Source organism: Sciurus carolinensis, chromosome 4, assembly GCF_902686445.1.
Source record: "Sciurus carolinensis chromosome 4, mSciCar1.2, whole genome shotgun sequence".
Classification (NCBI taxonomy): domain Eukaryota; kingdom Metazoa; phylum Chordata; class Mammalia; order Rodentia; family Sciuridae; genus Sciurus; species Sciurus carolinensis.
In genome coordinates, this window is record NC_062216.1 from 170,558,127 (window position 1) to 170,627,821 (window position 69,695).

General features: G+C 55.8%; 1 protein-coding gene and 1 non-coding gene across 3 annotated transcripts; one reads left to right on the forward strand and one right to left on the reverse strand.

Moving 5' to 3' along the window:
- Positions 1-13,125: 13,125 nt before the first annotated feature.
- Positions 13,126-43,612, reverse strand: Nfam1 (NFAT activating protein with ITAM motif 1). 2 transcript variants are annotated; one of them, XM_047550104.1, is made up of 6 exons: positions 43,459-43,612; positions 29,496-29,831; positions 28,247-28,359; positions 23,931-24,029; positions 16,660-16,746; positions 13,126-15,177 (listed from the first exon to the last, which is right to left on the reverse strand). In XM_047550104.1, the coding sequence occupies exons 1-6, from the start codon at positions 43,574-43,576 to the stop codon at positions 15,130-15,132; spliced, it is 801 nt and encodes a 266-aa protein (XP_047406060.1). In that variant the 5' UTR covers positions 43,577-43,612; the 3' UTR covers positions 13,126-15,129. The 2 variants fall into 2 exon arrangements, with proteins under 2 accessions (XP_047406060.1, XP_047406059.1); XM_047550103.1 differs by having other exon boundaries at positions 13,126-15,189.
- A 22,049-nt stretch (positions 43,613-65,661) lies between these two features.
- Positions 65,662-65,768, forward strand: LOC124984056 (U6 spliceosomal RNA). The gene has a single exon (XR_007108530.1). It is a non-coding gene; the product is annotated as a U6 spliceosomal RNA (small nuclear RNA).
- The last annotated feature ends 3,927 nt before the right edge of the window (positions 65,769-69,695 follow it).

Consider the following 69,695-nt stretch of genomic DNA (forward strand, 5'->3'; position numbering starts at 1 on the left):
AAATGAGCCAGGAACTGCAGGCCCCTCAGGGCCACAACCCTGCGACTTCACAGGGGGCCTGAAGGCAGCTGGGGAGGGGACAGCTCCAATTAAAACCCGGTGCTTGGATAAGAAGAAGAAAAGGTGGCCAAGGGGGCGAGGGGACTCTGCATCTGGGAGAGGGCAGGAAAGGGTGAGCGGGGGCTCCAGACTAGGGGTGGGGGACTTCCTTCAACAATCACTATGTTTTACAGATGAGGAAATCGAGGCCTGGGGTGACCGAATGGCCCGCCCAAGGTCACCAGGTTAATTAGCTGGACAGCCAGTACTAGGGAACAGAAGACATGGGTCTGGCACCACACGGCTCTTCCTTGAACGTTATCTAATTTAATCCTCGAAGCACCCTATGAGGGAGAGATTACCATTAACCCCAGCATCCAGAGGAGCCAAAGGGAGTGCAGAGAGGTTAAGTCATGTGCCCAAGGTCACACAGCTTGTCATTAGCAGAACTTGGCCTGAACTTCTGCATCACCTGATTCTGAATCCAGTGCTCTTTCTGCCGGGAGGCGGGAGGGAGGCAGTCGAGGTTTAACTGGGAGCAGTGAATCTGATTTAAATACATATTTAAAATGCTGGTGATCCCCACAGAACAGAAGGGAGTAAATCATTGCAAATTAATTTTTTTAAAGCCATTCCAGGCAGGAGGGCTGGCTGGCCGGGTGGGTGGGTGGGGAGGCTGCTTTTATTCTGTCCCTGCCAGAGCCTGGATAAAGCATGGAGACGTCTCTCTAGCCGTGCGTGGCGGCAGCTCAATCCCCTGAAGTGAGGCGGGGTGGAGGGGGGACGTGATAAAAGCTTTGTCGGGCATCTGTGAGAGCATAATCTGCCACAGGAAAGGTGCCAGGCGCACAGGTCTGACGGAGCCAGGGGAGGGAGACATTCAGAGTGTATAGAAATCATGAAAAATAAAAATAAGAGTCGGTCCCTCTGAGCTGATTCCTACTTTCCAGCTCAGAGTTTCAATGAGCTGTGGGTCACCTGAGCAGTTATTTGGGGCCCAGAGACCTGGCTCCAGTTCTGAGAGGTGCCACTCAGGGTCCCGCCTGCCCGGGATGTGGGGAGGCGAGGCCATCCCTGTGGCCCTGTACCGTGCCACCTGGAGGGCTCCCATTGGCACCATCTTCTCCCAGGGCAGTGTTAGAAGGGCACAGACTCCAGGAGCTGGACCAGAGGGAAGGGGGTAGGCCGCCTGAGCTCAAAGCCAGGATAGGCGCTCTTCCTGGGTCTTGCCCCCCAATGCCACTCTCCCCACACAGGCAGACCAGGCCTGCTGATCTCTTTCACTTTGTTTCTCTGAAGGACAAACGGGGTGTGGAACCCAGGCCTCAGGCCAGGGAAGAGGAAAGAAAGTTTCTGCCATCTGGACACCTGGCCGGGCTGAGCAGCTCCTGTTTTTCTGAGGAAATCCTACCCATCCTTTATGCCCTTTGCCTCCCACACACCCAGAAGCAAATTGGCTCCTGCCCTCAGGCGCTTATGACTGATGGCAGACAAACATTTACCAAGTAAGGACACAACAACGTCCACAGAGGGAGTGGTCCCAGGCTATAGGAGTCCATCAGAGTGGAAGTGTCAAGCCTGAGAGAACAGAAAGTCTTCTTGGAGCAGGCGACACTGGCCCTGGGTCCGCAGGGTGAGGAGCATTCACACCTCTGATTCTGACATCCACCCAAGGCTGCCCCTCCTTCCCAGGTCCTGTTCCCTTCTGACTGTGTTGTCCATCTTCCATGTCCCTGCACTGGGCTGGAAGTCCTGTGAGGCAAGAGACGTGGTCCATCTTATTTGCTTGGATTTGCCAGTGCCTAGCACATAGTAGGTGTTTCTAAAGTTTTTTCATACTGGGGACTGAACCCAGGGACACTCTACCACTGAGTTACAGCCCCAGCCCTTGTAATTTTTTTAATTTTGAGACAGGGTCTTGCTAAATTGCCCAGACTGGCCTACAACTTGCCTCCCCAGTAGCTGGAACCACAGGAGTGGGCCAGCTCACCAGTTTCAAAGTAGGTATTTGTTCATCCAAAGAGTAAACACATACAAAAGCCTTGTAGTAGGCTGAGTCCCAGAGGCAAGGAGAAGGAATGGAGGCAAAGGGCACAGAGGGTGAGGGGAGGTGAGACTGAGCCTCTCCAGGAAAGGGACATGGTCATTGTAGGTGTCTCCTAGACATGAGGCACCTACCAAGGAGCTCCTTTCTACCATCCCTGCAGCAAAAACGGGGTAGGAGTTTCCTTCCCCTATGGGAGAGAGTGTCACATAAGACCCTCCCCAGGCAGAGCACTCTGGGGACAAAGCAGGTAGGCACCAGCATCCCCTTCCCAGCACTCTCTGTGGCTACCTTTCCTCCTCCATTCATTCCCTTGGCTGCCCACCTAGAAAGGTCCCAAGCCCGGGCCTCCAAGCACCCCACCCCTAGGTCCATCTGCATACACCCCATGCCTGGCCCCCTTTCGCCTGAGGGAGGCTGGGTGAAAGGAGACAGACGGCTGGTGGTAGTCCCCTCTGATTTCCAGCGTGTGATGGGACACCAAGTTGGCCCATCTGCCTCTGATTTCCCACACGTGCGACGCAGACACCTCAGGCGCCCAGCCAAGCCCGCAGGATGGAGCAGGAGTTTAGTGAACCGGTTCAGAGGACTCAAAATGAATGCCCCTCTGGTCTTGCTCTGGGACTCCTTCACGGCCAACTCCTCCCATCTCCGCCGCACAGGAATTCCAGCGGCTGCATCTGGGGCTGGGGTTTCACCCAAGGCGCCTCCGCCCGGGGAGGGCGCCTGAGATGCGACAGGTGAACTCCGTCGGGACCCCGCGGGAGCGGGGCCCGGGCGCGCGCCCAGCCCTGCCTGCGGCGAGCCGGTTCTGCGCACTCCAGTAAACTTTCCGCGTCTGGGACCCGCGGGCGTCTACACCTGCTCGCGGTTCCCCGGCGCCTCAACCACAAGCGCGTGGCTCCACGGCTTCATCTGCCCCCAGGTCGCTGGAGCGTGCCTCAGCCAAAGGTCCGCGTCTGCACAGACTCACCAGCCGCGTTACCCGGACGACCAACCTCAGCCTTGGGGAACAGTCTTGACCACCTCCAGATTTTGGAGGCGCCTCAGGCTGCACCACCTCCGCTCGTCCACACCGCCTTGGCAACCATCAGGTCGCGGAAGACGCTTCAGCTTAGGGGCTGCGCCTACACCGCCGCGGCCATCCCCGGGTCACGGGAGATGCCTCAGCTCAGGGCCCGCGTCTACACCGCTCAACGCTCACGAGACCCCTCAGAGGACTCAGACCCCGCGACAGCTGCTCCGTGGGGGTGATGCCCGCGATTTTCTCCCGGTGCCCCACATCCCGGGCGAAGCCAGCCGGGCTGCTTACCTTTGCCCTCGCCCTCACGCTCCCCTCCTGGCTGTGCCGTCTCTTTCACACATTTCGCAATATTGTCAGTGGCCAAAAGAAATGCTATACATCCTCCTGCGTCCACGTGGCTGCCCTCCCCAACCCCCTTCTCCCCCTTTTTCGTCCTTTAGGACAATACTCGGCCCCAGCGGCCGGCCGCTGGCCACGGGGCTCCAGGCAGGCGCGGCCGGCCACGGCGGGGCGGGGCTCGGGGCGGGGCCGGGGCGGAGAGAGGGCGGGGCGGAGGAGGGGCGGGGCGCACCGGCCCTGGCCGCCCTCCCCCGGGAAACCACAGCCTGAGACCAAGGCTCCCGTTCCAGCTCATGATTGGCCCGCCGGCCGGCAGTGCTGGCGTCTGATTGGCGGAGACGAAGAAGGGCTCAGGCCGTGGTGGTGGTGGTTTGCAGATTTCCTTCTTCAAGGCCCTTTCTTTCTTGCGGCCCCCTTTGCTCTTTGGGGCCCTCCTGAATTCTGCGGCGTCTTCCTCTCTGCTTGCGTGCTCCCCATCTTAACGCTTAGTACCACCCCGAATGTAACTGCGTTTTTGTCCTTCTCTGCTAACGAGCACTTTGATTACTGGGTTTGTACTGCCCACTACTACCTGGTATCCCCAAGGTCCTGCATATAGTAAGTGCTTAAAACGTTCGTTGATTAAATTAATAAGTTAATGGAAAATGTGTATATTTAGAGCTTTTTTCCCCCCAGTACTGGGAATTGGACCCGGGGGGTGCTCTACCACTGAGCCATTTCCCCAGTCATTTTATTTTTTATTTTGAGACAGGGTCTTGCTAAGTTGCCCAGGCAGGCCCCAAACTTGTGATCCTCCTGCCTCAGCCTCCCGAGTTGCTGAGATTACAGGTGTGTGCCACCGTGCCCCATAGAACTACCTTTAATGCTACCAACATCACTTGGGGAAAGGAAAGTGCAGGAAAAATGCAGTCACCTGCGAGGAAATGGCTGAGCTGATACCAGGACGTACTTGCAAGACTGGACCCCAGTTCTCTACACGGAGATGCCATGTGGAGTATCGGAGCCCATTTCTCCTCTACTAAAAGAGTGTTGGAAGAGGGCAGAAATGGGCTATTTCAATGAAGGTGCTGTGTGTACCCACACAGTGCTTGGCAGTATCAATTAGCCCATGTTAAAATCCTAGTTCCCCTTCATGGAAACCCAATCCCCAGCTCAAATCACGGGAAAGTTAGAAGCACCCTGCTCAACCCAGGCTACATTGCTGGTCTCTGACAGTGGGCTTGTGGGGGTCAGGAGTTTCCAGGTGCAGGGGTGAGGACTATCACGGAACAAACTGATTTGAGCAGGAATACTGTTCTTTGGTTGTGATGTTCTTGGGAATCCCCTAAGTGGGTCCTTTGATTGAGCGGTGGTATCTGAGATGGAATGGACAGAGAGGGCTTCCTCTGAGGAAGGAGTATGTCAAGCTGCTCCTGGGGAGGGGCTGGAGAGGGTTAATTGGCCAGAAAAATGCTTTCTGACAGTGGGCAGTCAGAGACAGGCATGGAGAGGAGCTGGCTTGATAGCAGATGAATGAGTTCTCCCTGTGTCTGTGACTTTACATGGCCTTCTTACAAGGACACCAGTCATTGGATTCAGGGCCCACCCTAATCCAGTGTGATCTGATTTTAAGTTGATTGTATCTGCAAAGACCCTGTTTCCAAATCAGGTTACATTCACAGGTACCCATGGTTATGTTTCAACCCTCAATGAGGCAAGAACATTTGGATCTGAGAACGGAGGAGCAGAGCCCCCGAGGCTGCCCAGGGTGGACCACCTTCCTCGCTGCCCACTGCTCTCTTGGGCTTCCTTACCTCCAGCTCATTGTGGTCCCAGCACCTGGCAGCTGCCTGAACAGCAAGGAGGAAGGCAGCCTGGGATATTCGGGCTTCTGAGGTCTGCCCTTGGACTGGCCCAACCCAGCGTGGTGCCCTGAGTAGGGCCCTCCCTTTCTGTCCCTCTCCCCCCTGTCTGCCTGGTCCCCACCCCCGCCACATCCGAGATGGACAAGGACAATAAAAGCTATTTCACAAGCAGCTGGTGATTAATCACCAAGTTAATTAAATAGGCAGTAATTGCTCTCCAATTCAGAGGAAGGAATGCTGTCTTGGGCTGGAGTGGGTGGTCAGCTTAGGTCCCCCTGACAAGGTGGAGCCAGAAGACAGGAAGGGTTTGAAAAGGCAGGAAGAGAAAAACAAGTCGCATTCTTGAAGGGTGGGTGCTACTACCAAACGGAAGTGGGTGTTTGTCGAGTGGCAGGGCTAGGTGGTTAAGCGCCTCTCTGTACTTGTGCATGTCCGAAATATTTCATTAACAACCACAACCCTCCCCCAAAAGTCAGGGGGTGCACGGTTAGAATTTCCCAACTCTAGTTTGGGATTTATAAATGGGCCCAAAGGCCAGTGTGCCTCACTTCACACAAAGGAGAGGGCCTTAAAATGATGTGTAAATTGAATCCCGTTTGCCCGCCCAGTACATCTTAAGGCCGCTGATGCTCTGTCTTCATTTCTGATTGATTTTCCCTGGCAGAGGCGCCAAATTCTTTGCTTTAAGTGTCAGGCTCTCTCTGTCAAGTAGTTAATGACCTATAAAGCACTTAAAATGTACTGGAGGAGATGCTATTTGGAGGCACCCCACTGCGTATCCTCTCCTATTGTCAGTAATCACCCCTCATTTATTTGCTCTTATTGGCTTAGAATTTGCTATCAGGTTTCCCTTAAGCTGAGCCCACCAGGAAGGGTCCAATTCTCTGGAGGCCCAGATGGGTGCTAGGGTTGCTACCCAGGAGCAGCAACAGTGGGGGTGGCCTCTTTTCTGAAGAGCCCTTCAGTGTGGGTTCCCTGGTCAACTCTTGGCTACATGGTCCCTGGCTCTGCCTCTCTCCAGCTGAGTGACCTTGGGCATTCACAGTACCTCTCCAAGCCTCAATTTCCTTATCCACAATGCCTCAGAGCTGGTGCCTGTCCTTGAGCAATACCCAAGGCTAATACCAGTCTAAAGAGGTCAGTCCTGGGAGCAAGAGAAGAGGCCCAAGTTCAGGGTGATCACAGAAGCCATGGCACAGACATGGTTAACTCCAAGATCAAGTTGGCAGGAAGCATACCCAAGGAGCAGAACAGGGGAAGTGACTGAGCAGAGGGTGAGGAGAGCTTCCCAAAGAGAGCTGACTAGGTTCCCCCAGAAGGAAAAGCGTATTAGCTTTCTGTGGCTCTGGAACCAATTACCACAAACGTGGTGGCTTAAGACAACACACATTTATTCTCTTACAGTTCTGGAGGCTGGAAATGCAAAACAGTTTCAACTGGCAAAAACCAAGGTGTCCGCAGGCCACGCTCCCCCTGAGGTTTTAGGAGAATCCGTTTTGTTGCCCTTTCCTCCTAGAGCTGCATCCCCTGGCTACAGCCCCTTCCTCCATCTTCAAACCCTGTAGTGTGGCATCTTCAAGTCTCACTTTCTGCTTCCAGCATCACATTGCCTTCTGCCTGTAATCTCTCTCCGCATCCCTCTTACAATAATCCAGGATGATCTCCCCATCTCAAGAGTCTTAATCACATCTGCAAAGTCTTTGCATGTTAGGTAGCATTCACAGGTTCCGGAGGTTAGGATGTGAACATCTTGGTGTTCTGGAACCATGCTGGGGCTTAAACCTCAGCCATACCATCCATCAGCTAGGTGGCCTTGAGCAAGTCGCTATCTCTCTCTGAGCCTCAGTCTTCCCATCTGTAAAATGGGATCAGTGCTTGTCTTCACATAAGTCAGGCAGAGTGAGCTTCCTGTGTGAGCCTGGAGGTTGAGAAAGGACCTAGAAGAGCCCTTCTGTAGGAGGGAAGGAGGGCTGGCAGGAGAGTGGACAGGGCGGGGCCAGGTGGAGTGCAGGGGGAGCTGGGCAAGGTCCCAGGGAAGCATACTGTGTGCAGTGTCCTGGGGACAATGAGCAGGGGGCACAGAAAGACTGTAAACAGGGCGGTGTTCTGTTCTGTGTTGTTTTATTGAAATCTAACTCACATATAGTAAAATGCACCCTCTTAAAGTGTATAATTCAGTGGATTTCAGCATATTCATCAGGTCGGGCAACCGTCACCACTAGCAAATTCCGCAGTTTTCATTATCCCATAAGGAAGCCCTGTACCCATCGGCAGTCCCCAAGCGCGGGACAACGGAGGCTGGAGCATCCTCAAGGTCTCTACAGACTCAAACCCAGAAGGCAGCCGGGCACCTGAGCCCTGAGGGGCAGGGGTGGTAAGGCAGGCTCAGGGCGAGACCTTCCGATGCCACGTTCCTCCTCAGACCTCCCCGCTTCCTCCCTTGGTCCCCTGAGGGAGGAATGACCCAAAGCTCTGCACTGAGGGGAGGCTCAGGGCTCGCTGTGCATCGCCACGGTTACTGTTTGTATTTCTGGATCTGGTTCTTCCCTGGGACTCAGCTGTGTACACTTGTCCTGAGCGGTCAGAGAGGCCAGCCCCTCTCTTGGCTCCATCCCCAGCGCACAGCACAGCAGGGTCCCCAGCCGCTGTCCAGGGTGGGTGTGGCCCTGGAGACTGATCCCGACTGCGCAGCCCTGCGACTCGCCCACCACCCAGACTGCTGGAGCGGCTGCAGCCCAGCTGGAAAAAGGGGAACCCCGAGCGGCTTCTCCCCGCTCCCCCCACCCTCTGTCCTGGCTGGACTCAGGGCTCCTGGTTACTGGAGGGTCTCGGGCTCTCCGTGGTCAAGGGTGTCCGGGCCTGCCCAGAGGCAGCTGAGACAGGAGGGGAGGCCATCTGGTGAGGCGAGAGATCATGGTCAGGACATTGCTGAGCCCGCTGAGGCGTCCCCTGGCAGTGACAGGGGCTTCTGGGATCAATTAGCAGAACCACCCGAACAGGCTCACGGCCCCATGCAGTCTGCAGGCACGTGTCACCGGAGCCTCTTGACAGCCTTGGCAGACAGGAGTTGGGTGGGGGAGAGCTGCTGGCCTTTCCCCCTGCCCGGGCCTCTCTTCCCACAAGCTTGGCCCAGAGCCTCCCCTGCCTGGCAGGCAAGAGGGTGCCGGCCTTCTGGAATCTTCCTGAATCTGATTTTTATTGCCTCTGTTCTCCCTGTGTTGAGGATATAGCGGCATGCCTGGCTTGATTTTCACATGTGTAAAATGGGTCACATCCTAATTAGAGATCACTTCTTACAAATTGAAAAAAAATCATTTTTCAGCATGGAACAGGCACTAAATTGCCAGCAAAGAAAAGGATTCATTTATTCTTTTTTGTTTGTTTGTTTTGTATTAGAAATTGAACCCAGGGGCGCTTAACCACTAAACCATATCTCCAGCAACACCTCCCCTTTTTTTAAATTTTGAGACAGGGTCTCCCTGAGTGGCTTAGGGCTTTGCTTAGTTGCTGAGGCTGGCCTTGAATTTGTGATCCTCCTGCCTCAGCCTCCTGAGCCTCTGAAATTACAGGCAGGTACCACCACACCTGGCCTCAGAGTCAGAGCTCTGAGTCAGGAATAAAAAGGAATGAATAATGTTCTCCATGATGGTGACACTTGGGCCTCCTGGGGACTGGACGTGTGTGAATTGACTCCATGTGAGGTAGTGAGGGGCCAAAGAGACTCGATGAGGGAGAGGGGCCCAGGGAGGCTTCACAGAGGCGGTGGCGTTTGAGCAGCAATTCCTCAGGCAAAGAATGGGCGAAGGTTCCAGGTGGGGTCACGCCTCATGGGGAGCAGCACCCGAGGCTGAGGCTTGGGTCAGAAATGAGCCGACGGGCTCTGGTGGAAAGAGAACCACCTCTTCTGGGTCCCAGCCTAGGGCCTGCCACAGAGTCAGGCTGACCCACTGCTGTCGAAAGAATAAGGGGTGAGAGGAGCCCTGAGGGCAGGACTGGAGGTCGGCCCTGGGAGCTGTGGGCAGTGGAAGGCCCTGGGAGGGTGGGGAGCTGGATGTCCAGCTCTCCCAGAACCCTGTGCTGAGAAGGCTCCTTCCCCCTTGAATGCTCTTAGACCCTGGATGTGATGGAGTGACCACAATCACAGGTTCCTGCGGGGTGTGAGAGGGTCGTGACGCGGCCAGCTCTCTACGGCAGAAAGGTGGATTTGGGGCAGAGACAGGGAAGCACTGGAAGGAGATCAGGGAGGGAGGCTCTGTGGGCAAGCTTGGCAGTGGGAAGAGGGGGGAAAGGGGAGAAAAGGAGCCCCTGGATCAGGACCACTGTGTGAGTGTGTGTGTGTGCGCGCGCGTGCGTGTGAAACAGCACTGTGTCCTGAGCCAAGGCCAGGAGGTCAGCTAGAGTCTGACCTAGAGGGCCTGGAGCATCCACTGGGTAATGGGATGAGGCAGGAAAGGGGACACAGAGAAAAAGCCAGCCGTTCCTGGCCCCTCAAGTCCACTAAGTGGTAAAATAAAATCAGACGTAGCCACTTGCAAAGGAAGTTTTCAGGTAATGAGAGGGTCGTAAAGCAGAACAATGCCCATTACAGCAGCGTTAGCCTGGACTATGAAGCTTCTAAGAGGTGGCTCACACCACCAGACCTGCTGTGCTGGGAGTTTCCAGAGAGGCCTGGGATCCAAAGGCCAGCTGCCAGGATCAGGCCTCCCAGCAGTGTGGGCTCAACGACCCAACCTGCCCGCGCTGCCCCAGGAGACAGAACACCAGCAGGCAGAATCCTACTCACACACAAGCACAGCTGGCCTTGGGAAACCGAGTCGGGCCGCGCAAGGATGGCAGGCCAGCTGAAGGGAAGGGGGCCCTCCTCAGCTCTGTCTGTGCCCCCAACTGACCCACGCAGGCAGGAGCACCACACAGGTCCGGAGCCTGCGTGGCCTTCAGTCACCGGCTTCCCTGGCCTGTAGTCTCTGCTGTGGTCAGTTGGGGATTCAGACCCCTACTTCACAGCACTGTTTTCAGGATTAAATGAAATATCGTGGGTAAAGAGTCCAGTATCATCTCTGTGCCTGACAACTGGGCACTGTTATTGGAACTTTAAATGTCCACACCCTGGATCCCAGGAACCCCCTGTCATTTCCAGGAGAGAATGTTTTGTAGCCTGGCACCGTGACACATGCCTGTAACTCCAGACACTAAGGAGGTTAGGGCAGGAGGATCACAAGTTGGAGGTCAGCCTGTCTCAAGTTAAAAAAAAAAAAAGTGTTGGGGATGTAGCTCCGTAGTAGAGCACCCCTTAGTTAAATCTAAGTCCTGCAAAAATTAAAAATAAATAATAATAATAGTTTTGTAGATGTGTCCAACGAGGCACACACAAGAATGTTCCCTGCGGAATCTTATTCGAGGTTGAAAAATCGTAAACAACTGAAGAGGCCATTGGTAGGGGCCTGATTAAATCAGGATTCATCCGTCCTGTGAGTCCTCCGCTGTAATTAGAGTCTGGCAGCTCCTACACGCTGGCTCGGGCACATCCCCACCACGTGGGGCTGTGTGAACAAAGCCAGCACCGACAACTCCTCCAGACGACTCCACCTCAGCTCCCCAGAGCCCCATGCGGACGCCCTATATGTTATATGTTTGCACGTGTGTACATAAATGCAATAAAAACTGCAAAGAACGCCGGCGTTATCCTCGTGTTGTGATCCTACAATCCCAGTGACTCTGGAGGCTGGGGCTCGAGGATCACAAGTTTGAGGCAGCTTAGCAAGACCCTGTCTCAAAGTAAAATAAAACAGGGGCTGGGGATGTGGCTCTGTGGTAGCGCACTCACCTGGATGAGGTGGAGCCTAGATTTGACCTCATGCACCCCAAACAAAATAAAAACAGCAGAGAGGAAGACACTCCCGTGTGACTTAGGGGTTACCTCTGGGGAGGGCCTGGGGTGGAGGCTGGGGCATGGCAGCACATCGGAAGGAATGCCGTAGTTCAACCTTGCTGTAGTTGAAGTGCTCTACCGCAGCATGCGTCTGCCTCATCTGCTTTCACACTCGCTCAAGACCGGCCGACGCCAAGTGCAGGCAGCACGGCCTGACCTGAGCTCGGTCAAGGTTCTGCCAGGGCTCAGAGGCCAAAATCAAGACCACAGTTCAAGGGAGGAGAGAGAAAGGAAGATGTCTCAGAGCTTGGAGTTGATGTCAACAGCAAAGTCTGGATTCAGGGCTGGCAATGCCCCTCAGGGCAAATGACATCCCCCAGCATCCGGCAGCGGGGGGCACAGAGACATCTCTCAGCCTGGCTGGGCTGAGGCAACGGCCCACCTCTCCTGGAGGAGCTGTCTGCCAAGAAAACTATTGAACTACATAAAAATCCATCCCTGAAATCCCAGAGGCGTCCTTAGAGTGGAGCGTGGCCTTTAAATTAGATGGGGGAAAAGGCAGGTTTTGCTGGTAACTTGATTTCAGGTTGGTGAGGGCTGGAGGCCAGAGCAGTGGCTGCGCCTGGCTGAGGCCACCTGCAGAAGTCCTGCAATCCTGGCTGTGACGGGAACCCCAGCCCCACCAAGGATCGGAGCCCAGGCGCATGTTCCCATGGAAACTCAGCTGCACAGAATCCTCTGGAAATTTTTTGCTGAGGAGGGGCTACTGCGCCTGCACCCACTTCAAGTTCCTAGGCTTGGCTTCCAGGAGTGATTTTCTCCTGCGCGTGCTGGGAGGAGCTGGCGCCGAGGGTGGGTGGGAGGCTGTACCCTCTGGAGCCCGACGGGGCCCCGATCTCTAGCCATTTACCACCGTGGAAGAGGCCAAGGGCAAGGAGCCTGCAGATGTCTGAGTCCTGAGGCTCCCAAGAGGCTGACAGGTGGCAAGTCCTTGGAGGGCAGGCAGGCCGGGCCAGGACAGAGGGTGGGACACCCCGCAGGGGCTGGGGCAGGGACACAGAGGCAGCATCACTGAGACCCTGAGCCACAAGGCCACCCTTCTGCACGGGCCTCCTACCCTAAGTTCTGTCTGCGCTCAGAACAGTCTCAGCCACCCTTCCTTGGAGATCCAAGATCCCTTCCCTGGCCCACTCAGCTGCCCTGCTTGAGTACCCTCCTGCCCCCTTTCCTTCTCCTCCTCCTGGGCCCCTCCTGGGCCCAGAACTCCCTCTCCCCCCGCCTCTGCTCGCCTTGCCCACGCTCCAGCTCTGGACAGCTCCAGAAGGCTGTTTCTCACAACTGCAGCACTCCCCACCCAGGGAAGCCTGCCCCCTCGCTCGGCAGACACCCTGGGCTCTGCCCCAGCAGCCTGCTTCTCTGAAGGATGAATCCCAGAGGAAACTACACCCGCTGAGCCCTGTGAGAGCCAGGGAGTTCCCCATCTGTCCTCTCTGAGACACACGGAGTGGGCTCAAGTGTCGCTGGAAACCAAGGCTCAGGAGGCCGGGACTTGCTCAGTCCACACTGCAGCTGGAGGTGGAGCTGGGAGCCAGAGAGGCCAGGGGCCACCCTGCCCTAGAGGGGCAGTTCCTCTCTCTCCCCACTCACAGCCTTTCCCCAAGGAGCTCAGGCCCACAGCCCTCCCTGCTCATTCGGTTTCCCCCCACCCCACTGTCACCTGCTTCCCCCCACCCTCACCCGCTCACCCCCGCGGCTCAGTCCTGGGAGCCTGGGGCCAGGTGCTCAGCCTTCTTGCTGCCCACGGGACATTCTTCTCCATCTCCCTCCCCTCAAAGTCCCTCTTAGAGTCCCGCCCTTCACTCGGCTCCCTGTCTCTCCCTCTCTCCTCATTCACGGGACACCTTGGCACCTGCTGGCCTCCCAGTTCTGCCCTAAACCAGGCTCCGTCACCAATCCAGTGGAGTGTCTTCAGTTCAGTCCTCAAGGGTGTCTTAGGCCACAGGCAGGAGCTGGGATTTTATTCCAAATGAAATGGGAACCACAGGTGGTTTTGAGCAGGAGGGATCCTTCTGCTGCTCTGTGAGAAGAGACTGCAGGGCAGGCTGCAGCAGGGAGCCATGGTGAGGGGCCTGCGTCACACAGTGAAGTCCCTGCCAAGGTCCCCTCACTCCTCTGGAGAAGGCTGGAAAAGCCTGAGTCCCAATTAGGAGGTCCAGGGGTCAAGGACAGAGAGGCCCAGGAGGCGGAGGAGGCAGGCCTGGCCAAGCGGCGCCTCCTGATCTTGCTGGCTGCAGTTTTTGCGCCCCCCCCGGCCCCCTCCCAGCCCCACCCTCAGGCGGCTGGAGTCTGAACCTGAAGGTGGCTCTGCTGCCCTCCCGACACAGGCTTGGACGGGGAAGGGATCCCAGCCTTATGATCCTGCTCAGGCAGCCCAGAAACAAGTCTCTGAGGCCCATGATCATCCTATGGGCCCAGGGATGCCCTGTGCCCTCTAGCAGAGTGCCTGGGGACACCTGGAGGTCATCTGGGCCACCCTTAGCCCTCCTGTCCCCACAGGGAGGGCCTGACCTGCAGAGAAGAAGGTGCTGTCCAAGAGCTGGTGTCCCACAACTGCTTGGGTCCCCCATCCTACATGGGGATATTTTAGTGGCCTTGAGGCAGCCCAGAAACTTCCAGAGCAGCCCGGGAGGTGAGGGGAGATTGACTTGTCCAATTCGCCAGGGCACAAACATTGGGAGAGCCCAGGGAGGGGAGAGGGGAGCATCATATGACAGCCTAGGTGACCAGGACCCTTAGCCCGTCTGCCCAGGAAACAGTGGGTCCTTTTCCTTGCAGGGCTGCCTCAAGGGTAAGATAAGGAGTCCCTTTCGCTCTCAGAGGAGTAGACAGGCACTGGGTCAGGCTCACTGTTCACCCCTAGCCTCAACTGCAACAGAGACCCCTCTGCCCATCCAGGGGAGGTGAGGTGCCAAGCCATGCAGCTGGACCACCACAGGAAAGAGGAGGAGTGTAGGCAGCTAGGACAGGCCGGGGTCCCACGTGGCCTGCACACACAGGGCTGGGGGTGGGGCTGAAGATGGGGAAGTCAGCGGAGCTGGACAGAGCTGCAGCAGTGGGCTCAGGACGGCTAGCGAGAGGGGCTTCAGGGTGGGGTCTTGGGGTGGAAGGAGGGGCCACTGAGGCCCTGATGCAGAGCAACCTGAAGATCAGAGTGCGACCAGCAGGAGGCCAGTGAACGCAGAGGGCCAGGCCGAGGGGAGACGCCCCGGGGGGCCTTGTGGGGACAGGGAAGAGCTCCGGCCATCACCCACCTCCTGCTCAGCCAGGGCCACATCCCAACGCGCCAGAATCCCCTTTCTCTAAAGCATGCGTAGGACCCTTTCTGCTCCAGGCCTCGTCTGTCCACCACCACTTGTCACATCCTCAGCCTGCATATCTGTCCCTTGAGCCCTGTCTGCCTCTCATGCCTCCCAGGCCAGCCTCTTCCTCTCCCTGGTGTGGCCACCTCATGCCTTTGGACTCGCTGGGCAGGTGGGGCGTTCACAGCGGCCTCACCTCTCACCCACCCGCAGCACTGATGGGGGCCCTTGCCATGTTCTCTAGGTTCCGTGGGCTGCGCACCAAGATGCAGGCTGGCACCAAGTGAGCCACATAAACAGATCTGTGGGCTGGCACAGGTGGGTGAGGAGGGCTTCAGAGAAAGGCTGGTTCCAGCCAGCCTGCAGGGACCAAGCAGTACTTTGCCAACTGCAGCAGGAGAGGATGATGGGACAGCCCAGGAAAGGCCTGAGGACTGGAAGCGCTCCTCTGGGTGCGGGATGGGGGAGGGGGCCTCGAATGCGAGGGCGAGGCCCTGGGGTGTGTGCCTGGGGACCTCACTCCCCGTTCAGGTCCAGGTCTTCGGTTCAGGTCAAGGCCCGTGCCCCCGACCTCTGATCCAGGACAAGACGCACGGCTGGTAGAACTTGTCCTAGAGATTTTCATAGACCAGGTTAAAGTCGCTGTCGTCCTCAAACCTCTGCGGGTTCTCCTGGGAAAGGGAGAATGGGGAGGAACAGAAAGAGAGGAAGGGACGAGAGAGGAAAGAAGGAAGAGGTAAGAAAAAGAGAAAGGAATAAAGAAAGAAGGAAGGAAGGAGAGAAGGAAGGAAGGAAGGAAGGAAGGAAGGAAGGAAGGAAGGAAGGAAGGACGGACATTAGAACATTAGGTGGGAAGAAATGAGCTTGCAGTGATTCAGTTTTTTCAGAGGCAAACAGATCACTTCTTGTGTGGCGCTGACAGGTAAGCCTGCCCTCTGTCCCAAGCCCACCCACAGCCCCTCCTGTCCCCGCCCTCCAGTGACAGTCCCCTGCGCCCCACCTCCCCTGCCTTGGGCTTCTGCGCATGCTCTTCCCCAGGTCTGGGGTGCTCCCTCCTCCTCACGCATCCACTCCCTGACTACCTCCTGCTCACCTGTGGGGTTCAGCGTCTCAGGGAGCCCTCCCTGCCCCCAGCCCTGGCCTGGCCCCTTCTTGGAGCCCACCTCTCACAACAGGGCTTTATATGTCTGTGTGCCCATGGGGTCACTGACTTTGTCCTGCAGACCAAGACTCCCAGAGGACAGGGACACACCTCGCTCTTCTGTCCAGCACCCAGGGCCTGGGACAAGGATGGGCCCTGCCTGAGATGACACATCATCTTTGGTCCCAGGGTGGGAGGCCTTGCTGGTCAGGGCCTAGTCCAGAGCTTGAGAATTGGAGATTCAACACACAGCTCCAAACTGGGCTGGGGGAGACACCCTGCCCTCCCTGCCGGCCCTTGCATGATGCCCGTGGGTCACCACCTCGGGGACTACTATATTGGCTTGACAACCCCTTGCACTTCATAATGTTCAAAGCTCTCATGCAAATGTTACTCTTTTGGGTTCTGGGGAGGATGGTGTTGTGGGAAAACATTACTCATGCACTTTGCAGATGAGCAAACTGAGGTTAAAGGGAGAAAGTGTGATTGAGTAATGGGCCCGAGGCCCTACCACGGTGACAGCAGAGCCCTGGCCTGGCCACCCAAGCTGGCATAAGCTCAGACTCCAACTCTAACATTAGCCAGGCCCAGCCTGGGGGCATGTACAACCCCAGCACTGCCCACCAGATTGGCCAGTATAGACATTGCTCTGTGCCCACCAGGGGTAGCTCTAATGACCACATGCATGGTGGCCACTCCGGGGCAGCCCTCTCAGCACAATGGTCTCTCCTTGTGGCAATTCTGTGAGGTGGAGACTGTTCTAACACTTCAGTTACAGACCAGGAGACAGCACAGAGAAGGTACTGTGCTGGCCAGGGCTGCACAGCTGCTGGGGTGGCGTGGGAGTTGAACCCCCTTCTCCTAACAGCTAGGTCCGCTGTTGGGAGAGGGTGGGAGGTGACCGCTGGGCCTGTACTTCTGCCCTCTTGAGCCCACCGCACAGACCTGAGGGTCAGAGCGGGAAGAGCCAGGCTCTGCCCCCTGCCCAGCCTCTGCATACCTGGGAGGGGCGGCTCCGGGCGGAGGGAGGGCTGCCAGCCTGGTGCTCGATGCAGGCATAGACCTCCGGCTCCTGGTGCTGCAGGGCCTGAGGGAGACAGGGACCAGGGTCAGAGGCAGGGGCAACGGGAGCCCCAGTCTCAGCAGCCAGCCTCTCCGCCTGTCACAAACCCTGGTGTGCCGAGGGAGTCCAGGGGCAGGCAGCACCATGCTGAGTGTGGCCACGCTGCCACACTCCTGAACCTGCCAGGCTGTCTCAGTCACCCCGCCCCCTTCTCTGCTGTCCAGGGCCAAGGCCTCTCAGCTCCAGCCACCTCCCTCCAAGACCTCCAGCAGAGCCATGTGCTGGGCCCTGTGGGCCCTGGGTCCAGACTTCACTCGCCTGACCAAGGAGAGTCCAAGTCTGTCCCACCCACCTGCCTGTCCTTAGGCCCTTGAGGGCATGGCTGCCCGCCAGCAGCCCCTGGATGACACTCACAGCCCCTGCTCCCATCGGGCACCCTGCTGGCCTCCACCTCACCCCCTGCAAGGGTCCTGCCCACCCATTCACACCTTCAGGCCTCCCCTGCCCCACTGCCCATCGGGGGCTCAGGGAGGACCTAGGGTCCTTGAGGGCCACACTCCCTACCCATCAGCCTGATCCTCTTGGGGATTCTGGAGCCCCTCCAGCTCTCAGTGTGCCCCCTTCCCTTGCATCCCCTCAGGCCCCTCCCAGCCACCCCTCCGGACGCTCCTCCACGCCCCTGTGGGAATCCCCACCCCCACCCGACCACAGCCCAGCAGGCAAGGCTGCCCTGGGTGAGGGGTGAGCTCCGCCGGGCTGGGGCTGGGGGCCTGGCCCCAAAGCTCCGGGCACTCAGTGCCACCAGAGGCATCTCTCCCCAGCCTCCTCCAGACTAGGAGCCCCTCGAGGCAGGGACCGTGTCTGGTTTGTCTTTGGGTTCCTGAACCTAAACTGCTCTTGACACAATGAGAGCAGCGCCAAGTCAACGATGATGGGGGATACCTCCCTCATCTGGGGGTGTCCCAGGACCACACTTTCTCTTGGCCCAGCCTTGAGAGGCCTGACCACAGACCTCAAGGTGGCCAAAAGAACCAGGGCTTCGAAGTCAGATGAGACTGAGTTCAACTCCTGGTTCTAATATTTGCCAGCCAAGGGCAAACCCTTTTTTAAAAAAACTCTGTGCCTCGGTTTCCCGATCTATAAATGGGGGGATAATAATATCTGTCTTGAGGTCCAATGCAGGATTAAATGAGATATTATACACAAGGGAACTGCACAGAATTGGGCAAATAGTAGGTGCTTAATAAGCAGTGATTGACTGTCCTCAGGGAAAACATAATTCTCCACCTCCCTCTGAAACCCCCACCTGGACTCACTCCAGACCCCACTGGGCTCCAGAGCAGAGCCCACCAACAGCCTGAGCAAGAGGCAGAAGCCTTCTCTTCCCTGAGTGTGCGTGTCATATGGATGCCGGCTAGTTGCCAAGGAGGCGGTTTCCCTGGCAACAGTCAAGCAGGGGTTGCTGAGGCAGGCTGGAGAGACAGGTGGTGCTCAGAGGCAGGAGGAGGGCGGGGAGGTGGGAGGGGAGGAGGGCGGGCGCTCCGAGGAGCAGTGGGGCATGAAAACCCGAGTAATCAACCATTTGGCGCTTGGGAGACCCTCTCACTTCAAGGGCATCAGACACAGGGATGCTGGGCTTCCCCAGAGGTCCTGTTCAAGGGGTCTCTGACTCAGAAAGAGGGTGGGTCTTGGGAGAGAGGTTCCCAACCTGACTCCTTCCCAAGGAGGAACCCTGTTTCTAAGGGAAGGAAACTTCCAAGGCCTTCTCTGACCCACGCAGGTCTTTGTGACTGGCCTGACTCCCCACCCCTGTCCACCCAGGCCTGGACCTCTCAGATCTGACGGCCCTGACCACCCCTCTAAGCTGGACGTTCCTGGTTGCAGAGAGAGGAGAGAGAAGTGGCCTTCTTGCTACCTCTTGGCTGGGAGGCAGGTTTGGGGTCACAGGTGGCTCCTCTGCCTCAGCCAGCACACGTGTGCTGCCCAGCACAAGTGATCCCGCAGAGGCTGGGCTGTCAGAGCCAGAGAGGAGCACTTGCCCTGGGACTCTGCAGCCCTCAGACCCACGGAGGGGGCAGGTGGGCCTTTCGCTGTGGGCAGGGCAGGGGCAAATGTGGGGCCAAGAGCTGCAGAGATGGCCAGCCCCGAGCGGCTGTCGAGTGAGGCCTTTGACAAGTCGTGACCTGCTGGCACGCGTCACGCTCAGGCTGTGTGCAGCAGCAGGCCATGAAACACAGGACGCAGCATTGTGCACAGGACACCCGGCCTCCCAGCCTTCCTTGGGGCTGATAGGATGCCCTCCGTCCACTGTGCCTGCTGGGAGAAGGCAGGGCTGGCCTCTCAGTGGGTTGCCCACGGGCTGTGCCATGCTGGGCCAGGCCAGGCCTGCTGTGCTTGGCAGTGGTCGTTGGCCTGAGACTCAGGTCCCACAGGCCCTTTTGCCTCCTGCTGCCCAGCGGGTAGTGATGCTAACCTGCGCCGTCACCAGCCAAGCAAGGGTGTGAAGTCAGTGCCAAGGCCATCTTCTGGTGGGCTGAGGGCAGGGCACGTCAGCTGCCCGGGACCTGGACCACATCTAGGGTCTGGCACTGGGGCCCTGGGTGAGACCCGAGGGCTGTAGAGGAAGGAGCTGTACTCGGGAGAACGAGCACCCCAGCCCCAGGTCAGGGCATCACACATCATCAGAGGTGAGCAGCCCACTGCTCTGGCGGGCGGGGAGGCTTTTCCAACACTGTGTCCCAGTTAGAAGGGTGCCTTCAGCGGCAGGGAGGAGCAGAGAGGACTGGAGGCCAAGGAGCAAGAATGGGAACACCGGATCCAGCAGAGGCTGGGCAGAGCTGGGGGAGGTGTCTGAGCGCTGCTGAGGGGATGCAAGTCCGTGCGCATGCCCCACGTTTCCCAGGTGTCCCTCTGCCCGCACCCTGGACACCCTGAACAGTGAGACGGCTCCTGAGCACCTTCGTGTCCTAGGCGCTGACTGTCGTGGGGCGGGAAGGAGGCTCCAGTCAGGTGACAATCACCTAAGCTAAAGGTGGCCATGAAGGCCATGAAGGGGAGAAAGGCAACAGGGAGTCTGGGTGGGAGACCAGCGAGGGAAGAGGTCGGGACAGTGGCATTGGAAAGGCCTGGGGAGCAGGAAGCCAGAGTGAGGGAGCAACGGGGCAGCTGCTGGGAGGACTGTCTGGGGCAGGGGAAGAGCCAGCATGGAGCACCGAGGTGGGGTGGGCCTGGTGTGTTCTGGGAGCAGCATGTAGGGGCGGTGACAGCTCGGAGGTCATGAGCAGGGCTCTGACGTTAGGTGACCTTCCAAAGGCCCATGGTGATTTTGAGAATTACTTCAAAGACCCCTATGTAGGGATCAGGATGGACTAAGGGCCCCAGCTACAGGTTTCTCAAGCCTGTTTGCAAAGACACCCCATGTGCCTCTGTCTAAGATGGGCGACTTCCTGGAGCAATCCACTTGTCCCTCTTTCCTCTTCCTTCACTGGGAATGGAACCTGCCCTGCAGTCTGACGGCTCTCCCAAGAGTCCCCTGCTCCTCACCATCTCCTCTCACAGGGACTTCTCTACAAGATCGCTGTTCCTCTAGTGCCCCCACCTTGCTTCTCGGAGGACCTCGCCACCGAAGGCTCTGAGCAGAGGGGCATGATTTGTCAGTGGTTTAATGGGTTGGCTCTGGCTGCTGCCATCCTAGGCAGACGAGGGACAAGGATAAAAATAGGTCCACTGATTAGAGACCCACAGCAACTCTCCAGGCAAGAGGCAGGGAGGCTAGAACAGAACCAGATTCTGGATACATTTTGAAGCAAGGTTTGCCAATGGGTCAGACTGGGCGATGATCAAAAGGGAGAAGGAAAGGACAGCTTCAAAATGTTCAGCCTGAGCCACTGGGAGAAGGGAGCCACTGTTCCCACAGTGGGGAAGGCCGGACGAAGAAACACATATTGGGTAAAGAAGCGGCGTTTGATTTGAGGGAGATGCCCATCAGACATCCAAGTGAGGGTGGGTCTGACGTTCAGAGATGTCTGGGCTGGAGATACAAACTTGGATGTGTTCGGAACCTTGAGGCTGAGTGAGATCACCCAGAGAGGGGACTGAAGACAGAAGACAGGGGTCCCAGGCCTGCGGCATAATGGTTACTCAATGTTTAGTGGTCAGGGTTCCACAATTGCTGAAAAGGAACCAGGGAGTGAGGAAGAGGTGGAGCACTGAATCAGGAGAGGCTCAGGAGAGAGTAGAATGTTCCAGAATCAAGCAAAGAAAGTATCAAGGAGGAGGGGGAGCTCAGTGGTGTCAGATGCTGTTGATTCTTCAAGGAAGAGGAGAACCAAGAACTGCCCACTGGATATAACCATGCAGAGACACATGGGTGTCCCCGAGGAGGGAGAATGCTCTGATTATGATAGAATTATCCAGAAATAAAAAACAGAGGGGGCTGGGGAGATAGCTCAGTCGGTAGAGTGCTTGCTTTGTAAGCACAAGGCCCTGGGTTCGATCCCCAGCACCAAAAAAAAAAAAAAAAAAAAAAAACCAGAATGTTCACCGGAAAATAATTAAACACTTGTAAACCATAAGCAAAACAGTTTTAAATAACCAGTAGGGCAAGGGAGAATTCTCATGGGAAGTTTAGCTTGAAAGGTCATAAAAGTATGACATGTTGAACATCTGATGGGGGCTGGGGGTGGAGCTGCGTGACAGAGTGCTTGCCTCACATGTGCAAGGTCCTGGGTTTGATCCTCAGCACTGCAACCACAAAAAGAAAATTTCCCCAAACCCTTATGGGATGCAGCTAAAGTCATACTTAGAGCAAAGTTCATAGCCTAAAATGCACACATTAGAAAAGAATGATCAAAAACTAAGAAGCTGGGCACAGTGGCACACACCTGTAATCCCAGCAACTCAGGAGGCTGAGGCAGGAGGATCTGGGCTATTTAGTGAGATCCTGTCTCAAAAATAATTTTTTTTTTGAAGGACTGGGGATGTAGTTCAGTGGTGGAGCACTCCTGGGTTCAATACCCAGTACTGCCAGAAAAAGAGAAAGAGAATTTTAAAAACCTTCCAAGGTCTTAGGCAGTACAATAAAGTAGGGGGAGAAAAAGAAGGGTAGGAAGATTGAAAAGAAAGAAGTGAAGTTTTGATGATTCATAGATGACATGATTAGCCCCAGAGAAAATCCAAAGGAATTTACAGAGAAACTATCAGCATTAATGAGTAAATTCATCAAAGTCACACTATATAATGCCAATATACAAAAATCAACCATATTTCTACATACCAGCAATAGATGATTTGAAAACGGGATAGCACCTGAACCCTAAAGCCTTATCCAGAGGGTTAATGAGACACAATCAGTGTCACAATTGGGGTAGTCTATGACAGTGCTGGGCACATAGTAGGTACACAACCAACATCTTCTGATACCATCCTTATTGCTGTTAATGTCATTTTTCTTTGCCCAGGTCCAGTCCCAGCTGGTGGACCCCTGTCTCAAGGGCTTAGCAAAGTCCCATGGTCTCTTATCCTTTCTGGTCCTGAACCTCTCTGAGCCACCCTGTGACTTGCAGGCAGCTGGGCCTCTGCAACACTCTGGTAAGTCAGCCCGACTCCCAGAGGATGCTGCACGCGGGAAAGAGGCTTCAGTGAAAGAGAGTCTCTTCCATTAAAAACAATCTTGTGGAAGGATATTTATTCATGCAGAAAAATATTCATGAGATATTGTAACATGGGGGAAAAATAAAAAGCTGTGCAACTCCAATTTTTTTTAGAAGAGTGCCAGGCACCGTGGCACAGGCCTGTAACTCTAGCTATTTGGGAAGTTGAGGCAGGAGGATCCTGAGTTCAAGGCCAGCCTGGGCAACTTAGTGAGACCCTGTCTCAAAATAAAAAGGCCTGGGGATGCAGTTCAGCGGTGGAGTGCTCGCCTAGCATGTGCACTGAATTTAATCCCCAATATCACAAGAGAAAAATAAAACAGGTATGGGAGCTGGGGCTGTAGCTCAGAGGCGAAATTCGTGTGTGAGCATGTGCGAGACCCTGGATTTGATTCCTAGCACTGAAAAAAAAAGTGAGTGCATATATAGGTCCCCGTCTACACATTTATAGAAAAATGCATAGAAAATATGTGTATATACACACACACACATTCCTACAGATGTATGTGTGTGTATATACGCGCATGTGGAGAAAAAGTGAGATGTTTTCCCCAACAACTGACACCAGAATCCCGCATAGGGAAAATACCACAAGTTGCTGGGTGAGAAGAGCAAATCTGGGGACGTCTGGGCCACATACGAAGCTGCGGCTGGCGTCCACTCCCTGGGGAGGCGAGGCCGAGCGGCCTTTGAGAACTGCAGTGTTCTGAGAGCTGTTAACGCTGCCCCCGGGGACGCTCCGCTGCCTCTCCGACACCTGCCCCGTCCCCAGCCAGCCCTGCCAGACTCCCAGTGTGCCCCGTGTGGGTTCTGTGGCCACGGCTGAAGTCCTCGAGCTTCCCGTGTGCGTCGGGTGGTGGGGACAGGACTGGAGGAGGCTGAGAAGGTGCCCCTGGGGAGGCTGGGGACCCTGCCTGGCGGCTGTGGACCTCGCAGGACTGAGACCCCGCCGACCCTGGGTGGCACTTATTCTCCACTTTGCCGACACAGAGCATATGCTACCCCGGAGCCCAAGGAGTCCTCACTGGAAGAACATTCCCCGCCCGCCTCAGCCACAGCCGCAGGGCGCAGGCCTGGTGCTGCCGGGTGGGCGGGCAGGGCCTCCTCCGGCCTCTCCCCGCCAGAATCATGAACCACGGTGGGAAATGCTCGCCACACCACAGGGTGTGGGAGAGCAGCCCCTGTCTGGGGCGCGGGCGGTGCTGACCTTTCCTTCGCCTCGTGATTTGGTTGCTGTTGCTGCGATGTTTGTGCCGTAAAAACAGGAAGAGGCTGGTGAGCCGCCGATTTCTCCATTCCCCACCCACTCTTCGCCTACTGCCCCTTGTTCCAGACGTGAAGGGGCGTGCGGGGGAGGAGGACGGTGGCACTTCCCAGGTGCGGGCCCAACGGGGGCCCACACGTGGATTCCCCTTTCTCCCTCATAGACATCCCACAAGGTAGGATTTCTTGTGCCCATTTTTCGGATGAGGAACTTGAGGTTCAGAGAGGTCCCCCAGGAGTCGGACCCTGAGTTAGGCCCGAGCGAGGTGGAGGAGCCCAGGCCCTGGGACTCACCGTGTAGATGGATTCAGCGGGAGCCTGTGGGGCTCTGCTGGCAGAGCGTGGATCCGAGCACTTCTTGGGGGTGTGCTTTTCTGGAACCAGCCTCTGTTTCTGTGGAGAGGAAAGGAGGAGGGCTGTTGGGGCTGGGTCCTGCAGTTCCCCTGGCTCTCTCCACTGCAAACCCTCCAGGAGGAAGGGTGGCAGATTGTCATGAGGCCACACAGAAATTAATCACTCAATACCTTCCACCCGCCTCCTGGGAGACGAAGCAAAGGCCTCCAACGTCTGCATCCCACCGCATGTGCCCAAGCTTAGGAAACGAAACCGCAGGAGGACAGAGGGCCTGTCACAGGGGCGGTACGGGCTGCAGGGCCTGGTACCAGTGTGGCAGGACCCCAGACCTAGAGCCGAGGCTGTGGGTGGGCTCCAAGCCTTGCCAGTTGGCTGCTCATTCAATCTTGTCCTCTCTGCCCCTGGCCAGCTCTGGCCTGGAGCAAGTCACCCACCCGGGCCTCCAGGAACAGCCTTCCTTTGTGAGATTGTTGCAAGTACTCAAGAAAGGGGGAGGGGCCAATGCCTGTCACTCTGCTAACCAGGCGGAGGGAAGAGCAGGAACCGTCCCTGGCCTCCTGGACTTCAGGGTCTAGTGCAGGGATGGACAGTGAACCAGCGGCTCTACCAAAATGCGGTGTGTGAACTGACTGGTGCACAGGAGGAAGGAAGCCAGCGGCCCTGGGAAGCCACATTGGTGAAATCCGAAGACAGAAATTCATTCAGCAAGGAGTGGGAACAGTGTTCCAGGCAGAGGGAACGGCATGCGCGAGGCCCGGAGCTCTCTGGGAACTGAGAGAAGGTCAGCGTGGCCGGGAGGTGGACCTGCCCAAGGTCAGGACAGCCGCATGGATGGCTGGCCACCTGGACCACGGTGCTATCTCTGCTGAGGCTCCAATGGAGCGGGGCAGGCCTGTGGGGAGGCGAAGGGCTGGGCGACCACGGGAGGCGCGGAGGGAGGCGACCACACTGCCAACAGTGGAGCAACAACGGCCGCATCTCGGGGCAGGAGCTAATTAAAAACCCTGGCCGCCTGCCAATCCCCAGCCCATTTACTCCGGGATTAGCTCTCGAGAGCTACTTAACTCGCAGGCAGAAGCCGGCGCCACCCCCAGTCACAGCGTTGAAATGGCTGGGAACAGGGAGCCAGGCAGGGCTCTGCTTTTTCTCTTGCCCCCTCAACAAACCTGCGGAGAAGCCAGTCCTCCATCACCTCATGAGGAAGCAAAGGCTCAGAGAGGGCAGGAGGCTTTCCGAGGCCACACAGCCAGGAAGCGTCTGAGGCAGCATTAGAACCCAGGTCAGCATTTCACCGAGAGGCTGACCTGACAGTACCCAGAGGTTTTCTCCATTCGTCTTGTTAAAGATGCAGGTCTCACAGACACAGTTGGACAGGTGCTGGCATTTATGTGGTACCTTACAGTTGACAAAAACCCCTGGGACTTGTCCCTATTCTCATTTAATTCTCACAACAGCCTGAGAAGGTGGGCATGGAATGGCCCATTTAACAAAGGAGGAAACGGAGGCTTGTCCAGCTAGGAAATGGCCGTCCTAGGAGCAAGCCTAGGGGTCTTTCCTCAAATCCCCTGCACTGCTGCTCCTGGAGGCCACCATTTCTGTCAGAGGTGATGGTCACCCCAGGGCCCCTGTCTTCTTATCAAGACAACAGGGATCCTGGTGCTTCTCCCCACTGGCCAGCTGGTCGGGATGCAGTGGCTCTCCTGGCGGCCGACCTGGGACCAGATCTTTGGATCCACAGAGGCTGGAAATCACGGCCCCTGGGTGTCAGACACTGTGGGCAACTGCTCCCGCCCAGGTGCATGCTGGGCCTGGCTGGGCACCAAGGACGCCATGGAGTGGTCACCTGGCACTCCTTGTGGATGGGTGGGATCATCCATGACACTCCGGGGAGGCGAGTACCACCATGGGGTCCCAGGAAGGCGCCCCAAGCCTGCAGATGGGCTGGGGTGTGCAGGAGAATGGACTGTCTGGGGGGAAGGAAGGGGAGAGGATGTGCCAGGAGGCTGGCGGGCAAGGTCAGGAAGGGCTGAAGGCCAGTGTCCACTCCCTGGACAGTGGAAGCCCCCAGGCCAGGGGAGTGGTCGGGTGGACAATTCGTGAGGGCCGGGAGCTCCCTCAGGTGGAGGCTGGATTGGAGGGTGGGCGGTGGGGGAGAGGGGGAGGTCTCCAGGAAGGGACCCTCCCAGCGGGGGCTGAGGAGGCCTGGGCTGGGGCAGGTTCCTACAGGGCAAGTGGGGGCTCCCCTGAAAGGTCAGATGGGGGCCACTTTGTTGTCGTTAACGGTGTGGGTGGCTCTGTCCCTGGAGCCAGCTCTGCCCAGTCACCATGCCCTGACTCAAGCAGTGGACATTTGCCCTTTTGAAAGTGACTTTTTTTTTTTTTTTTTGGTACTAGGGATTGAATCCAAGGGACACTTAACCTGAGCCACATCCTCCGCCCTTTTTACTTTTTGATTTTGAGACGGTGTCACTAAGTTGCTTAGGCTGGTTTTGAACTTGCCATCCTCCTGCCTCAGCCTGCCCAGCTGCAGGATTACAGGTGTGTTCCGGCCCAGCTCCCTGTGGCCCAAGCCTCCGCTCAGCAGCAGGCGGCGGGAGGGCACCAGGCCGGCAGAGCCCCAGCTCTGCACAGCAGGGCTGCTGCCAAGCCTGTTTCCTCCTCTGAAATGGGGGATGCTGCCTTACCCAGGTCGTGCCCGGGTCACCTCCAGCTCACCTTCTGGGTGACCTGCCATTCCTCCCACAAGCACTTACTAGGTGCCAGGCCCCCTACACCAGGCACATGCAGTCCCTGCCCTATTGGCTGGCTCTGGTGGGCAAGAGGCATGAACACCGGAGCCTTCCAGAAGAAGGGTGTGAGGTCGGCGGGATGCGGTTGGCACTGGGCATAGGGGCTGGACAGATGGAGGGTGCTGCTTAGTGAGGGGTCGCATGAACTGAGAGGAGCTGGACACATCTCCAAGGCTTTGGGTCTGAGCGTCCGGGTGCCCAAGGCCATTTGCTGAGACGCAGAAGATTGGCCGGAGCCGCCCCGGGGCTCCCGTGCTGTCTCTGTGCACACGGTAAGCTGTGGCCCCAGCTGGGAGGGGTTTGGGCAGCGTCATGAATGCGTGGGGAATGTAGCCCCCAGAACAGGCCCCCAGCAGTGACCCCCAGGACCAGAGAAGAACTCCAAGGAAGGAGCCTGGAATGTGCCAAGGCCCTCTGACCCTGAAGCCAGGTCAAAGCCACCCTCAGGGCAGCCATCCCCTCGGCTGCGGCACTCCTCCCGCAGCCCCAAGATGCAGCCCCGAGATGCAGCCCCGCTGCTGGCAGCCCACTGGGGAGGCAGGGGCATGGAGGAGGTAGGCACCCTGCCCAAGCTCACGGGACAGGCAGAAGGCAGAGGTGGCCCTTAACCCGGCCAGGGCTGCGTTCTTAAGCCCCCAATCTGACTGCTGCTTCCTTTCATTTTTAACATGGTGATTGTCCCACCAGACTGTGAGATTTTAGTCCAGAGTGCTCTCTGGGTTCTTAGCCCCTGGCACAGGGCTGGGCCTGCAGTAGGTGCTCAGCTAATATCTTTTTAAGGAATGAATGCACAACCTTAATAATGGCCGTGAAGGGCCCTGTGCACAGGTTGGGCTGCTGCAGGGAACAGGCAGAGTCGGCCTGGAGCAAGAAACAGGGCTGAGCGACAGCGGGAGGGCTGCCCCACCCAGGAAATACCTCCCCAGGGAGGAGCCGCGGCAGAGCAGGGGCCAGCCGTGAGAGCAGGAGCCAACTGCCGCCCCGCCTGGACTCCAGCCTGGCCCTGCCACGCGCTGCCTGGCCGTCCAAGCTCGTTTCCCAGGCTCCGAGGTGGGAAGCGCCTCCTCCCCGGGGACAGGCGGGGGCACGTGGGGGCGCTCAGGCTCTTCTTCCCCTCCGGTTGTCGGGGTGAGGCAACCCAGGCAGGGGCTGCTGTCCACCTGAGCTGGCAACGCTGAGCCCGAGGGCTCACACTTCCCTCAGGTTCTCAGAGGACTTACGACCAGAAGAGACCTGGCTTCTTGCCACAAGGTGGGAAGGGGCCCGGGGCAGGCGCAGGTGGGAGGGATGGGGCGGGGCGCTGCTCTCCACCCCTGGCCAAGGGTCGGGGGGGACAACTTTCACAGGTGCAGTTGTGCCCCTGGCCAGGGCCCAGGACATCCTGCAGTGGGACTGGGGCAGCCCCCTGCCCCGGGAGGCCTCCCGGCCCACGCCCCGAGTGTTCCACTGCGCGTGTCCGTCCTGTACCTTCTTCCAGAGCAGCAGCGCGGTGCTCAGCACGCTCACGGCAGTCAGGAGGCCTGCGAAGCTAAAGAGCAGGGGCTTCTGGATGCTCTGCGGGGCGCCTTGGTACCCTGTGTCTAGGAGGAAGGGCAGGAGAGAGGAGGGCTAGTTCCCAGGAGAAGCCAGGGCCCCCAGCCTCACCAACCCCGGGTCCCCTCCCCACACCCCAGGGCCCCCTCAGCTCCTCATTCTGCTTGCTTCGCTAGACCTTGTGGGTAAGTTGCTTGCCTCGATTTTCTTCAAAGACAAGGACTGTGTCCTTTGTTTCCTCAGGGCCTGCCTCGGTGAACTGGTTCCACTGAGGGCCACTTGTGGGACCCTGGGTGAGCCTTGTCGTCTTTTCGGGGCTCCCCTTTTCTCTACTTGAAATGGTGATAATTAGGGTGGGTGTGGTGAGGGTCGAAGGAGACAGGCTGGGGCTGGGATTGACAGGGGGCTGCACCAGGGGACTCAAGGCCTTTCCTGAGCCCACCCATCCCTCCTTCATCTGGCGGGCAAAACCTTACAGAGTGCCACCCAGGGGCAGGCCCATCCGCGCTATTCACCTCGTACCTCCTATTGCCAGACACCAGCCCCTGCACGCAGGACCTCACTGGGCCTCACCAGAGTCCTTGACAGACTGGGCACAGTGACCTGTGCTTGCAACCCAACAACTTGGGAAAACTGAGACAGGAGGATTGCAAGTTCAAGGCCAGCCTCAGCAAGTTAGTGAGACCCTGTCTCACAATAAAGAACGAAAAGGGCTGGGGATGTGGTTCTGCGGTAAAGTGTCCAGCCCCTTTCAGAGGGAAGCACAGAGGCAGGCCAGAATCATGGTTTTGGTGATGGGCTTGTTCTTAACTTTTGGGGTCTCATGCCTTTAAGAATGTGATCAAAACTAGGAATTTGTTCCCAGAAAGATGCACATGAGCCAAGTGCTTGTGCACATGCACACTCCTGGTTCTGCAGAGACCCCAGTCTCCTCCCTGTTGTGCCCATGGGACACTAGGACCAAAAGGCCAATGGCCTCTCTCAGGTCACCCGCCAGAGGTGGCTACAGGCAGAGCCACAGCCCAAGCCCCGCCCCTCCTACACCGCAGGGCAGAGGGCTCCCTGGGGACGTTCTGCTCTGCTTTGACAAGGGCCCCAGTTCTCCACTTCAGACCCGGGGCCCCCGGCCCTGCTGTTGACGCCCGCAGACCCTCACCCTGGAGGAGCCAAGAGGACGCCTCACCTCTGACCAGGATGAAGGTTCCGTTGCCACGAGTGCTGACCGTGGAGCTTGGCCAGTGGACGCAGCAGTAGTAGGTGCCTGTGGCCGACGCGTCCGGCAGCCTGGCGGTGACGTGGCAATCCAGTGTGTAGGTCTGGTTCTCGGTCCCCAGACTGGGTCGGCAGCCTGTGGGCTTCCTGACGCTAGTCCTGCCCTGGAGATCCACGTGCAAGTAGCTGACGGTGAAGGGCTGGAATTTGGGGGTTTGCTGGTAGGTGATTTTGCAGTTGAAGGAGACGTCTGTGTTGGCCAGGGAGGCCACAATGGGGAGGCCAGTGTGGATCACTGACTGCCCTCCTGCCGGAGAAGCAAACAGGACAGGAGACAGGTCACTTGAAACTACCTCAACCTCAGCTACTTCCCATGAGGACCAAGGGTCGCCCCTCCCATGCCCTCACCATGCACAGATGTTGTGCTAAGCACTACACACACACAACTCTACCTCTCTTGACACATCCCGAGGCAACGCAGGAGCCCTATTCTGCAGAGGAAGAGACTGAGGGTCAGGGAGGTCAAGTCACTAGTTCCTGATCCCTCACCAGGGCCTGTGCTCCCAAATCCTCTCCTCCCCAAAGGCGGAGAGACTGCATTGAATAAAAGCACAGCTGGAGAACGAGAAGTAAAGGAGGCAGAAAAATGAAACCTACGCTTCCTGGCAGTGCACAGAGCGGGAGGCAGGTCTTCCCACACCTCTCCCTGTGCCAGAGGAAGAGGGAGGTGGGCCAGGCCGCTGAAGAGACCAACCTTCCCAGAGTGGGCGCTCAGGGAGGCTTTGTCAAGTCACTGTGGAGTATAACGAGCGAGACCCGGAGGAGAGCCGGCCCCCGCGGCAGAAGGACTCCACGTGTGGCCGTTTCAGCCGTGACCCTGACGTTCAACGCTTGTTGCAGTCAGTTCTGCAGCCGCCGCATCCCCAGGCCCACACATCAGAGGTGCTCAGAAAACAGTTTGAAGACCCCCAAAGCAGCCGCCCAGCCTGGTTGGGACCCTAACCCTCCTGTGGGCTTTTGAGATGCCATCCAACACCCCAGACGCAGCAGCGCGGCCCCGCGGCTCCCGGCCTCTCGGGCCCTTCCTGTCCAGCAGCTGAGGAGCAGACAGTTTTAAATTGAGGTCGGCAGTGAGCAGCCGAGAACACGAGGCCAGCTTGTTAATTGGAAGAAGATCGTGCTTTTGAGATGCTCAGAGGGAACCACAAGATTCATTTTGCTGGGGAAAGTGAGGTGTGGGCCTCCTGCCTGTGGCGTGGGCTGGCCTGAGGCCAGCTCCTCTCTCCCCAGGTCTCTGCAGCTCAGCCCTGAGCCAGGGTCCCTGGGGGAGGCCGGGCCTTCTGGATGACTCTCAGACCCCTTGCAGCTCTGGATTTGTTGATATTTGGGGTTTTCTGTTGAACCACTAGACACCCCCTCCCCCAAAGATATGAAGACTCGGTTCCAGAGAACCCACTGGTGTGTCCACTGTCACCGAGAGTGGGCTTTGTTAGGATTAACGTGACAGCGCTCACTTTGGGAATATCCGCTGAGCTGGCCGCGGGCGCTCTCCAGGGCAGGAAGCCCCTGTGCCCTGCTCCTGACGCGCCCCTGGCGAACAGGCCAGGAGGGGATTTGCAGGGTCCTTTGTATCCTGGACTCTGGGGAAGGTTGTGGTTTTGCAAAAACAACATATTAGCTCTGTCACAGGACAAGGAGCCTTGCTCAGAACAGAGGCTGTCTGAGATGCCGTGGCAGGAAAGGGGGGCCAGGGACGGGGAACACACTGCTGCATGACCTCCTGGGTCCCACGTCACCCCGGAGGACAAGAAGTTAGAGGACGGGATGGACCATGAAGGTCGGAGCATCGCTTGCTTGGCCCAGAAACCCCCATGGCACACAGGCCCCTTCTGGCTCTGAACCCTGCCTATGGCCCCTCCGCCTGAGGCCTCCATGGCTCCCATGACCTAAGTGGCCCAGGGGCTGGTCAGCGGCCTTTGTCTCCATCCTCCCTCCTGTCTCGTTCTCACCATGACCCCGCCAGGCAGCCAGGCTCGGCTCTCTAGGGTTTCCTCATGGCGGGTGGGGAGGGGAACCAATCAAAGTCACCGGGAAAACGGCCCCACCAGGAAGCTCACTGAGACCTCTCCTCTGCTGGGACCTGGGGCTCCTCCCCCAGTGCACTAAGAGGCCACCTAGGACTCGGGGAGCGTGAGCCTACTGCCAGCCCAAGCCCCCTTCCCATGTGTCCTGCAGGAAGATGTTCATCCGATTGTCCTGCAAAATTCTCAGTTTGTGGCCGTCTCCTGGAAGACGGTGGAACCTGCCAGCACAATTGAACTGATTTTTACGAATCCTGGGGAATCTGTAAAAATAGACGTCCACTGTTTTCCAGTCTTCTGCAATTCGTTACTTCAAGGTCAGAGGTTAGGATCATGAAAGTGCCAGCCCTGGCCCCAGTCAGGTGCAGGGGGCAGAGGCTTTGGGATGAGACCCTCAGACCTCTGACCAAACTGCTGATTCTCCAGAAAGTGGAGAGAGAAGGCAGCCTGCACAGCTCCGTGAGTAACCACGGCCCATCCCAAGACAGCAGGCCACATCCGGGGCACAGGAGCTGCGGGTCATTGAGGCCCTGGCCTCCTGATGGAGCCCATCGCCTGCCCTGCTCCTTTGCTGGGGTGTCAGCACCCACACCTGGACCACAGCAGCTGCCCAGCTCCCGAGCCCTCCCCTGAACCTGTGCCCCAGAGGCCCCTGGGGTGTGGGCTGCGGGAATCCAGCCCCTGCCCCAATCATCTGCCCTCTAGAAGCAGCCCCTGGGGAGGTCACTACTTCCACACCTAGTCATGCTTTTCAGCCATCACTTCTTTATGCCTTCCACCAGTCAGGTGGGTCCGTCCTGGGCCTGAGGGGCTCCTGCTCTGGCAACACCCCAGAGCGACAGGGAAGGCTGAAGGATTTGGGGTGGGAGGGCTGGTGGCCTGTCTTGGGATGGGGAGGGGCATGGGGGTGACTTGGGCATCAGGAGGGCATCTGTGACCTGGAAACAGGAGCACACAGGCAGCAGGAGAGAGCACGTCCACAGAACGCACCCTGACCGGGTATGACAGGCCCCACGTCAGTCAGTCACCACCACAATCCGCTGAGACGACTATTGAAACCCCATTCCACAGGGGAAGAAGCAAAACAGAAACAGATGGTCTCCGAGGCCCAGAGCCACGGGATGCGAGTGGAGGAGCTGGGCGTTCCCCTGGGTTCCTCTGCACCGAGGGAGAAGAGCTAGAACCCAGGCTGGGAGCAGCAGAGACAGGGCCCTGTGTGAGCCACGGGTGTGGCCATCAGAGGCTGAAGATGGGTGGTCGACTCGGGCAGAAGTCGAGGTGTGTGAGGTCGAGGGCTGACGGGATGCGGGGCTCTGAGGCCTCATGCAGTTACACCCTCTGGCTCAGGTCTCATGGATCTTTGTCCCTGGTCCTGGCAAAGCCAGTGTGTCCCTCATGGGACAGTGTGAGCCAGGGACAGTGAGTTGGTGTCTCAGAGGATGCCACTCAGGCACTTGCCTGGAGGGACACACGGCCCTGGAGGAGGACTGGGAGGGCCTGGGTTCCTGGGGGCTGAGGAGGGAGTGAGAGCCACTGGATTCCTGCTGGCACAGCCCAGGGGTCCCTGAGTGGTCCGTGAAAGTGCCCCCAGAGCCCACTCCAAATTCTGCACGTTCCCAGAGCACAGTAGTGCCCTGTCCCCAACACCTGGCAAGAAAGGACACTTCTGTCCCCACATTGCTCCTCCTCCCTCCCTGCCTCCGCCCAGGGGGCCATGAGGAGGAGTCTGAGTGGAACAGAGAAGAGGGGCCTGGTCCTGCTTTCCCACAGGCCCCGGAGCCTGGGGACCGAATTCCAGGGTCATCAGGTCAGAGTTCTGTCTGAAGATTTGAAGAACTAGGACTCAGGCTTGACTCAAAGTGACCAGAGAACTGCGACTCGTTCAGAGGGTCTGGAGCCACTGGGTCCCACTGGGCAAATCTTCCCTATTGAGGGTCTAAAGGGCCCCAGGGGCAACTAGAACCAGAACTAGTTCTGGTTGAAGATTTGAAGAACTAGGACTCAGGCTTGACTCAAAGTGACCAGAGAACTGCGACTCGTTCAGAGGGTCTGGAGCCACTGGGTCCCACTGGGCAAATCTTCCCTATTGAGGGTCTAAAGGGCCCCAGGGGCAACTCCAAGTTGCTTTGCTGGGGGTCCTCGGGCCCTGAGGGCTCTCAGGGGTTCTGGTTGGTGGACCTGGCACAGGGGGGACACTGTGAGGAACCTCCGCCCAGAGTCTTGTCTGGAGGTGCGGGGTGGGGGAATGAGGGCAGCGCCCGGCTGGCTGCTCCTTCTAGCCTGAACAGGGAAAGGAAAGGGGGAGCCCCTCGAAGGTCAGGCCCGCGAAGCTGTTCTGCATGGAGTCTTGCCGGCCTTGAAGCTGGGTGGGCTGGTGCAGGGAAAAGGGGGGAAGGCACCCCGATGGGTGTGGGCCTTGGGGACGGGGCGGGGGGGTGAGGCAGGGGACAGAGCCAAACAGAGGCAGGGCCTGGAAATGCGTGTCGCGTGGTGACTTCCAGGGCCTGCCCTCCCCAGGGCCACCACCCGGCTGGGCCCTGCTGAGCTTTGCTACTCCTGTTGGGTCCCCAGCCCTTCCTGCCCCTCTACACCAGCACCCAGTTGCAAGCACAGGAGCCCCAGCTGGGCAGCCCAGGCCACGGCAAAACCTGCCCAACCCACGTTACAGGAGGTCTCAGGAACGACAATTCTCCCAGGCTCCAGAGAGGCTGAGAGGAAGCCTGGAGCTTGGCCAGAAATGGCGGCGGGGACAGGAGGGGCTTGTGGAAAACCCAGGTTGTAGCAGCAGACTCAGATTTAGATCCCTGCTCTGCCGTTTAAAGGCTGTGCAGCCTTGGGCACAGCCTTTACCTCTCTGGGCTTCAGTGTCTCCCTGCTACGCAGGTAGGATTAAGTGGATTAACTGGGACCAGGAACTCATGCGCCTGCCACAAGGCCAGGCTGCCTCTCCTCAGCAGACCAGGAGGAGGCAGGGACGTTGGGGGAGCGCTCTCTGCAGAAGTGGTCCTGCCTTCTGTCCAAGTGACCGGCCCACGGCACAGGCAGGACAGGAGTCCCAGGGGCCAGTCTCGCCCAGGCTTATCTGCCACCTCAGCCCTGTGCTGACTGGACTCTGGAGTGGTTGCCCCCGGGTGCCGACCCCTGGCTCCCTGCTGCAGCAGAGCAGGCAGGAGAGCCCTCTCCCCAGCGGCTGCCTGCTCTTCCCCCATCCTGCTGTCTACCACCCGCTGGCGCCTGATTCTTGCCATTTCTGTTTCTCCTGAGGAATCTGAGAGCCGCGTGGAGGTACCCCGTGGGCACCCCCACTGCCAGGGCCCGTGCTGGGTCCCTGGTGGGGAGGGACTGGATTCGCCATCAGGGAACTTGACCCCACACCGGTGCTCAGGATCCGACCTCCCACCGGGCACAACAGCGCCCTCCTCACGGCCCCCACCCTGCCCCTCCGCCGGGCGGCCGCCTCTGCCAGCTCCAAGCTTCCTTCTCGGAGAGACTCATCCTGCTCCTGCCCTGCTTGAACTGGCAGGGGCTCCCTGCTGGAGGAGACCCAGAAAGGAGTCTGAAACCAATTTACAGGGTCAAGACAAGCAATTAAAAAAAAAATTGAACATGGAGCATTTCACGCATAGCAAGAGCACCCTTTGTGACCTCCTGGTTTCGGTTATAGTCATACAACTGGGTTCAGACAGGATCACGCTAAAACACGCTTCTCTCGACTTTGGGCCACTGTAGAAAAAAATGGAAAGTCCCTGGGCCAGAGGCTCCAGTCCATGGCTCCCAGGCCCTGCACGGCCCTGCTTTGCTGCCCTCTGTCCCTCACTTACTCAAGCTATTCCCGCAGCTGGGAATGTCCCCTCTTCCAGGTCACCATCTCTGTCTCCAGGACTAGCTCCCTGACCCACTCCTGGGTGCCTGGCTCCCCAGCCCAGCACAGACTCTCCTGTATCCTATTCTTTTTTATTTTTTGGTACTGGGGATTGAACTCAGAGGCCTATTTTGTATTTTATTTAGAGACGGGGTCTCACAGAGTTGCTTAGCGCCTTGCTAAGTTGCTGAGGCTGGCTTTGAACTCGAGATCTCCTGCCTCAGCCTCCTGAACTGGGATGACAGGCATGTGCCACCGCGCCACGCTCCAGCATCATTCTTAAGCCACGTGATGAGAAGAGCTACCCTCCCCTGGCCATGGTCCCCTTTTGCAGATGAGGAACAGGCTCAGACAAGGGATGAGGTTTGCCCAAGCAGCACAGCTGGTGAGTGGTGGAGATGGGATTCTAGGCTGGGCCCCTGAGCCTGTCACCCCACACTCCTCTCCACAGCTCTGGGCCACAGTTTTTAAAACCTTCAGGCAAACAGAACAAAAACTCCTCAAATGAAAAAAAAATACCCTCCCTTAAAGAGAATCAAAAATTCAGAGGCCACTTCCCTAAATGTGGGTCATCTAATAGGCAGACACGGTCAGCAGGATGCAGGGGTGTGGGGACAGCGGTGCTCAGAACTGAACCTGCAGCGTTAGGGAGGCTGCTACTGTAACCCCGCCTCACGTAGAGCCTGTGACTCTCAGAGCAGGGGCAAGCGGCTCCGCCAGCCTCCAGACTGGTCCTGTGACAAGGCCAGCGAGTGTCCGTAGAGGGCCAGACGGTGCCCCTCCCTCACTGTAGAAGGATGCCCCTGGGAATCAACTGGGCTAAACTTGGCTAGGTGATTGAGGAGGCTCCACTAAGCGCTTAGAAATTCCCCTGGGCCCCAGGATGGCACCCGCGTTCTCCCCCTCCCCCCCACCCCAGCTGCCCTCCCCCTCCCCCTGTCCCAGCTGCCCTGGCCTCCTCGGAAGCTCCTCAAATCCACCAGCTCTCACCCAGCTCCCCTCTTCCTGGAACTCCATGCCTTCTATGGCACCGCACAAGGGCGTAGGGGCCCAGACGTGCTGATCAAAGGGATCCATGCCGACTTAGGTCGATGTTAAAGGAGAACACTTTGATTCCCCGGCTGCAGAAGAAAGCCGTTCCCACGGTCTTTATTTCAGACCTGGAGTTTGCCCTCCAATTTAATTCTGGCTTCTCTCGGAGCTGTGCCTTCTTGAAGGCCCTTCTGAAGGGCCCCGGGGAAGACACCGAGCGAGGCGCCTGGTTTATCCAGAGCCGCAGCGCATGCCCGAGCAGGACGCCACAGGAACCCAGCAGTCGTTCAGACGCAGGCATCAAATGCGGGCGCGTGGCCGAGTGACTGGCGAGGGAGGGGCAAGCGACCTTTGAATGGAGTGTGTCTTATGGAGCTTTTAGCACCAGTGGCCTCGGAACGGCGCCCTCAGACTGGCGGTCACATCTTTCAACACCTCTGAATCACAGAGCTGCATACAGATGTGGCTGGCTTGGGCCCTCGCACAGCCTGGCTGAGTCCCATGCTGCAAGGTGGCCTCGTGGGGACACAAACCACATGCAGACTGTCAAATCCCAGAAGTGCTAACTGGGGGTTCACTGCCGCCACCTCCCTTCCAGCGTCTTGAGAGGCAAGCTGTTCTGACTGCTGGACTCTGAGAGAGGCCTGGGTGGGGCGGGACCCTGGGTCTCCCTTTATGTCCATTCTACTCTCCAGAGGGTGGGGCCGGGGCTTGCTTCTTGTCTCCAACTGCGGGTGACTGAAATGGAACAGGCTCCCTTGGGTGCCCCCTTCAGTGGAGAGCTGGTGCCCACCCACAATCCCACCCCTAGGAAGGGGCTCAACTGTTGAAACTGGAACATTCTGGGATAAAGGGACTTCCCTGGGGCCACAGAAGCCCAAGGGGACTCTACTCGGCCTGGGAGCAGGCAGGGGCTTCCTGGACCTGGATCATTGGTTTTTTAAATTTTATTGTAATTCTGAGGTCTGCCCCACCTCCCACCCTGCCTCCTTCCCTACAAACGTGAGTCAGGCTCCCTGTAGAAACCACAGGGAAGGATCAAGAAGAAAGGTGGGCTTGTCTGCGGCTCGCCACCCTGACAGAGCGCCTGGAACATTTTGATGTCTTTCTTTCCCATCTCTTTACCACGCTGAACTTTGAAGGAAGAGAGAGTAGGGAGGCAGCGGGTGGGGGAGGGGCGCGGGGCGGGACTTTCAGCGCAAGAAAGCTTCTGGAAGTCTCCATGCAGGGCGCTGACTTGAGACTCTGCAGAACAGGTGTAGTCGAGAGAAAGGATTTGTGGCTGGGGGCAGGGTGGGGGGTGCTGGAGAGGTGGGTGGTGGGGGGTCCTGGAAATCTGGTGGGGCCTCTGGGCTTTTACACTGGGAAGTGGCCCGATGGTATTTGCATTTTAGAAAGAGGACCAGAGAAAACCTCCAGAGACCCACTCGCTCTTCCTCCATGCCCTGCGCCAGCCAGCATCTCTCTGTTCTAGGATTTCTCAATCCCAGCCGCTGCCCAGGATCCTCCAGCCTGGGCACGAACTCAATTGCCCTCCCTCCTATCCGGTCCCCAACCTGCCAACACCCCCTCGACGGCCCTCCGTAGCCCACTTTCCACTGGCTGCCTTTGCTGCCACCACGGAGGCCAAGCGACACCTGGCCCTTCTGCTCTGTGCCAGCTCTGGCTTTTCTTACCCAGCCCATCTCCTAAGGTTGGGTACTAGATCCCTGGCTCGGCCCACAGCCTCCTCTGCCCCAGGTGGGCTCCATCACTCCCCGAACACCCTCGAGCCACAGGTGAACACCCTGGGGGGTAGTGGAGGGAGTGGACATTGGGTTTGTCAGGGGCTGGGAGAAGGGCCAGAGGGCACCGCTGAAAACGTAGCCTATGCGATGACCTTGACAGAGAACTTAGAGGTCACCAGGTGAGAGGACACTTTCCAGGCCAAGGGAGCAGCAGGAACCAAGGCTCAGAACATGGCTGGCCTCTCCAGTGGGGGAGTCGGCGGAAGAGCAGGTGTGGCGTAGGGCGGAGCCCAGGAGAAAAGGGCAGCCGGGCTGGGAAGGGGCCAGCTGGTGGCAGTGAAGCTGCATGCGCGGTGCTCTGTGGACCCACCATCTCCTGGTCCCCTAGCTCCTCAGGACAAGGACTGTGAAGGGTACTTGCTGACTAAGGGATACGCATGTTTTAAATTTTGATGTGTTACCAAGTGGTCTTCAGAAATGTGCTGTTCAACCCTGTGACCAGTGCCGTAGCCCAGTGTCCTCCCCAACTGTGTGAGGATTGGCCCGCCTGGCGGGAGGCCTCCCTTGCCTCGGCTCAGGCCCCCCATTCCTCAGCTCTTCGGTGGCAAGCAGTATCTGGCCCTGAGCCCCAGAGGCTCTGGCTCTGGCCCTCTGTCTGTGTCACTGGGCACACAGTTCCCGGGCAGGAGAGCAAGTCCCAGCCAGGCCTACCAGGCTGCCTCTCCTGGCTCTCAGGCACCCTGCACAACCCCCAGCCCCTCAAAGGAAGCCCCTGGGCATAGTGACCCATCAAATAGACCCTCAGAAGCCAGGAGCTCCCAAGGCCCAGCCAAGACTCCCCGCAGGTCAGGGGCCTTCTAGCTCCAACCTGCAGCCCCTGGTCTGAGCCTGGCCTGCTGGACTCAGCCTCAGAGATTAGACACTCAGACCAGGCCCAGCCCTCAGAGCCCTTAGATGTTCTGGCATCATCTAGATACAGCAGAGTGGATCCAGGGACAGTGGTCATGGCACCTGTAGGAGGTGCGGGAAGGCCATGGTCTGACCCTTGACCTGTGAGGATCCTGAGCTCCAGGCCAGGAGGAGGGACTGGCAGGGGGCAGCTGCTGGGCCCAGAGGAGCCTGGCCAGCAGCGTACGCCTTGCCAATCTCCCAGGGGAACCGGGGGCATCGCATCTCTGACCTTGCTCAGAGCTCCTTCTGGGGCTGTCTGACTGAGGAGCTTCATTCCGTCTGCTCTTGTTACTCTTTCCTGAGCGCCCGCTGGGTGCTGGGCACCATGCTGGGAGTTAAGCTCTGAAGCCACATGAGCACACAGAGTCCCTGCCCCAGGACAATCCCATCACACAGGAGGAGTAGCTACGATGGGATGGCCAGGATTGAGTGGGATCCTCCACAGCAGGAGTCCACAGAGGTTTTCTGAACAGGACCAGGTAGTAAGTATTGTAGGCTTTGGGAACCATGTCACCACAGCACAGCAGCAGCCCAAGGTGATCTCAGAACAAAGGAACATGACCCTTCAACAAAACTGTGTTTGTGGACACGGAATTTCACATCATCAAAAATTCATCTTTTGATTTTTCTCAATTATTTAAAAATATTTTTAAAACCATCCACAACATAGGAGAGGCAGAGGACTGGATTCAGCCCACGGGTCATGGCTTGCTATTCCTGCCCTATAGCCATGAAAACAAACTTTAGCCACACCAACAACTCGACATACCTTAAAAAGCTTAAATGTTGAATGAAAGAGGCGCGTCACCAAAGAATCGGCACAGTGTTTGTAATTATGCCAAATTCAAACATAGGCAAACTAGGCTGGGGGCCTGTCTCGGTGGTAGAGGGCTTGCCTAGCGCTCCTGAGGCCTGAGTTTCATCCCCAGCATCACACACACACATAAAAGGCAAACTCTTCTCTGCGGCTTAGTGATCTGCTCTGAACAATAAAGCTATAAAGAAACGCCCTGAGAGTCAGGATGCTGGTGCCTGTGAGGGGAGGTACTACTCTCCAAGAGGGTGCCTCTGGAGGAACGTTCTGGAACATTCTGGAATGAACTGGACTGTTCTCTTTCTTGACCTCCTTGGTAGTCACACAGGGCTTTGAAGTTTTTATTATTCAGCACAGTGCTTTTCTGTATGTGTTTTCTATTTCACGATTACAAAGGAGAAAGCGAGGAGGTAGGATCTATTGGGATGGCGTTTGAACCCCCGCCCGACAGGCATCTGTAATCTGCTTGGAAGTGATCGGGCACCCCACTGCTCTGCCAAGAGACTCCTCAGTCAGATGGAGCCTCTCACCAGCCCTTCCCCAGCCCTGCCTTCTGGCCTCCCTGCCTTTGTTCATGCTGGGCCCACCACCCACCCGCCTGCTCTGTCCTCCTCTGTCCTGCGCAGTGCCCCCTCCAGCAGGCGGCCTTTCCAGCACTTCCCTGGCCACGCTCCAGCAGGGCCCTGCCTCTTCTCCGCCTGCCTCTGCTTCCCAAGCTCTTCATTGGCATTAGACAAAGATGAAAAGCGGAGGCCAGCAGTGATGGAGGCCAGGGTGGTGAGAAGGGAGGCAGGAAGCCCTGGCCTGTGAAAGGCAGAGCATCCATCCAACTCTGAGACAACAAAGGAGTGCGACACGGAGGCCAGAGCAGACTGACGCCGAGGCAAACCGCTCAGGTGGATTCCACCCTGGGTCACTTCTCAGGCCGACTCTCGCAGTTTCTGCCAGGCTGAGAGCGAGGCCTGTGGCTTGTTCACCGCTGGCCCCTCCACACCTTGAACTGGTTCTCCTCAATGGATGTTTGATAAATAAATATAGCCCAGAGTTCTGGAAAGGCCAAGAAGAAAAGGAACTGACATTTGTTGAAGACACTGAGGACCAGAAAGGTTAAGCAAATTGTTTGAGGTTACACAGCAGTCCAGAAAAGAAGAGAAGGCTCTGAACTCAGGTCTGTCTGGCTCCAAAGTCCCTGGGGGTGCCTGAGGCCTGGTAGAAAAGGGAGAGAGCAGGGGACGCCCGGCCTCTGGCTCAGGTGGCTTCCCTCTGGGGGAGCAGTTGCCCACAAAACCAGACCACCTCAAGAGGCCCGAGGGGAGCAGGCCCAAGGGTCTCAACTCACAACCAGGAGGAGGAGGAGGAGGAGGGCCGCACCAGGGTAGGCTGAAGACCACCAGACAGGAGTCTGTGGGCCCACTAAGATGTCCCGGGTCTCAGTTGGCTCTGCCAGGCTGGCAGGCAGCTGACATTACTGATGTCCTAAACCATAGGCTTGGCCTCATTATTGTACCCACTTAACAGATGAGGCAATTGAAGCACAATGACATTAAGTAACCTGCTCAGAGCCCCAGGGCCAGAGGGGCAGTTCAGATTGAACTCAGGCTGAATGTCCCTGGCTTGTACTCTTAACCCCAGATCCGGCCAGGCGTGATCTACCACGCCTGTGATCCCAGAGACTCAGGAGACTGAGGCAGGAGGACTGCAAGCTGAGGCCAGCCTCAGCAACATCACCCTGCATCCTGTGGCTACCCCAGGGAAATGGACAGACTCAGGGGACCTGCACCTCAGTGAGGAGGCTGGCCATGCCCCCTGTGGACCTTGCGGGGTGCAGGCTGGGTCTGCAGGCGGGTGTGGTGGGGCTGGAGGAGGCGGGAGCATGAGATGGGAGCTGGGGTGGGGGCGTGGCGCGGAGTGCCGTGTGCTGCCACAGTGGGCTGCCCTCTTGTGAAAGAGCAGGAGGAGTTTCTCCTTGGCATGACGTTTGTCGCAATACTGGGCAAAACAATCTGGTTTTGTTTGCAGTTCACACTGTTGCAAAAGAGCTTTTCCGTAGCAGCAGCAGCGCCCGGCGAAGCTGCTGGACTCGGTGACCGGCTATGCTGGGTGTCTTTGGGGGGAGGGGGACCACACAAAGAGAAAACAGCCAGGACTGGGGGCAAATGAAGCTAAAATGACCAAGTGGGAGTTGGAAAGCTTTGTCACCAACAAGCCGCGTCTCCAGCACACTGGCCACCGGCTGTCTGGTGGGCGGGGGCAGCGTGGGGCGCATAGGCCTGGGCCCCACCTGTGGAGACCGCACACACCAGCCCTGGCCTCCTCAGGGTAAATTTTTTCGTGGAGAATGTTCTTTACAAAGAAAGTTGAGAGGAGCCCTAGAGCCCCTGGCCAGTGGCCCTGGCTGGGACTGAAGTAGACCAGGGTCAGAGTCTGACCTCTACTTACTGTCTAGGCCTCAGGCAAGGTCACTGGCCTCCCTGGACCCCCATTTCCCTGCCTTTGAAATGGTGCTGGTGAGGACACTAGGTACCACAGGTGGACAGTGGGTGCCAGTTCAGGGCCTGATAAAGGCACATTCCCAACCATCAGAATGACTGTAGTCACAATGCTCGCTCCTGGAAGCCTCATAAAAATCCCAACAAATACGGAGGGAAAGGCACCGATGTCCACAGAGGGGTAGCCACTCGTGCCCAGGCCAGGGAGGAAGGGAGGGAATCTGCCAGAATTTACTCAGTGCTGCCAGGAAGCCGCAGGGAGCGTGAGGAACCCAGAGAGGCTGTACTGGAAAGGACCCTCCAAGAGGTCGTCCTGCCTGGGTGGACGCGCCCCAAGGCCACCCACCCTGGTTTGGATCCAGGCCGCCCAGCTTCTGAGGGAGCCTGGGGCCAGGAAAGGGCACCAGCATCGGCCCCTGGGGGACACACTCCAGCTGTGAAATACTTGGCTTTGGCCTCTATTTCAAGACCTGGGAGGGGCAACCCTCTGGCCGCAGTGACAATTTTGTGCCCCAGGGTGCCGTGCTCTGGGTGGCTGGCAGCTGGCCTCCCCTTCTTTCCCTGGCTAATCAATGTCAGCGACAGACCAGGAAGGCTCGGGCTGCTTGCCAGGTCCAACACAGCCGCTGCAGCTCAGGGTCCTGGGGTTGCGAGCCGTCCCTCCCCAGAACCCTGGGCCCCACCCTGACGCACATGGCCCACCCTCCTGTGTAAGGCCAGCAGGACCCTATGCTGGGAGGGAGCTGTTAACACAGCAATGACGGGGAGAGGGCTGTCCCCACCTTCAAAAGCCACCTTGGCGAGGCATTAGCTAAACATCTTCCAGGTCCCTGAAGGCGCACCTGTGAAGTCTGCAATGTTCAAACAGCAACCAGCAAATCCCCAGAGACGGGTCCCAGGGAATTAGCTGCACTGGCTGGATGAAAGGCGCTCTGATGTTCGCCAGCGAGAGAGTGCCCGAGAGGAGACAGACGGTACCTGCCAGCTGCAAGGTCCAGGGCACCAGGAGCCACCCCAGGAGCCGCGGGGCCACGAGGCAGCCGGGAGGGTGCAGGGGGCCTGCTGGGGCCTGCCACCACAGGAGCCAGCTCTCCATCCGGGTTGCCTTGTCTGGGACACTCAGTCAATGTCCCTCCTTCCTCTTTAGTTCCCAGGAGGGGACAGCCCACACGGGCTGCCAGTTCCCTTTTGTTTTCCCACAAGCTCCTCCCTGGTCACCCTTCTGCTTCCTCAAGGCCTCCCTTGGTCACCCCTCTCCATAACCCTGACCTTCCCCTCAAACAGTGGGGGTGGCGCCAGATGAGAAGTCTGGAACCCTAACTTATCGGGTCACAGACGGGAGCAGAGCTGGGGATGGGACTCAGGCCTCCCCAGGGCTAACCCCAGTAGACTGTGGCTCTCCTGGGTCCCTTCCAGTGGGGCCCTGTCCAGGGGACAGTGGGGCCATAGGAGGTGGCGGGGTTTCTGTGAGTGACCTCAGGTCCAGGTTAGCACCTCACTTCTGAAACACTTTTCAAACAACCACAAGTGCACCCAGGAGAACTTCCCCTTTGAATCCGGGAGTCCTGGATCATGTGCACTCAGGAGTGGGTTTTTTGGTGTGGGTGTGAGGGGGCCTAGGGGACTGGTAGGGGAGGGGGCAGCCTGTGAGGTTTAAGGGAGAGCCACATGTTCCCAGCTGCGGAGAGGGCCCAGCTTCTGCTGGGGCTGCAAGGCAGCAGGTTCCTTAGCCCAGGGAGGGGCTCTGGAGGCCTCCTGCAGAGGCCCAGGGGATGCCCCCATCCGGCCCACTTCAAATGTGCCTCCTCCCGGTGGCTTCCCCAAACCTCAGCTCGCTCCATCTCCCGACCCCGAGTCTCACCGGCTGCTTCCCCATCCAATAGCCTGGCCTGGCCTGGCAGGTGCCCACAGAGAAAGGTCGCTGCCTGGGTCCCCTCCCCCAGCAGACTGGGAAGCCTCCCCCGGGCACCCTGGAGCCACACTGGGCTGGATGGGGTGGGGCAGGCGTGTGCCTGCACCTGGAGTGGCAGGGGGAAGGGGCCTAGGCTGGGGCCTGTGGGTGGAGGATGGGAGGTAGCCCTCTCAGCCCATGCCACGTGCCAGCGCGCACCTCCTGTCTCACCAGTGCCCACCAACGCCTGAGAAGATGCTTATCTCAACTGCACAAAGGAGAATCTATGGCCTGAAGAGGGGAAGCAAGTTGCCCAAGACCGGGGCAGAGCCTGGCGCCCGAATCCCAAGGCCAGGCAGCGTGGTGCTGGAGGTCTTCTGCCCCTGCCGCCTCCTGAACGCAGCCCCAGGAGGTCACAGCAGGGCCCCTCAGTGCTTTGCCCCAGTGCTTTCCCTGCGGCCACTTTGCACGTGAACTGACAGCCAAAAGGTGTTTCCCACCAATGCCAGAAGCCTGGGAGGACAGCAAGCAGGAACAGGGCCACCCGCCGGGAGAGGAAGACGTGCAAGCACGAGTGGAGACGTTCCAGCGCGCCAGGGTGGGCCGGGACCCCAGCGGTATTGACTGTTGATCCATCACCGTGATACATGATCGCGTGTGTCACAGCGAGACACAGATAATCTGCTTCACGCTGCTCCCCAGCTCCTGGGGGGAGCGGATTGTCTAAGCACCTCGATGCCATGGTGATAGACGTCACATTAATGCCTCGGCGCACAGAGGGAGCGTTTCAAAGGCATCGGTCTGTGCCTCTGCGAGTCTCGTTACAACCTGGCACTGGGAGGTGGCCCAGTGCCAGGCTGCACACAGCACAGAACCCTGCTCCTCTGACACTGGCGCTGCCCCCGCACCTGCCCAGGTGCCAGCCTGCTGCTCCTGCCTGGCGCGCTGGCGCTGCTCTGCCTCCCAGGCAGACACGCCACGGCCTCGTCCTGCTGCCGTGCACACCCGGAGCTCCTTGGGGACCTTGACCTCCTCTGCGCCTGGGTCCCTCCTGCCGCTCACCTAGCAGGCTGCTCTCTTTCACCTCCCGTGCATCTTCACACCGATGACCCCGTTGGGCCCGGCACAGGGGTTGCACGGGTGCACAGATGACTGAACACAGATGGGAGAAGGGCCTCCTCCTGGCTTGCTGTGAAGAGGGTGCCCGCGCCGCACCATGTGGGCACACGGGAGGCTAGACTCCACATGGGTGGGAGGAGGCACAGCCACACCATGCAGGCCCTGGGTGATGCACAAATATGACTGGAAGAGGGGAGGCCGAGGTCCTAGGTCACTGGGTTTCTGAGACACTCAGCAGTCACAGGGCCTCTAGGAGAGAGGCAGGGACTGGACTCAGAAAGGAGCCCCCAACTAGCCTGGTGTGTGCTGTCAGGCCCTCAAGCCTGGGCCTGGTTGACTGCGGGAACCAGGATAATGGAAATGGAACCATGGCTCAGTCAGAGACTTCGCTTTCCATCGCCTCTCACCCGGTGGCTGCCAAGCGTGGACAAGCTGGGCTCAGTTCCATCTCCTCTCCTCTCCTGTGACCTCGGCAGAGCTGTGAATAAGCAGATTAAAGGCCCCGAAGCCGAAGGAGGAGCAGAGGAGAGACACAGGCTCTGTGGGCATCTCCAGTGGGCACCTAAGGCTGCACAGCCCTGGGCCACGCTGTCACAGTGTAGGCAGGGCCCCAGAACAGCACCTCTTACGCTGGCTGAGATCCAGTTATCTGTCCTTCACATTTTGCACGGGGCACTGGCCTCCCAGAAGGATACACAAGGGAAAGACCCCAGCTTGGAGGAACCCCTGTCTAGAGGGGACAGAGGTGATCCCAGCACAATCAGTAATGGCAGAGCAGTTCAGGACAGCATCGAAGGCCACGTACTGTCCAAGCACTTTTAAGCTCTTAACGCTCACTAACATCCGGAGGTCGGTACTCCAATCCCTTCCATTTTACAGATCAGGAATCTGAGGCACAGGGATAAAGTAATTTTTTTTTTTTTTTTTTTTTGGGTGCTGGGGGATAAAGTAATTTTTAACTAACACTTCAGTCCAGCTCAGTGGCAGAAGAGTACACGGAGCAGAGAGGGACGTCAGGGGAAGGAGGGAATTATCCAGGGCGAAGAGAGAAAGGGGTCCAGGAGAGCTTCACGGACGAGGTGCAGGCCTGAGGAGAAGAAAGTGGGGTGGGAAATCGGGGGAGCATGGGTGTCCCCTGTCCCTGAAGTCCCCAGCGGCCTCCTCTACACTCCAACTCAAATGTTCCAGACAGGACGCCACCTGTGGGCCTCTCTGTGTTCGGCTTAGTCGCTCGGACGCTCGTTTGTGAAGGGCCTCTGTGTGCCCGTCGGGAGGCGTGGGACAGTCACAGTTCTGCCCCGGACATCCTGTCTCCAGAGGCCAACAGAGGCCCCCAGGCAGGATTGCCAAATGCCCCAGGGAGGGTGGCAGAGGGCCTCCAGCGCAGCAGGGGCTCCCTGAGCTTCCTCCCCAGGCAGCGTTGCAGGCGGCAGGTGCACAGGAAGCACAGTGCTGGGGGGAGGGCGGCTGGGCCCTCCCTCCCCAGCCTCGGAAGTTGCCTCCTTCCTCTCCCAGACCAGCTCTGGGAGGGGCCGCCCAGCCTGAAGGAGCCGTTAGAAGATGCTGCACACTGGCCTGGCGGCTGAGACGGAGTCCCTTTCCTCAGGTCCTCACTGCCTGGGGCCTCGGGGGTACATCCTGGTTTCTTTCCCTCCCCTTCCCTCTCAAGTGCCCTGGAGTGGAGAGGGCAGCCTCCTCGTCCTCCCAGGAGCACTCCTTCTTGCCCTGCACAGCTGACCTGCAGCTGGGTGGCACTGACCCTCCTGAGCCAACCACTAGGCCAATGGGTGGACACAGAGCAAGGTGGAGGACCAGCCGGGACACCCAGGAAGGACACCAATCTAAGCTGGGCCAACTCACAGCGGGTAACCGCCTTTCTTGGGAAGGAGTGAGCTCTTTGTCACTGGAGGCAAGCAAGCTCATCTGGAGCCACGGCCCTGCACACTGCTGGGAGAGTCCCGCCCTGGGCAGGAAGCCGGGCCTGGCCTGGCTCCGAGTCCCTCCCCAGAGCAAGCTGCCTGCACTTTTGGCTGTTTCTAGGCGTTTGTTTCATGCCAGGCAGAGTTCTGAGAGCTTTCACGCCCTCCCAGAAGCCCCGGGTGGAAGGTGTCATCCTCACCCCTAACCGACAGATAAGGAAACTGAAGTTCAGAGGGCACAAGCCACATGCCCGGCAGGGAACAGCTCGAGGACTCGAGCTCCTGGGACTGTGCTCTGACCACTGTGGGCTCCTGCAGCTCACGCTTCCCCGGTCAGGGCTTGGTCAAGACCCTGGCTTTACAGGTTTAGAGATGGCAAGAAGATAGTAGATGACCTACTTGAGGCCACAGGGGAGATCAGAGGCGCCTGGGACCAGAGTCCAGGGTTTCCACAGTCCTGGGTTAGACACGCCTTTCCCTGCTAGCACTGCTGCTGCCCCGGCACCAGCCCGACCACGCTAAAGCCCATCCCGGAGACTGGAAATAAACCACCAAGTGGCCTTTCCAACACTCATTCCACGGGCACCGGGCACCTGGGGGGATTCAGGCCCTTGGCACAAGTGTGTCCCGGAAAAGACGAGCACCAGCGGAGAGGCTAGTGGCTGCAGGACCCCAGGGCGGGTGCCAGAGCCACAAGTCCTGCCCTTGTGCCCCACCTGCTTCCTGGCCAGGGTGGGCAGCCCTGGGGTTGTCCTGTGCCAATGTCGCCACCTGGTGGCTGACATGGGAATGCCCTCACCAGAAATTTCCTGTGTGTCCCTTCTCCTCTAGGGTTTCTGGGTTGCCAAGGGGGCCATCCTGCAGGTCAGGCCCAGGGCTTGAATGGCCGCAGGATAGGGAAGCACAGCTGGGGACCGGCAGGCAGGACTGGAATGTGCACGGGAGTGGGTTGCCGTGGGAACTGGTGCGTGAGTGGCAGCTGCAGGTCGCCCTTCCGACACCCTATCACCCGCCCGCCCTGCCGGCCTCTTGCTACCACGGGCACCTTCTGTGAAGCACTTCGTAATCTCCTCCAGCAGACCTGTTGTCGGAGCTGGTCACTGGCCCCCAAGCAATCCAGACCTATCCTTTGTGGGCATAACTGGGGACTTTCTGGGCAGGGTTCCCCAGGGGCGGCCTCAGCCAATTAAGGAAATAATTAGCCTCCTCTGAGGCTAGTTCATGCTTGTCGCCCAGGGCTCTCTGGTTCCATGGGACGGAGGGCCTCCATCTCCTGTGGGCAGAGGGTGTGCTTGTGTGGAGTGGGGTGGGCAGGGACTAGCCATGCAGACTCCTGACTCCACCGCAGCAATTCCGCACCCCCAGGATCGGGGGGATGTCAGGGAGTCTGCATCTTAACAGATCCTGGTTCTCGCACTTAAGAACCTGTCCAAGCACCTCCTGCCTCTCTAACAGGTGTGTCCTCCCTGCCCTCCTGCCCTCTTCTCTGTGGGAAGGTTGGCGGTGCACCAGGCAGAGCGAGAATTCAGGGGATGGCCACTGCCGTTGGCAACCTGGCCTGTCTCCCAGCATCCAGGGGGTGGTTTGCTGATCAATGACACAGGGGGCAAAATGTCACCTGTAAGAGGTGAAGTGACAGAGGTGAAAGCAGTTGATGAGAACAGGGTGTTTGCAAGTCATGGTGGCCCAACCTGCGACCCCAGCTCCAAGGTCACCCCCACCTGCCCTGGCAAGTGGGAGTGGTACCTGGAGGGTCCCTTTCCTTCCTTCCCCTCCTCCCAGGCCACCCTTCCTGAGAGGATTCCTGCCACCCGTCAATGCCACACCCTGGTCTACGCCCCCTGCATCTGTCCTTGCTGGACTCTGGGTTGTTCTCTGTGACGTGTCCTCCTGCCGTGCCCCCTTGCCCCGCAGAGAGATCCACTAAGGCAGAACGTTTCCTTTCTATTGATGACTCGTTCTCCTTGCGCATCAGAACTGGAGATTGCCTTGAACCCAGAGCCTTGAGCCTGGGAGCGGGGCGCGTGCTCTACAATCCACCTACAACTCCAGTCCTTTTAAAATCCTTTATTTTGAGACAGAGTCTTGCTAAGCGGCGAGGCTGGTCTCCAACTTGTGATCCTCCTGCCTCAGCCTCAGTAGTGCCTGTCCTCCCCTCTCCTCTCTGCTGCTCACTTTTTCTTCTGTTGTGCTGTGGCTACGCCAGTTCCCCAGTCCCCAGGACTGGAGAGACTAATCACATGACCACGAAGCCCTGGATTGAAGTCACGTAGCCTTAGATTCCAAGATAGCAAGGAACTTGGGCCAGCACCTCTACTTCTGCAGGGGTCCTGACCCTCCCTTCAATGACCCACAAGGAACTTGGGGTCACTTGTTTATTCATTAAACAAACTGCAGGGTACTGCCCTGTGCCAGGCCCTGCCTGGGAGCTTACCATGGAAACCAGAGCCTGAGGTGTGCCTGCCACAGTCTCAGGCCAAGGTGTTCTCGAGGTCTCCTTTAGAAACTCCAGGAGGAGCAGGCGGGCAGGGCTGGGAGTCTGAGGGGAGGGCACCCCGGGGAGCCAGCCTGGCAGCCCCTGATCCCCTGAGCCTCCTCTGATGAAAACCACCTTCTCTCCAGCATCCACAGTCAGATGAATAAAACCATTTATTGTTTCTGTTCAAAAATTACTGGTATTGCAACTCTTATCGATTTCTACCGCTTTCATTTCACACACAGAGATTTGCAGTCGCGCCCGAGCTGAGCAGCTTCCTGGCCATTCCGGGCAACCCAGCACCTTCTGCGACATGATTTCTGAATGGAAAGGCTTTCTCCAGAAGATGGCTCATCGGGAAGTGGGAGGCTTCCTGCATTCGGCGGACACAAGATCCTTCCCCACAAAATGCCCTGCAGTGCCGAAGAGATGCTGCGGTCCTCTCAGGAGCAGGAGTCTCCAAGGGACCCTCTGAGTGACAATAGCCACAGTCCATCAGGACAGGAAAAGAGGAAGGAAAAGATCAGCCCGCTGATTCTCAGTGCCACAGTGCTTCCAGCAGGTCACAGTCCCTGAATCAGTCCCAAGTGCTGCCCTTGGCAGCCTGGGGGGGCATCTCCCCGCCCGGGCTGCTGGGAGTTCGGCAGCCTCTTCGCCCGCAGCCCCCTTCCTGGGTGACCAGCCTCCAGCCTCGCAGGTGCTCCGGCTCATGCACGGGTCTCACCGAATGAATGAATGAGGACCTGGGAGAAGAGTCCCAAGGGGACCCTGTCCCTTAATGCTGAGGGGAGAGGGCGCTGGTCGCGTCTAACAAAGCAGTCAGCAGTGAGTAGGCAGCTGGCCACGAAGGTGTGGAAAGGGGGTGGCAGACTCTGAAGGCAGAGCAGTGGCCCTGCACAGGGAAGAACTGGCTGCCGCGGGGCGTGTGGGAAGCTGGCCTCGCATCCACGTTCTCCCTGGGCTTTCATCCCCGCAGCTGTGCAGGGGTGCCCAGGGCCAGCCCCAGCCGAGTGCCAAGACCCCGCTCCTGACCCTTCTCTCGCCCTCCCCGTCTGGTCGCGGCCTCCCAGTTCACAGAGTCACCGAGTCATGCCCAGGAGACAGGTGCAGAGGCCAAGGGGGAAAGGAGGTGAGGGAGGGCTGGGGGAGGGCAGCCAGCAGGCAGCACCAGGGGCAGGGCACCCTCACCTAGCACGAGGCCCTGAGTCCCACCGCAGCAAGGGGCCAGAGGGTGGGCCAGGACCCGGGCTGCTTGGGGCAGCCTAGACGGGGCTGGCCAGTGGCAGAAGGGTCTTCCAGGTCACTGCTCTCTGCCCGCTGGGTCCCAGCCACTGCCCCCTCGGGTTTGCAGGGGCCCCGTCCCTACCTCTCCCCGCCTCCTTTTGGCTTTTTTCCACCAGTGACAGGCGCTCTCAGTCCCTTGGTGGCCCTTGGCCTGGGTGGACTGGCCCTTCTCCCCAGAGTGCCCTCAGGTCTCCTTCCTCTGCACAGGTGAGGAGGGGGTTTCTGACACCTTCCCCTTCTCCAGGCTAAGATGTCCCTGGTCCTGTTTGTCCCCACCTCTGCCTCCACAGAGGGTCACTTGTCTGCATTCCCTGGTGCCCAGTTGGGGTCTGACCAGGACAAGGGCCAGTGAGACCACGGGACACTCCCTCATTCTGAACAGATGCCTCCTGGAAGTCCTTTTGGGTCCCTTCTTCCTTGGAGCTGGAGTTGGAGCCAAGCAGCTGTAAGGGACCCCATGTCCTGCCACTTCTCTGTCCCCAGAAGCCATTCTTTCCCTGGGGACCTGGGTGGCCTTCAGCGGTAGCCTGTGATGCTGATGGCTATGTAGCCCGTGGCAAGGCCTTCCTGCCCCATAGAGTCCGGGTCAGGGTGGCCCCCAGGGAGAGGGGCTGCTTTGGAGGGCCCCCTCCCCGCTGCCCCAGCCTCCAGCCAGCTCCTTGCGTGACCGGCTGAGACCGTGCTCTACTCATCTTGATTTACAGAAAGACATTAGTGGCCTCTGGGACCAGTTCTGGGACCCCCTTTGTGAGGAAGCAGAGAGGTAGCAGGGAGAACGGGGGCTCAGAAGCTGTATGCAGGGTGCACATCAGGAAAAGGCGGGGAAAGGGAACGAGGACCGGGGCCTGCGAAGGGCACTCTAGACACGATCTCACGACCCTCCAGCCAGGGACCTGGTTGTCCCAGCTTCATAGGAAAAGAACCCAAGACTGAGAAAAACAAGCCACCCAGGATTCCAGAGTGAGGTCGTGGCAGACCGGGATTTGGACCCACGTGGCTCTGGTCCCCAGGTCTATCTCTTCTTGCCACCAGTTTCCAGTACAGAGGAGGTTGGTCACAGTGGCCAAGCTAGATTTGTGGGATCACAGGCTCACACAGTGCTGAGGGACCTTCAGTTGAAAACACAATAAAGCACAGTTACAAAACCAAGATTCGGCTTGGACCCAGGGGTGCTCTTTCACTGAGCTACACCCCCAGCCCTTTTTGTTTTTTTCTTTTCAGACAGGCCTCACTGAGTTTCTTAGGGCCTTGCTAAGTTGCTGAGGCTGACTTTGAACCTGCCGTCCCCCTGCCTTAGCCTCCTGAGTCACTGGGATTACAGGTGTGCACCACTGCACCTGGCTCCGTGTGTTTTTCTACAAGGGATTTCATGATGCCTTATTCTACAGAGATAATAAAAGCACTGATCAAGTTTCTTTCGTATGGGAGCAGTGAGAATTCAGGACGTGGCATGTCAGGTTTCTCACGTGGCAACTAATCTTCCATGCACCTCACACAGACCCTATTCATTAGTCAGTGTGGCTTTGATGTTCTCAGTGCAGGAACCTATTACAGTTTTATGTAATCTTTGTTGATGTCAGTATTTCCATGCTAAACTACAAAAATTTAAAAATCCATTGAATTCATTGGATTCATTCATTCATTCTTTTTTTTTTCAATTAAAAATTTTTTATAGGGATTGAACTCAGGGGCACTTTATCACTGAGCTACATCCCCAGTCTTTTTTATTTTTCATTTCAAGACAGGGTCTCACTAAGCTGGCCTTGAACTTTCAATCCTCCTGCCTCAACCTCTCAAGTTGCTGGGACTACAGGTGCGCCTCACTGCGCAAAATTGGATTCCTTCTTCTTCATTCATGGGTAGGAATGTTCCTGGAAGTCATCTATGCCCCCAGACAGCCAAAGATAACAAAACTACATGTGGATGTAACCTCGAGTCACATAAGACATCCCACAGACCCAAAGTGCATTCCCAAATCAATTTCCCCCAAAATATGCATGATTATTCCAACATGATTCAATTGGATAGGAGGTAGGAAGAGCTGGAGCAGAATGGAAAGAGACTGGACCAAATGAAGCTAAAATGTGTCACTTGTGCACACTTTACAGAAATGTGGGACTATGGGAACTCATCGCAATTACATATTGCAAGTCGGGTGAAAGAGAGAAAAGAGAGTGGGGTGAGAGAGAAAGTGAACTGACTTTTATACTGGCTTAGCAGGCACATGGAAGCAGGCAGAACTTGACCATTCCACAGAAAACGCCCCAGAGGGAATACAGTTCCCCCAAACTCCTGCTAGTTTCTTATCTCACTCAGGAGGCCTAGCTGGGGTGGTCTCTCCATTTAGGATCCTGAGTCTTGACTTGGAGGCAGGAGATCTGGGTCAGAGGCCCTGCTACTTCCTAACTGTGAGAGCTTGGGCAAGGTGTGCTGGTCTTCTGAATGTCCATCACCCTCCTCATCAGCAAGGTGAGGATGGAATAGCTCATATTCCCTGAAGCAAAAGAGCCTTGTGAACTACAAGAGGCCATAGGTTTGGATGGAGTTGTTCTTGGGGGCAAGGAGATCAGCCCTATCTGGGCAGTTCTGCCACCTCAGGCTCTGCTGAAGGGTCCCCAGAGCTCCCCTACCTCCCCGGCATGGAGAAGGGGTGGCATTTCTGAGCCAGGATTCTGAGCCAAACTCCAAACTGGACTGGGGCTCACCAGCAAGCGGGGCCCCAGCACACTGGGCACTCTGCCTGGCAGGCCGGGCACCTCAGTAGCCAGGCAGGGAACGGAGAGGCTGAGAGGCCTCCTTGCCTTTTATCTTTCAGGCCTGATGGACGACAAGGACTCCTTCTCCCGCTCTGAGAACTCCAGCCCGCACTTTGCCTCCAACTCAATCCGCCCCCTCTTCATCCAGGCATCAAACGTCTGTTTGATCAGCTTTTCATCCATTTTCTGAAAGCGTGGCCGTTGAGGGATGTTCTGAATCTTGCAGAATTATACGTGTTGCGTCCTGGCCATCTATCAGTGCAGTCAAGGACCTGGCGCTGGTGACGCCCTGCTCCCTGCCGGCCTCCATCACTCATGCCCCTGGGTTCCTGGCTCTCCCAGCTGTCCGAGTCGTCCTGAGGGCCCAGGGTCAGCAGAAGCGGCCCACAGGTCCTTGCTGGGTGGAGATCGGGTGCCCCCTGGAGGTCGCTTAGCAAGGTGGGGGCGGATCGGATCTTGGAGAAGAAAGTGGCGTCTCTCCCCTGCGCTCTCCGCCGCCCGCCGCCCGCTGCTCAGCCTCCCTGACAGTAAAGGAGATTGATTGAGCGCTGGCGGAGCGTTCTGCATCGCGTCTTCAGTAATAAGCTTCCTCATTTGGTAGCAAATCCCAGGTTTACCAAGCAGTTTCTCAACCATTGTCTCCCTTGAGTTTTGCACGAAGCCCTTGGGAGGGAAGGGAGCCAGGATCTGAGCAGCAGCCGTACCTCGAGCTGGTGGGAGAGGAGCTCAGGGGCTCACGGGGACCTGCGGGCACCAGGGCTGCGGGTGCCAGGAGCTCAGGATGAAACCCTGGAACCCGGGGCGAAGGACCAGGCCGAAGAGAACAGCACAGAAACCAAGAGCCTGCAAGGCATGCGGGCCGAGGGGAATGGCAGAGTTCAGAAAGAGCACTGAATCCGAAGCCGGGGTGGAGGAAGTCCGCGGCCCGCCTTCCCCCAGGGGGCCGGTCCTCAGGCTCCTCTGTGGCTCTGACTCTGCAAGCAGAGAAAGCGCCCGGTCTCAGTCGTGGGACTCAGGACTTGCTTTTAGTGAGAGGGCCCAGCTGAATCCACAGCTCAGCACTGTGTCCTTTACACTCAAAGGTGTCCTGTTGTTTCCACAGTCCCCAAGCAGGGGAACATGCCTTGGGCTCACCCGCTGGCTGGCGGGCTTGGTTGGCAGGTAGCCCCAGAGAAACTCAGCTCTGACCTCAGGAGGACAGGGGTCCCCGCAGGAAAAGCAGGAGGCTGTTCCTGGGGTGGGGGATGCTGGGCAGGCCAACCCTAGCAGAAGTAGCCGGTCACAAAAGGCCTTTTGCAACCCACAGTCCCTCCTCTTCTCCTGTTCAGCTCGCTTCACCCCCAGCCCGCTGCTGGGAGATTGCTGGAGGGCAGGGCAGCCTGGGCTCTCTTAGCAAGGGCAGGTCTGGGATTCCCTCTGCCAAGCAGCAACTCCAGCTTACTTCCCCCAGGCTGGGCCTGGGACAGAGGCAGGGAGAGGAAGGGGCAGCCCTGCCCTCAGTCTGGGGACACAACCGAGGACAACCAAGGGCTTCATGGCCACCAGCAAGCCCCAGGGCTCCAGCCTGCCCTGCTCTCCCTAAGACGGTCTTGATCAATGTAGAGAGTTGAATTGTTTCCCAAAGACACTTTCAAGTCCTAACCTGCCCTGCCCCACACCCCTTCCCCTCTATCCTCTCCAGAGGAGGAAAGCAGGTGATTTGAAACACCTCCAAAGCCAGTTTGGGAGCAGCTCTTTCACAAGCTAAGAGCGACAGGAGGAAAACAAGGTCACTTTCCTGGCAAAGTCACATACCATAGGAAAAGTCTGAAAGTGGAAGAGAGCAGTTGTCTATAACTCCATGACCTGTGGACTCTGCAGACCTGGCTCAAACCTCCCCCAGCACTTTCCCCTTGACTTGGAGGTCATCGTTCCACCTCCTTGAGCCTCAGTTTACTCAGTGAACAGGAGTGATAATAATTCTGCGCTGGCAAATTTCTTAGGGCTTAATGAGAATCCAAGTGCCTGACTACTCACCCAATGTTAATAAACTATTCATTGATACAGGAGCCCCTTTTTGATAGAAAACTCCAAAGTGATGAAGTTAGGCTTAACATCCTTAAATTTAGATATTACAATTTTCTTCTTTATCTAGAACAGATAAGAATTTTTTTCTTTTCTGTGATGCTGTGAATGGAACTCAGGGCCTTTTGCTCACTAGGCAGGTGCTCTGCTACTGAGCCACATCCCCAGTCCTTTTTATTGTATCTTGAGACAGGGTTTCACTAAGTTGCTGAGCCTGGCCTTGAACTTGCCATCCTCCTGTCTCAGCCTCACTGGGATTATAGATGTGCATCAGCAAGCACATCTGGCAATTCTCTGGGTTTTAACAGAGTCAAGATCCAGAATATTCCATCACCCACCCCCCAATTTCCCCTGCTGCCCCTGGCAACCACTGGCGGCCTTCTGAGTCCAGATTCCTCCACCTAGCACGAAGGTTTGCCCGTGTTCATCCATGTTTTGCAGGAACCAGCACGGGCTTCCTTTCAATTGCTTCCTTTTAGTGTCCTCTGTGTGGGTGGCCGCAGTTCATTCATCTGTTCACCAGGTAAAGGGCGAGGGCTCTGCAGATTTGGGTGATTGGGAACAAAGCTGCTATAACATTCCCAAGCAGGTCTTCACTTCTCTGAGTCCCCCTCAGGTTTCGCGTGGACTTGTGAAGAGCCTTGGCTGGGAGGACAGTACCTCTGGGGCTCTCGCCCGCCCTCAGCTGTGGGGGGCAGGACCTGGCTAGCCAGGCAGCCAGCATGGCGGAAGCTGGGCCCCTGTGGACGGGAACTCTCCCCACCACAGCTCTGGAGGGAGGTAAGACTGTGATTTCTGTTTCATCTCCTTTTATTTTCACTAATATTAGGAAGTAGGAAGAGCAGGAAAAGAAGGGAAGAAGGGTCAGAGCAGCCCATGAAAAGACTTGGTGGTCCTCACACAGGATGACCAAATCCTGAATATTTGGGAACTGACTGTAATGAAATTTAAAATAAATCTTAAAATATGCTTATTATATTATTATATTTTTTTCTTTTGTCATGAGCATTATACTCATTTCTATCCTGCCCTGAACATAACAGCAGAGGGGATTTCTAAGGCACAGAGGCCATGGCCCCGAATGAGCTAGGTGAACCCCTCACTTCTGGGTGAGACAGTGACTGCACAGTGTCCCCAACAAGAAGCCATAGTCAGCTGACATGGCCCAAAGTTGCTGCTGAAAGCCATGGCGGCCCACCTAATTACCCTCAGCCCTTCTCCTGACCCGGTGCAGCTCTGCCTTTCCCAAATCAGTCCTGATGGCCAGAAGCACCGTGGGAACCATGTTATCCAGGGCTCTCCAGAGAAACAGAAGACGGGGAGGCAGAGGAAGAGGTTTAACCACTGAGCCACATCCCCAGCCCTTTTTTGTATTTTATTTAGAGACAGGGTCTCACCGAGTTGCTCAGGGTCTTATCAAGTTGCTGAGGCTGGCTTTGAATTTGCAATCCTCCTGCCTCTTTGTACCGAGCCACTGTGATTACAGGTATGTGCCACTGTGCCCAGCAAGGATGAGGTTTTCCGAGGAACTGGCTCACACGGTCAGGGAGGCTGGGAAGTCCCAGGATCTGCAGTCAGCCAGCTGGAGATCCAGGGGCCCATGGTGTGCCAGGCAGGCAGAGCAGATTCTCTTATTCTTTTTTGTTCTCTTCAGGCCTTAGATGATGGGACCAGACCCACCCACACTGAGAAGGCTGTCAGCTGGACTCAGGTGACCTACTCGAGTGTTAATCTCACCCAGAAACACCCTCCTAGACACACCCAGAATAATGTTTAGCCAAATGTCTGGACGCCTTATGGCCCAGTCAAGTCCATGCACAAAATGAACCATCACAGAAAACAATAGTCGTCATCGACCACCATGCTGTTGGCTCATCTGCCCAGCTGCCCTCCCCAGGAGGTGGCACAGGAAGCCCTATATTGGCCGGGAGGTCCTTGGTAGTGTGCAGGTGCCCACAAGCAGCTTCCTTGCTATGGGGAAAGGACGCTGCTGATCCTGCCAGGAAGGAACGGGGGTTTCCTGATGCCAACCTCAGAGGCAGGGCCACATCCCCTTTAGGTTCAGCAAGGTAGTATCTAGGGGGCACTCTGGACCCACAAAATATTTTTAAAAATAAAAAAAAAGGTTGATAACCAGCCCAGCCTGGTTATATTTATTTTTATGCTAATGCAGCCATAACACACAGGTTTGGGGGAGAGAAGCAAGCTGTCCGTTGGACCTGGCTTGGCTGAGTGCAGGGTGGACACAGGCCCCGTTGATGCTTGTGGCTGATGGCTTCCAGAGCACTTCCCCAGCGACAAGGCTCAGTTCTGCAACCTGCCATTGCAGGTCCCAAGCGGAGCTCCCAGGATCCTTAAAAGTCACCGTCACCATGTAATTATCAATTTTTTTCTTAATGGGGGGAGGGCCCCACCAAAGTCAGAATGTGGCCATGGCTGCCTCAAACTGGCCAGGTCTGCAGTTGACCACTGCTTCCTCAGGCCTGGCTGCGCGCACCGTTTGTGGGTCATGTGTGCGCCACCTGGCCAGGCTGGGGAGGAGGGTGATGGTCAGGCAACGACTGGCCCCGGTCAGCTGTGGCATCTGGCCTGACCCCTCCTAGGAACATGGAGGCCCCGAGGTGTTACTTCCGCAGCCTTCTCCGTGGGGGCTGTGCTCTCCAGCCCTGGTGCTGCTGGGCCTGGAGGCGACTTGCAGCTTTCATGGTTTATTAGATCTCACCTCCTCCGGGGCCTCTCCCGGCCACCCCATCTGAAACAGACCTCGTGGGGCTCTCCTCTCCCTGCCCTGTGTTCCCCTCCCCGGCACCTGCTGCCATCTTATTTATCTTTATTTAGCTTATTTTGTGTCACATCTTGGCGCTGAACTGGAGGCTCCGCGTGAGCAGGGAGCTCTATGTCTTCGCTGCGGGACCTGCTGGCGGGTTGCAGGGGCTCCTAAAATCCCCACCAGCACTTGGCTCCAGGACTCTGCCCTCCCCCAGCCTTCGCATGAGGCTGTGTCTGGTCCCACCGGCCACCTGGAGCATGTGGCCTCAGCAGTTCTCCTGAGGGAAAATCCTCTCAGATCAGGCCCGGCAGTGTGAAAACGTGCAAATAGGAGGTAATTTCTCCTTTCTTAAAAAACAGCAACAAAACACCCACAAAAACCTCCTTTTGGCTGGTACCACTTTCCAGCAGTCCACGGTCTCTCTGACCCGCCTTGGAGTAAAACCCTTTGAAAGACTGTCTGTCCTGGCTGTCACCTCCCTCTTTCCTGCCACCCAACCTAAAAGTGAAGACCAGCCGCCAACCATCCTCAACCCCTCTCCTCTCTGTCCACCCTCACACCCAGGCCCTCTCCTTTGACTCGTGGCTTTTCTACTAGAGAGCTGGGACTCTCAACCTTGTGCCTCTGGCCAGGGCTCACCTAGCCAGGCTCATCCGTCTAGCATCGGCATCCACACAGGTGGGCGGCTCCTCAGGCCTCAGTGCCTGCCCTCCCCATCTGCTCTGCCACTCAGAGGACCAGGCCTCCTTCCTGTTGCTCAGGCCAAAGACCTGAGGGTCACCTGGTCCTTCCGTTTCTCTCACACCCCACATCTACTTGGTGAGCAAATCCACTGACCTCCTCCAGACACCTTCAGAGGGCAGGCGGTCCCTACTGGTAGTCCTGGTTGGTTGTAATGACCCTTAACTCGTCTCTTCCCCTGTCTCTGCCCACCCACTCAGCTCACCACTAGCCAGTCCCCCCACAGCCAGAGTGGCTCCTGCCAACAGGAGTCAGAGGCCACAGTGTGGCTCAGGACTCTGAAGCAGCCTCCATGTTAGGTAGCACGGAAGCCGAAGTCCTGACACCGAGCAGATCCTCCCTGCTCCAACACCCTGGGCTTCTGCTCCAACCACCCCCACCACCTCCCAGCTTCCCTCCATGCCATCCCCTCAGCTGTGTTGCAAAATGTGGGACCCACCTGCCTCAGGGCCCTTGTACTGGCTATTCCCTGTATCTGGAATGTTCCCTACTCCATATCTTCAAAGCTCCCTTCCTACCTCTTTTAGTCTGATTTAAAGGCCTAGAACAGGTCCCCTCGGGGTGCACACTCTGGACAGATAGGGTTTTGTCTCTCTGGATTAACTGAGAAATTACAGCTCGAGGAAATGCCCCCAGGTCCAGCTCTCTGCACCCTTCTTGTGGATGGCAGGTGGGGACAGACGGTTCCTGGTGGATATCTAGCACTGACCACGAATCACAGGAGAATGCACGCTCAGCCACAGCAAAGCCAGGTCAGGTTTGCAGATATAGAATGGAGTCCTGGGGGTTTATGAAATATTTTTGTTCAAGTGCCTTCGGCACAGGGCAGAGTCTCTCTCTGCTGGGGGCTTCTTTGGATCATTGCTGATCGTTGCAAAGTCCCTCTTTTCCAGGATTACAGGCATTTTTACCCCAAAGTAGATTTCCAGATCTATAGAAAATCCAGAGTATAGTCAGATCCCTGCCTGTGGCCCCTCAGGACCCTTCCCTTGGCCACCTGGAGGGGATGGGCAGTAACCCCTCCCCCAGCACCCCTCCATTCCATACAGGGGCCTCGGGAGCTTCAGGCCCCATGACTGAAACTGAATAGGTCAGAGTCTCTGGCCTGGAGGGGCCACTGTGGAATGGGGAGACAGGTCATCCATGGTGGGCAGGCATCAGGATGGGCTGTGGAAGCCCAGGATGCCTAGACAGGAGACCAGGTGAGGTGGTGCAGATCTCCGTGGGGACGGTTGTCACACATTTGAAAGCATGGATTAGTGTCATCAGATCTCTGGTTCGAAATGCTGCTCTGCAATTCGAAGAGAAAACCTACAGAGTGGGAGAAAATCTTTGCCATTCATACTTCAGATACAGCATTAATTTCCAGAATATACAAAGAACTCAAAAAACTCTACACCAAGAATACAAATAACCCAATCAACAAATGGGCTAAGGATATGAACAGATGCTTCACAGAAGATCTACAATCAATCAACAAACATATGAAAAAATGTTCACCTTCTTTAGTAGTAAGAGAAATGCAAATCAAAACTTAAGGGGCTGGGGAGATAGCTCAGTCGGTAGAGTGCTTGCCTTGTAAGCACAAGGCCCTGAGTTCGATCCCCAGCACCCAAAAAAAAAAAAAAAAAAAACTACACTAAGATTCCATCTCACCCCAATTAGAATGGCGATTATCAAGAATACAAGCAACAATAGGTGTTGGAGAGGATGTGGGGAAAAAGGTACACTCATACATTGCTGGTGGGGATGCAAATTAGTGCAGCCACTCTGGAAAGCAGTGTGGAGATTCCTTAGAAAACTTGGAATGGACCCACCATTTGACCCAGCTATCCCCACTTCTCAGCCTATACCCAAAGGACTTAAAATCAGTATACTACAGAGATACAGCCACATCAATGTTCATAGCTGCTCAATTCACAATAGCCAGACTGTGGAACCAACCTAGATGTCCTTCAATTGATGAATGGATAAAGAAACTGTGATATATATATATATATATATATATATATATATATATATATACACAATGGAATATCACTCAGCTATAAAGAATAATAAAATTATGGCATTTGCAGGCAAATGGATGAAACTGGAGAATATCATGCTAAGTGAGATAAGCCAATCTCAAAAGTCCAAAAGACGAATGATGTCACTGATAAGCGGATGATGACACATAATGGGGGGTGGGAGGGGGGCAAGAATGGAGGAAGGAGGGACTGTATAGAGGGAAAAGAGGGGTGGGGGTGGGGGGGAAGGAAAAAATAACAGAATGAATCAAACCTCATTACCCTATGTAGATGTATGATTACACAAATGGTATGCTGTTACTCCATGTACAAACAGAAACAACATGTATCCCATTTGTTTACAATAAAAATAAATAAAAAAAAAAAAAAAAGAAAGAAAAGAAAAGAAAAGAAATACTGCTCTGGGCTGGTGGGCCTAGTGGTGCACCCTACAATCCCAGAGACTCAGGAGGCTGAGGCAGGAGGATTCCAAGTTCAAAGCCAGATTTGGCAATTCATCAGGACCCTATTTTCAAATAAAAGTATAGAAATGGCTGAGAATATAGCACAGAGATAGAGGCTCAGGGGCAATTCCCAGGACCTCAAAAACGAAAAGAAAAGAAAGCAAGCTTTGGGCTGCCTCAAGGACTGGTGACTATTTACCTCCAGGGCTCTAGGCAGACATGGTGGATGTTACGGTTTAGCTATGTGTGCCCCCAAAAGCTCATGTGTGAGACAGTGCAGGAAGGTTTAAAGGTGAGATGAGAGGCTTAACCCAATCAGAGAATGAATCCCCTGATAGGGATTAACTGGGTGGTAACTGCAGGCAGGCAGGGTATGGCTAGAGGAGGTGGGTCCCTAGCTGCGTGCCTTTGGGGTGTAGAATTTGTCTCTGTTGAGCAGAGCTCTCTCTCTGCTTCCTGGTGTGATGTCTTGCGCTGCTTCCCTCCACCACTCTCTTCCACCATGACGTTCTTCCTCACCTGGAGCCCTGAGGAATGGAGCTGGCTGTCTACGGACTGAGACCTCTGAAACTGTCAGCCCCCAAATAAACATTTCCTCCTGTAATTGTTCTTGGCTTTGGTCATAGCAGTGAAAAAGTGGACTAAAACAGTGGACAAGGGAACAGACGCCCCAATGTCACAGAGTTGACCTTCTCGTGGGCACTGAGTTCTAAAAACATGCACACATTAATGCAGCAAGGTCAGGAGTCGCAGGGGGATGATCCTAGGTGGCCGCAGCAGCCCCCTCCCCTCACAGAGCCTGTTCCTGCTGCTCCCCTGGCTCCTCCCTGGTCTCCTTGACTGCTACCGGTTGCATTTCTGTTTTCTTAGAAGCCAAGTGGAGCTGGGCCACCTTGACTTAGCTGACACAGCCTAGGAAACAGAGATGCCGGAGCAAGCTGCCTACTGGCTGCGTCTGCCCAGGAACCAGCCAGCCACCTGTCACTCATTTCCAGCCGCTCTGCTGGGTTGATAGCCAGCTGTACCACACACTGGCTCTGGGACCCTGGGTGAGTGGCGCATCTCTCTGCTTCAATTTTCTCACCTGTAAGTGAGAATAGACATACCTCCCTCCTGAGGCTTAGGATGGTTAAATGAGTATGTGCCTCCAGCTGCCTGGCTCCTGGAACCACAGCCTGTGGAGCCCTCCCCAGTGTGGGGGCTGCACTAGCTGCCACCTTCTGCCTCATAGCATGGGGAGGACCAGGGGCTTTCCTGAGGCCCCTCTCTCTCTGTCTCCCCTCTCCCTCCCCTTGCCTCCCCTCCCCTCCCTGTCCCCCTCCTGTTCACTTGCTTGCTTCCATCTGCAGAGGCCCACATGGCAGGGGATACACGTGAGTGAACGGGGAAGGGGCTCCTTCCCCCCACAGCCTTGAGGTGCCAGCAGCCCTGGTCCATGTCCCGACTGTGGCTTGGTGAGAGACCCCTGGCCAGAGGACCCCACCAAGCTGCACCCACAGAAACTGCCAGGTACTAGATGTACTTTTTAAGCTAAGATTCGGGGCGCTTTGTTACCCACCAATAAATAGTACATAAAATACTCAGTGCAATGCCCGGCTAGTGGCCTGCGCTCGGCCATGAGCAATGAAGGCCACTCTGCATGTATGAGGGGCAATTACAATGCCAGAAATTTGAGGAGCACAACTCCACCAGGCATTTGGCATGAGCCCTTAACAGTGAACCCGTGTCCATTGCTACTTCGTAAAGTCACATTGAGATACGGTGCCAACGTCAGCTAGAGGAGAAACAGTGAACAGGGTGGGGGCCTTCAACCAAGACGGGGCGGGGTCTAAGCTCATGACTGCATTTGACCAAAACTTTAATAAGATCACACAAAGAGGGAGGAAAGGGACAGTGTGCAGGGGTAGGAAGGAACTAGACTTCCCCAGCTATGCCTCGTTGACCAGTTTTGAATGGAACACGCAGATGCTTTATTTAATTACACACCAGAATGGGACTAGGGCGGAGCCCAGTGGTCGAGGGCTCGCCTGGCGTGTGCCTGGCCCTGGGTTCCAGCCCTAGGACCTCGGGAAAAACAAAACTCTAAACCAGAATGAAATGGACATTAAAAAAAAAAAAAATTCCCTAAAAAACAAAAGCAAAATGAAAAAAATAGACACAAACTTGTATATAGTTGATGACTTGATCACTCAGATAGGAGCTATTTCAAGAGAAAATAATTTGATCATACATCCCAACTGAGATACCCAGAAAATAGAGAAAAAGTCAAAGAAACCTCAAATTGTTTTCCGTAATGATAGGGTCAGCAATAATATTGATGTTTTAAAATATATGATATAAATCATATACTCTGCTACATATAATATTATAATGTATATTGTATAATCTATATAATGTATATTGTATATAAAATACTATGTAATTGCATAATGTATAATAATATAATGTATATTGTACATATGGATAAAACAAATAATTATTAGTTTTAGAAAGCAATATTTTCAGCATGAGAGAAAAAAATCAACAAATGTAAAATCGAAGAGAATTATGTATAAATCCTGTCATCCTAAATTTAAACTGGAAATACAAGCATAAATTATCCACTTTCTCCTTAAAAATAAAAGTATTTCCCAACTCCATTCACTACAAATACCTAGAAAACTGATAACCCACCAGTAACAGAGAACTTAGCTACAAGATTGTGACCGCTAAACACCATTTTCCAGTCAAAGAAATAGGGCTTCTTAATTGAGGGTCCAGACAAAAACAAAAACAGAAAAAGAACAAACGAGCCCTTTTAGTTACGCTAAAAATAAGAGAGTGCTCACAGAAGACAGGTTCTTCCTCTCCTGCTAGCTATGCTTGGAGGTGTCCCCCAAAGGTCCTGTGCTAAAGCTTTGCTCCTCAGCCTGTGGTACTCTTGGAAGGTGGTGGGACCCTCAGGAGGTGGGGCCTAATGGGAGGAAGTTGTGCCCTTGAATGAGATGTTGGGAGGGCCCTGCCCGTCTCCCTCTTTGCCTGCTGGCTGCTGGCTGCTGGGAGGGAGCAGTTTCCTCCATCACTCATTTCTCACTTGATGAACCACCTCACCACACACCCCAAAGCAATGGATCAATCGACTATGAGCCAAAATCTCTGACACTACGAACCCAAATAAGCCTCTCCTCCTTCTAAGCAGATATTGTGTGACAGTGATAGAAAGTTGGCTAATACATTTCCCTACTTTATGAAAATATTTGTTGGCTTTTTCCTTTCTCTCTTCTTCAAAAAGTCACAGGCACATCTGAACAAAGTAAGTCGTTGGGAGCTGCCATACCCCAGTCCAGCTGTGGGAGGAGGGTCAGCCCATACTCAAGGTGAACCACAGCCCCCAGGGTCAGGAGAGTGGCATGGAGCAGAGGGATTGAGATAATGGGAGCCAGAGGAAGGAGATACAGACACGGAAAGGGGGAAAACCAGGAAGAACTTTGTCCTGCCAGATTGGAATTTACACATCTTTTTAATAGATGGGAGGGGGGAAATGGAAATGCCCCGTTGTAGGGTTCTTAGACTTTATATGAAGTGGTCTACTTAAAGGTAGAATGTGATAAATTAAAGTTATATACTATAAACCTTAAAACAACCATTAAAATAGTTACAATAAACCAACACATGAGATAAAATAGACTCATTAAAAATATTCAGTTATGCGCTCACTTCAGCAGCACATATACTAAAACTGGAATGATACAGAGAAGGTTAGCATGGCCCCAGAACAAGGAGGATATGAAAATTTGTGAAGTGTTCCGTATATATTTTTTTTAATATTCAGTTGCACAAAAAGAAGGTAGAAAAAGAGAAAAAGGGAAAAAAGAATAGGTAGGGCAAATAGAAAATGGGTAACAAGATGATAGATTTAAGCCTAACCATATCAATAACCACATTAAATATAAATGGTCTAACTTCACAAAGAGGATATACAGGTGATCAATAAATACATGAAAAAGTGCTCATCATCTCTGGTAATTAGAGAAATGCAAATCAAAACCACCCTAAGCTTTCATTTCACTTCAATTAGAATGGATATTATCAAGAACACAAGCAATAATAAGTGTTGGCGTGGATGTGGGGAAAAAGGAACACTCATACATTGCTGGTGGGGTTGCAAATTGGTGCAGCCACTCTGGAAAGCAGTGTGGAGATTCCTCAGAAAACTTTGAATGGACCCACCATTTGACCCAGCTATCCCACTCCTCAGTTTATACCCAAAAGGCTTAAAATCAGCATACTACAGTGATGCAGCCACATCAATGTTTATAGCAGCTCAATTCACAATAGCTAGATAGTGGAACCACCTTAGATGACCTTCAACTGATGAATGGATAAAGAAACTGTGGTATATATACATAATGAAATACTACTCAGCCACAAAAAATAATAAAATTATGGCATTTGCTGGTAAATGGATGGATTTGGAGAATATCATGCTAAATGAAATAAGACAAACCCAAAAAGCCAAAGGCCGAATGTCTACTCTGATAAGTGGATGATGATACATAATGGGGGGCGGGGATAAGAAAAGAATGGAGAAACTTTGGATTGTGTAGAGGGAAATGGAGTGGGAGGGGGTTGGGGAAGGAAAGATAGTGGACTGAGATGGACATTATTACACCTATGTACATGTATGATTACACGAATGGTGTGAATCAATAATGTGTACAACCATGGAAATGAAAAGTTGTGCCCCATTTGTGTACAATGAATCAAAATGCAGTCAGGGCTGGGCATATAGCTCAGTTGGTAGAGTGCTTGCCTTATAAGCACAAGGCCCTGGGTTCAAAAAGAAAAAGAAAAAAAATTTTTCCATCAGTTTCTTCTCATCTCAGGCTTTTATACTACAAATAAATAAATAAATATAAATAGTCTAAATCTCCAAATTTAAAGGCAGAGGTCATCAGACTGATTTAAAAAGCAATATGCTATCTTTAAGAAATACACTTCAAGGACTGGGGATGTAGCTTGTCATCCCCAGAGAACTTGCCTAGCATGCCCAAGGCCCTGAGTTCAACCCACAGTACCGAAGGAAGGAAGGAAGGAAGGAAGAGAAAGAGAAACGAAAGAAAAAGAAAAGAAAAGAAAAACACTTCAAATTTGAAGACACAATAGGTTCAAAGCAAAAGGGTAGAAAAGATACTCCATATTACCATTAATCCAAAACAATTGCAGTAATTTATTAATATCAGACCAAGTGGATTTTAGAACAAACAATATTACCAGGGATGAAGAAGGTAAATGAATAATGATAAAGGGGTCAATTCATCAAAAGGATATTACAATCCTAAATGTTTATGTATCTAATAGCAGAGCTTCAAAATGCTTTAAAGCAAAAATTTATAGAACTGCAAAGAGAAATAGATAAATTGACCATTGTAATTGGAAATTTCAATAATTGATAGAAGGAATGAACAGAAAACTAGAAGATGTATACAAGATCTGAACATTATCAACCAACCTGGCCTAACTGACATTCATAAATATTGTACCCAACGATAGCAGGAAGACATACCCTTCTCAAGTGTGCACAGAACATTTATCAAGATGGACAATATTTTGAGTCATTCACAAGTCTCAGTACATTTAAAAGAATTCAAGTCATATCAAGTATGCTTTCTTACAACAATGGAATTAAATTAGAAATCATTAACAGGAAGATCTTTGAAAATGCCCAAATAACACATTTTGAATAGCCCATAGGTCAAAAAAGAAATCAAAAGGGAGATTAGAAAGTACTCTGAACTGACTCAAAAGAAAAATACATGGATCAAAATCTCTGGGATTATTAGTTGATTCTTCTGCAGTGTTTTTTTTTTTTTTTTTTTTTTTTTTTGTCAAGTTGAAGAGTCTCTATTTTCAGTTTGCTGAGACATTTTTTTGTTTGTTTGTTCAAAGTGATAAACGGGTGTTAGATTTTGTCCAGTGCTTTTTCTGCATCAGTGGATATCATCATATAATTGTTCCTCTTTAGCCTGTCGACATGGTGGACTACCTAATTGATTTCGTTTGTTTCTGCATGTTGAACCCAGGCCTTGAGCACGCTAGGCAAGTGCTCTGGGACTGCTCAGATGGGCACCGGCTGATTTTTGGAGAGTGAGCCAGCCTTGTGCACTGAGATATCCTTTTCCCCCTTTCACTTCCTGCTGACAGGGGCAGGCAAGCCTTAGGGGGTAGTCAAGCCAGACCATGGCAGGGGCATGGTCCCCAAGTCACTGTATGGAGGAAGGTCCTCACCAGCCACTCCCATTCCCATTAATAAGTTATGTGGGTGAGAAACATGTCTTTTGGGTTAAGCCATTGGTATTTGGGGAGTTGTTTGTTATCATAACTAGCATTTCCTTGCTGCTAACTTCAAAAATCAGCAATATATCTTTTTTTTTTTTTTTTTTTTTCCTTCCCTTGGTGGTGCTAGGGATTGAACCCAGGGACTTGTGCATGCTAGATTATGAGCTATGTCCCCAGCCCTAGCAATGTATCTTGAAAGACACTTTCTAATAAGCATGGAGGACATGGTACTCATGAACTATCTGAACTCATTGTTGATTTCATCTGGAATCCATTCCTGAGTACTAAAGGCCTTCAGTTTACTGACATTTTATATCTACTGTACCAAGAACATTAAAAAAAAAATGTAGATAATTTTGGACCTGATGAAAAAATCTGAGTTCAAAACTTGTGTGATTGATTCAGAACCCACAGCTGACCCTGTGGCCTGGACCTCTCTGCTTGCACCCCATCACTGTCTGCCGAAGACCAGGGTCTGCACCGAGATAGCTGCTGCTCCCTAGTCCCCAGGATGGGCACAGATGCCTCCTGGGAGATGCACCGGCCTCTTCCCCGGTCTTTCCACTTGACACGGGCAGACGTGTGTACCAGCAGGCCCCAAACTGCTCTCCCTCTTTCCAGTGAGAACACCACCCGCGGCTCCTGGACCCCTTTCCCTACACTTGCCATTTCACGCTCACGGCCTCTTCTCTTTTAGCAGACGTGCTCCTATGTGAAATAGAACCTCAATGGCCGTATTTTTAGATGTTAGCCATCTAAAAAAAGCGTTTCCCCGCTTTCTCCACTGGCTTCCTCTCCCCTCGGAGCTACTGCCGGGCACTCCGGACAGCCGCTCTGGCTTGAAGCTGGGTTTGCAGAACAATCCGCCTCGGAGCCTCAGAGGAACTCGGAGCCCACAGCCTGGAGTTGGAGCCCCCGCCCCCACGCCGCTTATGCATTCACGGCATGGAGAGATCCGGAGGCCAGAGCAATTTCATCAGCCTCGGAATTGGCCCACTGTGAGCCTCCTCTCCCCAGACCGTCCTGTACCATAAATAGGCATCACGTGGCCTCCTTTTATGATAAGGTCAGAGGAAAGGGGAGCGCGGGGAGAGGCCTGGGGAGTGCGCAGCTCCAGTCCGGGTGTGGAACCTGCTCGGTGCCGCGTTCTTGCCTGGGGCCGCCGCAGGCAGGAGCGCAGCGAGCTCTTCCACCTCCCCGGGCGCCCCCTTCGGCTGCCCAGCGATTCCCGGCTCCCAGCGCTCCCTCCTCCCCACCTGGCCTGGCGGGTTGTGGCTCCCCTGGCTCATGTTCTGATAGAGCTGTCAGCTTTTATTGCTGATAGGAGGACTCATGTTCCCTCTTAGTGGAATGTTAATTGGCCCTTCCCCCCTTGCGTTCTGTTAGTACCGTAGCACCGGTGTC

Bases quoted from the DNA above. Each gene is read 5' to 3' on its own strand.
- Nfam1 (XM_047550103.1), bottom strand. From the start codon at position 43,576: ATGGAGAGCTGGCTCCTGTGGTGGCAGGCCCCAGCAGGCCCCCTGCAC. The intron at 24,030-28,246 runs GTACAGGACGGA...TCCTCTCCACAG, and splicing joins CGCTGCTGCTCTGGAAGAAG to AAACAGAGGCTGGTTCCAGA. The intron at 15,190-16,659 runs GTATGCAGAGGC...TCCCTTTCCCAG, and splicing joins CCCGGAGCCGCCCCTCCCAG to GAGAACCCGCAGAGGTTTGA.